Genomic DNA, 72,089 nt, shown 5'->3' with positions numbered 1-72,089 from the left:
GCTGACCCGTAGATTTTTTTGTTAGGTGCTCTGTTGTATTCGGACACCACACGTTTTCCGGAGAAATAATTTATTATTCTTTCGTTGGACAATTCTTCAGCGCTAATAACGTGAGCATAACGCTACGCTAGATAACTAGACAACTAAGCACCATAGATTTAGGCTTAATGATACGCTAAAAGAACTTGTGCAGTTTGGTCGTGTCATGAGAAGCAGAATGAGAAAATGTCCGAACTGTGCTGTACCATTTGTTAATTTGTTACAGTTATAGTATTTTTATTGTGTTAACTTTTATAGTATTGACAGTGTTGTCCGAAGATTTCTCCATAAAGTGAGCCTCAAATAACGAAGTAGTTTTAATTTTTTGTTTGTGAATTTCCAACATAAAAACGAACATTTTTGTGTAAGTTTTATTAAGTATCGCGCGAGCCAGAAAAAACAGAAAATTATTTGTGTTGGTGCCATCATAGCCAATTAAGATTCAGCTTTTCGTGATGACACAGATAATTAAAATAGCATCCTTGACTCTGATGATGGTGAACGTAATAGTTTTGGGAGAGTAAGGAACATTTTAGAGGATCGTTTTAGCTTCGAAGCGATTGTGGCTTCACATAGCTTTAGCAATGCACAAAGCGTGGATACATTGAATTTTTTTGCATAGTACTATTGGTTAACATGTTAGCAAAATAAAATATATAACAAAGTGTTCTAGATAAGTTTGAAGTGGAAGAAAAAATTGTATACATATCATGAAGAAAAATCGGCAATTTTCGGTAAAAGGCTGGCAGTAGGCCGATAGCTAAATTTGTACATGGGCAGCAGTTAAAGGGTAGCTCACAGCAAACACAATTTGGAGAGTTCAAGGCCGTGAAAACTATCTAGCAACCTCATTAGTCTTATACACAGCCAAGTTTTCAAACCCTGTTGATTAAAAAACATCCAAACACAATTCAGTTGTAATGCATTTCTGAAATTACACACCTTATAAAGACCCAGCATAGGTACCCATAAGTATAGCAAAATAAAGGGAATTGACTGGGTGCAGGCTTAATTAACCCTATCCATAAACTGATTTAGCGAGGTGGCTGTACCATTGAATAACGATTCAGGACATATGTGTTTAATATCTTTGCTGAAGGTCGTGTAGTTGAAAATTCATAATCACTACCTACTACGGCTGTTCTGGTAATCTAAAATTCTGATCTTAGCCATACCTTAACCTTACAACGAGAGTGATCCAGGTGACTCAAGTGTTGATTTCTTTGCTTAGACGGTACGTCAATTGGTACATATTTAACATTACAACTTTTCGACTTCATCTTGAGACTGGAGACCAGGCTCCTAGGCTGGGCATGTACCATATGAAGCGGCGCTCAGTTTATTAAAAAAAAGTTATTATCATGAATCACCAGTGAACCACGCACAAAAATCTAATACAGTGAAACTCGGCTAACTCGACATTCACGGAACCGAAGGAAAGTGTTAGAGTTATCAGCGCGTTCAAGTTATGAGAACACTCAAAAGTGCATGTATTATTGTATTTATCAGTACATATACAAACTATATATAAATCAAAAGCATTTACTTGTTTCAAGTTAAGGGACCTCTCATGTAATGTTTTAACAATTTTTATCAGAAAGTATAAATATTTTCCTGTTATTACTTGAGATTCGTTTGTTTGTTTTTGGTGATGTGACGCTTCTCCTTGCTTGCGGAGGGCTATCCCCAAGCGGATGTTTGGTAAAATTTAATTTTTTGCAAACCTTTAAAAAAGTCGTTAACGAAAATATTTTGCCGATAGTGGTAATAATGACGCCTACTAAAAGTTAGTAGCTACTAAAAGTAGCTACTAACTTAGTAGCTACTTACTTTAGTAAGCTACTTACTTTAGTAGTAAGTAACTACTAAAAGTTGTTGTTTATCTCTATGGCTTGGAATAAAGTGATATTCTAAAGCGATAACAATCGTCTCGGTAGCCGTTGGGCAAAAAAACTGTTCGAATTAACGAAGTTAAGGTCGAGTTATCTAAAGCATTTTATCATTGCGCGGGAACGGACCAAACAAATCCATTCGAGTTAACCATGTGTTCGAGCTATCCGAGGGCGAGTTATCCGAGTTTCACTGTATATGGCTTGAAGCAATAAAGTCTCTACAATGTCTTTTCATTTTATTGTTTGTTTTATGAACACATCTAACAGCTCATTTTATATGCTGGAAGCGGTCAGACTGTTGGGGCGTCTCCTTGTTATTACTTATATTACTGGTATCACGCTACCACCACCTCATATTTTATTGTCTGATGTTCTTTTGTCTGTGTTTTAGCTTGCAGAATTATGGAAAGAAGTTGTAGCATTTGCGGTAGCACAGGAAATGTATCTAAAAATAAATGTAATGCATGTGGTAAGTTTGTCTATTTGTTTTAAAACAGTGAGCTCGCTGCCCTTTTAATTCTGCAATATTTATAATAATTTGTTATGATTCACAGGCAAAGCACCCAGTCACATCAAAATAAAAGTAAGCTGTCCTTAAATTTTCCTTTTTGTATTTATTTTTAGTTGTCAAGATGAAGTGCCAGTGTGGGGCCATTAATGCCATCAATGCCACAAAGTGTAGTGCATGTCGTAAGTCTAAAACAATCATCATTTAAAAGCTTCTGCGTTAATACTAATAGTCGTGATTGCTTTGCATGGTCTTTTAGTATTGAACTCTTTTCTTGTTTTGCCTAAATCTCACTGTTCTCAATAACAGCTTTAGATCATCAGAACTCCACCCCATGTGGAAATGCGATGTTGGTTTAGCATGCTTTGCAGTGCCAGTTTATCCATCAATGTCAAAATTTCAAAGTTTTATTCTGTATGCGATAGTTTTATCTGTGCCCATTTATTGTTTTCACAGCTATCATCTTCCGTGATGTGAAGGCACAGACAAGGATGTCTACACTTAAGAAAAGGCGGGAGGAGGGCTGGGCTGGGAAAAAGACCACAAAATACTATGTGGATGCACTGGAGCGTGCTGTGAGTGAAGTAAAATATATTTTGCTTTACGTCAAGTTATAAGACTGACATGCCAAATTGTGTAAATAGAAAGCTTTAAATACGCTCAGGCTCAACTTTAAAACAACTTACTTTTGCGGCTGCAATTCAGGTTTTGTTTACATTGAAAATGTCCGAAAGTATGCAGATATCAAAGTATAGTAGATTCAGATACAAACGTGGTTAATGTGAAAAATCACTTGTAATATTGGTTTTGAAGCCTTGTGATGGCGGTGACTACAACGCTATTGATTGGTCCCCTGAAGCTTAACATGCCAGTAATAGTTGCACAAACCCAACTGAGTATAGGACAGCTTTCTATAGTAGATGAAATGAATAAGACAACAACCCATGCAAAAGAGTTATTTTAGGAATACCTAGCATCCAAATAACTGAGAAAATAGTGCAAATTCTCCAAGCTCAACAAATCTGAACCAGCTCACGTCTAGTGCAATGGTATATTATCAGCTAGCAGAAGATTTGCGTTTCATGTTGTTGTTGTAATTCATGGTATGAACGAATGTATCATACACTCTTATAATATTGTTTATGTTCATTTTTACAGGCTGCCCATGCCCACGGTGCAGTTTTATCTGTTTTATGCCTGGTATTCAAACCTTCAGGCAAAGGTACCTTGTCTACTATTATCGAGGAAGGATGCCACCAGACTGAAATTGTGTCAGTCATCAAAGAAGCGTTCAATGATATGACAAGATGTAGTAAGTTCCCTTGGTCTTTTCAATGTACAGCAGAACTTAATTGCCTGTTTTATATTACATCCTACTCCCCTATGTGATTGTTTTGTTGCAGAAGACTATGTGCAAAGGACCTATAAACCGTATAACCCCACATCTGCTTCCACATCAGCTACTACATCAGCTTCCACATTTGCTACTTCTACATCTGCTCCCATATTAACGTCTACATCTGCTTCCACATTACCTTCTACATTTGTTCCCACATTACCTTCTACATCTGTTCCCACATTACCTTCCACATCTACTCTCACATTATCTTCTACATCTGTTGCCACATTACCTTTTACATCTGCTCCCACCTTACCTTCTACATCTGTTCCCACATTACCTTCCACATCTGCTCCCACATTACCTTTTACATCTGCTCCCACATTATCTTCCACATCTGTTCCCACATTATCTTCTACATCTGCTCCCACATTACCTTCTACATCTGTTCCCACATTACCTTCCACATCTGCTCCCACATTACCTTCTACATCTGCTCCCACATTACCTTCTACATCTGTTCCCACATTACCTTCTACATCTGTTCCCACATTACCTTCTACCTCTGCTCCCAGATCAGCTACTACTACTACTACTTCCTCAACCACACCAACACCTACAAAGGCTGTAAGTATAGTATTCCTAATATTTCGTCCCAAAAGAAACCAAAATTTTAAATAATACGAGATCTTTAGAGAAACAATGCATATGAATTGCTTGCCATTGTTTGGTCATCTTTCTTCATACAAATTATGACATATAAGATAGACAAACAGTTCAGAAAAACTAATACAGACCCAGCAATGAAATGTTCAATATCGTTTGTTGTAGAAAAGGTGTGCTGACAAAGCATGGCACGCACAGACACACAAAGTAAGTAAAGCCATAGCTCATTTCTCACTGTCTAATTTTGTGGAACCTCAGTCAAGCAATTTCATTGCTGATATGTTTGTCTACGCCATGAGATATTTACTTTGCAATTGACCTTTACTCAAATTTAAAGTACCCATAATTTCTGAATGCCATTGACCTCAGTACTGTTATTTTCCAGTGTAAGCAGAGAAAAAGGCCGAATAAGCAGCGCTCTAGTAAGTAGAAAATGCTGTTTCATTTTTCATTGTCGTTGTGTTGAATCTCATATCAATTGTACAGTAATGCGCTATGACCATGATGAAATTGACTATTTTGCTATTTTATTTTCTCTTAGAGAGGATGGCTGCTATGCAGGTAAAATCTTTCTTCTGTGTGGTGCATAGACAGCAAAAACTCTTGTTATTCTCTTCTTTCCTTCCCCCACCACTCTTCTTGCAAGGAGAGGTGGGAGGGAAGGAAAGAAAAGAATAAAAAGAGTTTTTGCTGCCCATGGGTGGTGTCTTTTTTTGCCTATAGTGGAATTCACAAAACAACCCTGCAATACTATCAGTTATAACAACCTGGTGTCGGGATTTTGTTACCATTTTGTTTAACATGTCATAATTTGACATGTTTGTATGTTAATTGGCAGCCAAATAACCACAACACAGCTTGCGTTTGCCTCACTCACTAGCAGCTTTGTCATAATCACGACATGCCAACAGCCCACAGGGTGGCAGTAAATGATCAAATAATTTGCTTTCTTCAGCTAACCATGGTTGATTTCAGGTCTGATTCGGGATGGGCTTTTCGCTTGTACAAATTACTTGTTGCGCTAACATGCTGTGATATGCACTGGTTGCTAGCAGCTCAATCATTGCGTCTTTTTTCACCAAAGATATGGTTTTTCTTTGTTGTATAGGAAATACTACTCCAGCAGAATATATTAACCCAAACAATTCTGACTCAGATGCAGAAGAGATATTGAGTGAAAAGTTGGTAAGTTGATGAACAGTCAAAGGCACTTTTGCAGTGTTTTAGAGTACACATTGAAGTATACCAAGGTCCAAATCATGGTAATTTTTTGTCTTCTCATGCCAATAAACATCTATAATCCTGGGGATCTATCCTTTGGCAAAAAATTGCCTAAAAGGACTAAATTGGTTAATTAACTGGGTATGATCATTACAAATACCTGAAATGGTGTACTCGGTAATCTATGTGTATTATTTTTAAATGATGTTCAATATCTTATGGCACTGTTTTATTAGATAGGTGCAAATTTGATCAATTTTTTGTGTCAGCAATGGGTAATGTTACTGTCGAGAAAAGACAACTTGACACATATTTGGAATGCAAATTGATATTTTGTGTTCAAAAAGTTTCAACCTCTGGTCATGCGTGGACTACATTCACTACATTCACTACCACATGTTACAATATGTTTGACATAGATTTTCTGCCACTCCCCTCCTCTCTCTTTCACTTTTCGATTCTCATAATTTGTTTCTGAATCTTTTTCAGGACAAGAATGGTAAAACACTGTACCTGGTCAAGTGGAAACATTATTCATCACAGTAAGTCGCATCAGCCGAATGTCTATTAGGGGCGAATATTCATGGGCTGAGTCGTGACTAAAATCCATGCTTTTAGTCATGACTCAGCTTCAGCCAGTCAATATGATGAAAATAACAATTTAGCAGAGTATACACAAATCAGGATTATCAACAATAGAGCAATTGATGCTGTATTGAGTTGTCATTTATTTATTTAGTCATTGCTGCAACAAAGCACAATGACCTTATGTTAAGAGCGGAAACATGTAGCATCTTAAAACCCACCAGCTGATCAGACTAATAATCATCTCAATTTTATTTTGTTGCAGAAGTAACACCTGGGAACCCTCTAGAAATCTCAAACAAACTTTGGCACTGCTAAACTATAAGATGAGTTTAGCCAGTTACACAAGCAAAAAGTGCTTTTCTGAAAGTCTTATTGTTTACCTAATCATTGATAAAGATCGCCACAATCATGGAGTCAAATCTGCACCCCATTCATGGCTATAGGTCGCCCGATTTTTGTCACGCAATGCATTCATACATACATATATGCATTCATATCATACAAGTTAGTTGCAAGGACATCAGCCGAAAAGAGTATCGCCTCTCCAGCTGAATCATCATATAGCCATGTGTTTTTACTGGGTAACTAATGCACATCTTGTTTTGTCACTTCAGACAGCATTTCTTTACCGTTTTTCCTTCTTTTGCAGGAACATGTCCAGTCAACATGACCAGCAACTCCTATCTGCCACCAGCAAGCATCCACATACACAGACATTCTTTACTTTTTTCCCACAAAGTTGTATAATATAAAAATATGTAATATAATAGTAATATAATATATCAATTAATAAACAACAGAAAATAACACTTTGTTGCAATAATCAATTCATCAGATCAAACTACCCGGCTTGCATTATTCTATTTGAGGATGGGTAACAATAGGAAGAAGAAATAGGATAGAACGGAATCTTGCTTACTCTTGAGTGGAGTTCCCTACACAGCTTTGTTGTGATCCTTTGTGTAATCTTATAATTATGTTCAATAAAAGTGATCACAGGGACCCCCTACACATAACCACAACATTCTAACACAATTCTAACACAATTCTAACCTGTTGTCCAAACAGGTTGATTTATGGAACTTGCTCACCTGCTTAGTCCATACAAACCATCATAAAGTTTTCGAAGCCTTAGGATGTGCACTGATGTGGTCCAGAACAGTTTTGTAAATCACTGCTTTTTTGGTAAGGCAGTGATGGCTGAAAGTGTCATGGCTGTCTCACTGGTGCGGACACCTGCAGGAATGAATAGACAACTCCAAAGTAGATAGATAATATTTATCTATTAATAACGAATTTCTACAATTCTTGTCCCACATGTCTAAAAACTTGGTATTTATACTGCTGAGCCATGTTAATACTGAATATTATTTCAGTGTTGCTACATTTGCCTTAGTTCTCATGTAAACAGTAAAATATATTCAGGATTTATCTCCACCTTGTGTTACCTGTCATAATAGAATATTTTATATAATGGATACAGGAGGCTCATTGCAATGCATTTTAGTCATTTTTACTTGTATCCTGAGAAATTGAAATGGTTATAACTAGGTTCCCGACTTGCGTCTCCATACAAATCACAATACTTGTGGAAACCTATTACTTTATTTACTCATGTCGCCCTGAATAGTTTTATGATTATGAATTTTTACAATTTTTAGGCCACATGTATAAAAACTTGGTATTTATACTGCTGAGCCATGTTAATCCTGAATATTATTTCAGTGTTGCTACATTTGCCTTAGTTCTCATGTAAAAAGTAAAAGATATTCAGGATTTATCTCCCCCTTGTGTTGCCTGTCAGTTGAATATTTTAATAATTTAACTCAATAGATACAGTAGGCTTATTGAAATGCATTTTAGTCATTTTTACTTGTATCCTGAGAAATTGAAATGGTTAAAACTAGGTGCCCGACTTGCGTCTCCATACAAATCACAATACTTGTGGAAACCTATTACTTTATTTACTCATGTCGCCCTGAATAGTTTTGTGAGAATGAACTTTTACAATTTTTAGGCCACGTGTATAAAAACTTGGTATTTATACCGGTGAGCCTTGTTAATACTGAATATTACTTCAATATTGCTACATTTGCGTTAGTTCCCATGTAAACAGTGAAAGATTTTCAGGATTTATCTCCCCCTTGTGTTGCCTGTCATAGTTGAATATTTTAATAATTCAACTCAATTGATACAGTAGGCTTATTGAAATGCATTTTAGTCATTTTTACTTGTATCCTAAGAAATTGCAATGGTTAAAACTAGGTGCTCGACTTACTTCTCCATACAAATCACAATACTTGTGGAAACCTATTACTTTATTTACTCATGCCGCCCTGAATAGTTTTGTGAGAATGAACTTTCACAATTTTTAGGCCACGTGTATAAAGACTTGGTATTTATACTGGTGAGCCTTGTTAATACTGAATATTACTTCAATATTGCTACAGTTGCCTTAGTTCTTATGTAAACAGTGAAATATATTCAGGATTTATCTCCCCCTTGTGTTGCCTGTCATAGTTGAATATTTTAATAATTCAACTCAGTAGATACAGTAGGCTTATTGAAATGCATTTTAGTCATTTTTACTTGTATCCTGAGAAATTGCAATGGTTAAAACTAGGTGCTCGACTTACTTCTCCATACAAATCACAATACTTGTGGAAACCTATTACTTTATTTACTCATGTCGCCCTGAATAGTTTTGTGAGAATGAACTTTCACAATTTTTAGGCCACGTGTATAAAAACTTGGTATTTATACTGGTGAGCCTTGTTAATACTGAATATTACTTCAATATTGCTACAGTTGCCTTAGTTCTTATGTAAACAGTAAAAGATATTCAGGATTTATCTCCACCTTGTGTTGCCTGTCATAATTGAATATTTTATATAATGGATACAGGAGGCTCATTGCAATGCATTTTTTGTCATTCTCACCTGTATCCAAAGGTATCAAAATAGTTTAAACTAGGTGCCCGACAGGCTTGTTATGACATTCTCACCTATTGTCGCATAGCCTAGACTCACCTGAGAGGGGTTGTCCATTTTATTCTGGCTGATAACATATGTGACCCAGGCAGTCAGAATGTACAATCGTGCTAAAACCACATTTTTGAGTTATTTAAAGATTTAAAATCAGCAAACTCTGAAGATTTTAATGCATTTTAATTTTTTTTAAATTGGGTTATTTATACCCAGGTTAGGCAAGATTTAGTAGAGAAGGTCTCATGATAAACTAAAACTGTTGTTTTGAGTTTAATCAGAATAAAGTTGGTGATTCATCAACTGTAAATCATGGTATTGTCTTACAAATCAAAATGCCATAGCAACCAACCACTTAATCTCAACCTATATTGATAAAACCCGGCATTCTTCACAATAAAACCTTGAAACAGATGATCGTTGCATTTTTATTCCAATTCGATTGACGGTTGACCTCCTAAAGGTCATGGTAAGGTTAACAATATATGTGGCTAAAAGCTCAGCGTCCTGGATATATTCATTAAAAGGGTATGCTTCAAACTGGGCAATTCTCATCAAGCTATATTGCTATGACTGCATATAATGACAGTCCAACAACTTAACAAAGAGCTGGAAGTGTATTCAGAATTGTCCATCTATACGGAATGTCGTGGTAAGGTCAATGATGTGGAAAATATGTGATGCGAAAATATCCACCCAACTCATCAAGTGACTATTCAATCTAGAGCTCTTTTTATGTAGTTTAACACTCACACAGTGTAGCACTAGTACGCTGCAGAGATTCATTGTAGCGCATTGGAGAGGTTTGTTTGTTATGCTAGTGGCAATTTGTCCCAACTCAACCATATCCAATGTTTCCTTCGGCAATCCTTGATATACAGTTTTAATGAGGCTTAATTGTTTAGATGACATAAAACTAGCGCATAATTCCCTACATTTGCACCCACTTACTAGTCTGATGTCAACAGCTAGAATGGGAATGTTATCAGCAGTGATAGGCTGATCGTTATTCTCTGTAATTTGATTTAATTAATTCGCATTATCGTTAGCAGCCACACATTGCGTAAGCAGCTGTATTTCTAAGGTTGCCCTATTATCACAATTCTCATCATCGCTTTCACTATGATCTGAGACAGCTGACTCAGATTCTAAGTAGAAATACTCATCTAGCATCGACAAGCCATAATTTTGCGATTGTTTATTTTGTTCTAGCCTGAAGCATTAAAAGAGGAAATGGCCACATACATGCGCGCACCCGCAGTTAGAGCCTACATTTATGATCTTGGGTTATGAAAAATTCCATAGCAACCACCGATATGGGTATAGTCAGAGCCGTATAGTTTCACAGAGTCCCGCGACTAACAGAAGCGTATACGGGATCTCGCTCGATTCCAAACAAACAGGCCACGCCTACTATTTTTATATAAGTTATAATGGAGAGGTCGCAACATCAATCAACAAAAACTACTCCCATTAGCAGTCATTTTGAAATTGATTGTTGTATCATGAACCATTTGAAAGAAAACAAAATTTCCTACAAAAAGGTGCTAACAACGTTTTTGTAAAAACGTAAAGTAAATGCAAAAAAGAGCGGTATTGAGAGTGAGGTATGAATATTCCATTATAGATCAGTATGTCGATCGAGTTTGTTTGGAATCGGACGTTTTTGTTTCCGGTTTTGGTCGCGAGACTTTTTAAAGCTATATGACTCTGACAGTACAGAGCTGAATAACTTCACAGAGTTTGCTGCTAACGGATGCGCATATCGAAGCTCGCACGGCTCCAAGCAAACAAGCCGCGCCCACTATTGTTTTATATAAGTTATAATGGAGATGCCGCAACACTAACCAACAAAAATTACTACCATTGGCAGTCCCTTTGAAATTGATTATTGTATTATACACCATTTGAAAAAGGACAAAATTCTCTACAAGAAACGTCTAATGATTTTTTGTAATAAAGTAAAGTAAATGCAAAAGAGTGAGATGTTGAGAGCGAGGTAAGAATATTCCATTAGAGATCAGTATGTCGATCGGGTTTGTTTGGAATCGGACGTTTTTGTTTCCGGCTTTTGGTCACGGGACTCTGTGAAACTATACGACACTGGGTATAGTCAGAGCCGTATACGTAGTTTCACAGAGTCCCGTGACCAAAAGCCGGAAACAAAAACGATTGATTCCAAACAAACCCGATCGACATGCTGATCTCTAATGGAATATTCTTACCTCGCTCTCAACATCTCACTCTTTTGCATTTACTTTATTACAAAAAATAATTTGTAGTTTCTTGTGGGAAATTTTGTCCTTTTTCAAATGGTGTATAATACAACTATCAATTTCAAAGCGACTGCTAATGGGAGTAGTTTTTGTTGATTAATGTTGAGGCTTCTCCATTATAACTTACATAAAAATAGTAGGCGTGGCCTGTTTGTTTGGAATCGAGCTCCCTCCGGTATGCGCCGGACTCTGTGAAACCATACAACACTGGGTATAGTTAAATGGCAATTCTGGCTTTATGATTGGTCAAACACAAAAATAAACAAGACCATGTGAAAGAGCAGGGTTGAATGCACTGTAAACCACTGTTTACTAAAATAGTGACGGTGAGTCATATAATAGCGTGAAGCACGCTTAGCGCGCTATTGTGAACAATGGAATTACCGCACGATTGTACAGTCTGACGGCCGGGGTCACATATACTAAAGGTTATACAAAAGACATTTCGTTTATTATTGAGAAATAAATTAATATACTTTATTATAATATTGTTTTGTGAGGATCAGCATGGAAAGTAATACAGAAAGTAGATCAGCATGCATGTAAATCATGGCATTTCAATCCCCATAAAAACTTCCATCAGAGTCATCGTCGTCCTCGTCATCCTCAGATACATCTAAGTCCTGGCATAGTGATACAGCTAGCTGCATATCCTAACAATAGAATAATTCAATGAATGAAATAGACAGGATGAGTTTTCTCGATACAGCCAGGTAAATCATCGGTCATGGCATCAAATAATACTGGATGTTTTTTAAATCTGTCATTTTCTGCTATATGAAATGTTGTTGCTGACTGGCAAACAGTGATTGGCAAAAGCTTGATCACTATTGCAATACTGTTCTTCCCCAACTTAATAGTACGTACCTCAACTTCCTCAGAGAAGAAAACAGAGGATTTTTCGACCATGTTTTGAAGAAATATGGCCTCTTCTCCATTGCATGTATCAAGTTGCTGGACTGAAAATGAAGAGGACCAAATTAGCCAGAAATCTGAACTCAGAATTCAACTAAATACTTAAAAAAGTATCTTATGTTTCAACGTTATGTTGTAGACAATTTGTTATAGAATGGACCTGTTAAAAACAACTGAGACATCACTATTGATACTATATCATGTATATTAAGCATCTACAAACACGGATAAGAAACTCACCTATTGTTCTTATCATTGTATGACTTTCCTGTTCTAGAATAGGGATTTCTTCTAGAGTTCTCTGCCACAATTGATAGCTCTCCACTGCCTTAAGAACATCCTGTGAGAAGGTTATATCTGAAACATCAAAAAGTGACATCAGCATGGCTTGCTAATATAGGGTTTTCATGTGTAAAAGTTGAACAAGGAATGTCTAGATTTGTTGCGGGGAATTGATATTTCATGAAAAAACTTACCTCCACGGACAACTGCCCATGGGAATAACCCTGACTTCAAACAGCTTTGCAGCTCTTCTGTTGTCGTTTCTGGATGAAGGTTGCTGTACTCTAAAGCCTTTTTCTTGTAGCTGCAATGGTTTGCACGCAGACGCGATCTCAACTTCTGTGCAATTTTTCCACTCTCTGTTAATATAAACAGCAATTACATTCCCGATAACACAATACATAGAAAAATTTTAACTTTGATTTTTTTTCAGAGAGATCACCTGACAAACCTACCTGATTTCTTAAGAACATCTTCTTGCCGCAGGATATTGACTCTGAGGTCTTCTAAGACACCTTGTATGTTATCTGGTTCTGAAAAATAATACAATATATCAATCACAACATTCTAATCATACATCTATATGTATATTTCTCAAAGTATGTATGTGTGTATTCCGGCTATAGCTACTATTAAAATTGCTAGTGTATTATTAAAATAGCTACAGCTGGACAATGCTGACGCAACATTATGGCGTACGTCATTAGAAGCCTAATGCTTATTAGCAAGCTTAATGGAATTTTCTAGTGGCAGTGTGCCAGGCTAATAGCAAAGTGGCAGGTAGCCTGTCTTGACAAAGTGTTGTTTTTTGTAGGGTTGTCCCCCGTCGAGCGGGCGAGCAACAAAACAGCTTGTCAAAAGACGTACTGCACCTGATGCATCAGCTGCACTTATAGGGAGTTGTTCTCTTCCGTCTATGCGGCTTGGTGGCATTGTTATGTCGGTCGCTCCATTGGTAATCATCACCGATTTCGCGCAAAAAATTATGTAGAAAGAAATAAGATTACAACGTTTAACCAAAGACTGTTGGTTGTTTACAACTCTGTTGTAAACAACCAACAGTTGTTTACAACTGTTTACAACAGAGTTTACAACTCTGTTGTAAACTTTAGAAGAATTTAAGAATAAAATAAATTGAAAATAAAATCCATAAGAACAAATAAAACTGACTGATACAAAAATAGAAATTAAACTGACTGAGCGCACAAATAATGACATGTTTAGTCGCTGTTGTTGCCTAAGTTCTCAAGTTCTACTAAAGTTTATTGCAGAGACTGGTCGCTAGTTAAGCGTTATAATCTTATTTCTTTCTACATAAATTTTTGCGCGAAATCAGTTATGATTACCAATGGAGCGACCGACATAACATTGCCACCAAGCCGCATAGACGGAAGAGAACAACTCCCTATAAGTGCAGCTGATGCATCAGGTGCAGTACGTCTTGTGACAAGCTGTTGTGTTGCTCGCCCGCTCGACGGGGGGCAACTACGCAAAAACAACAATTTGTCAAGACAGGCTAAGTGGCAGGCAACTCTCATCACTCATTGTTTATAAGCTGATTTTTAATACCCGGGCAACGCCGGAGGCACAGCTAGTTGTTACTATAAACTACAATGAGCATCTTTCATCATGAAACGTGAAACGACATCTTTGCATAAGGGCCTCATTATACTCATATTATTATGAGCATTATCATGAAATACAAATCATCCACTGCTAATTGACACAGAAAAACAATCATTTATTCTCTAAGCATGCGGAAATAGTATAAGTAAAAAACTCACTTGGCGGCGGCTTGGCAACAAGGATTGCTCTGGCCTCAAGTTCAGCTAAAGTTAACCCAAATGAGTGGCAGTGTGCATCCACTTGTGCCTCTAGAATGGGTAGTTGTTTCTTGGCCTAAAACGAGACGTACTCGGCACTATAATTCTTCACTTGTTGTATAACTGCAATAAAGCCAATTATTTATTGAGAAAGCTTGGCTTTTTGTCAATAGTTTAAACAAATTGAACCTGGGTAACAGTACGATTTCATCCTATGATTGCTGTTTCTACATACTTTGGAAAGAGATGTAAATATCTGTTTGGGCAGATTGACAAACTTTCGGAGATTCCAAAAAGCTGCCCCTTGCTCCAAGCGCCTCCGTCTACCTTGAAACAAGAGAATAAATTGGGAAGTCATACCATTGACAAGTTGGCACTTAGGCACAATAGGCGTCAAAGTCACCAATGTGTATTGTCATTAACCAAGTTATAAAACATATCACAGTGGAACAATACATTTAACATTGTCAAATGCAAAGCTAATAACTTACCCGATAGTTAAGGCCTAAAAAATACCTCCCTTGACAATATATAAAATAGTGCTCACTGAATAAACTCACCATCTGATGTCATGTGTCTTGTTACTTTTCCCAATCGGGACATGTAGCTATTAACAAGTTCTGTAGTCTCCCCAGTACTTAATCCTGTTCCTACAGTGACTCTTCCACTCCATTTCATCTGAAAAAAGCAAAAAAAGAAAATTTTGGTAATACGAAACGTAAAACTAAAGTAGATGAACGATTACTATATTCATTAGAGAGATTGCTGACAACTCCAACGGTGAGCTTTATTCATTAGACAGATTACTGACAACTCCAACGGTGAGCTTTATTCATTAGACAGATTACTGACAACTCCAACGGTGAGCTTTATTCATTAGAGAGATACCTGACAACTACAACGGTGAGCTTTATTGATTAGACAGATACCTGACAACTCCAACGGTGAGCTTTGGCGTGCATAATACTAAGGAACGGGGGTTGCTGCTGTGGTAGCCTCTCCAGCCGCTCTAGCCAAGGCCAGTATCTGCACATTGTATCAAGGGCAATGAATTTTGCACCTTGAAATTCTCTCTAAAAACATAATACATTAGCTTTATGGAGGGAGCATCGTAGCAAAAACTATTTAAGATTTCTGCAATATAAAGACCATTGCAATAAGTAGACAGACATTCCTGTTGCCAGAAAAGAAGTTGTAGGTTTTAGGGAGGTTTGTGAATTTTTTCTGTGACAATAAAAAAGGTTGACTGGACCGATGATGAGGTATTATGGACAACCAACAATACCTGCATAGTGTATGGATATGCGTATATCTCCCCCCTAGTCATATCCAATCCCTTCAACAGGAAACAGTGGCGGCATGTGGCTAGCAAACAACCAGTCACATCCTTCTTGGAGAATGCTTTTCCTTTGGCAGACGCAGCCTTCCACACCGTTTCACCACATCTATTGGAGACCTGTAATAACGATCTAGGTAATTGAGGTATATAAAGACAACCACAATTGGCCAGGTTCATTGGCTATAGACCAGGACTTCCCAGCAGTTATCTTTTCAAGATATTCCATATAGTTTTTAAAATATTCTAAATTTGACCCATCAAACTTACTAAGATTTTTTTAACTTGGGTGGATGGCAGCACTATCAATTCAGTGCACTGATTGGTTATTCAATGGTACAGCCACCTTGCTGTATGGGGTTTATTAGGCCTGCAACCAAACAATTCACTTGATTCTGCTATACCTACGAGTACCTATTCTGGGTCTTCATAAGGTATGAGATTTCAGAAATGCATTACACTGAATTGTGATTGGATGGTTTTTAATCAACAGGGTTTAAAAACTTGGCTGTGATTAAGACTAATGAGGTTGCTAGATAGTTTTGACGACCTTAAACTCACCGAATTGTGTTTGCTGTTCTTTATTCGCGTGACCTGCTCTTCAACGTCACTAGTAGAAACAAAAAACTCACTTGGCTCCTCAATTTCTGATGAAACTCTAAGATCAATGACAAGAATCAAATTAAAAAATGAATAAACAAAGGCTTCCTCTTTGAATTACTACACAATAGCCCCACTTGAGAAATCTAGTAAGAAAATGCGAATAATATAGTTGCACACCAAAACTTTAAACACACAACATCATATTAAAAGCGTTGGGTGCGCCCAAACATTTTATATGCTGAATGGAGCTAGTGCTTAGTAATTTGAAGATTTGATGATAGGCAGAACCCACTGTCCCAAAATGAAATTAACCCATATTAAATTGTTACTATCTGTAAACACAGAAAATGCAAAAATCTGATATATGGTTTTTTCATTAGATATCATACCTGCCGGCAGCTCTATAGTGAAATAGTTTTGCATTCCCGTCAATGTGAATCGCATGGGGCTCGTCCAAACATGCAGGGCAACTGAACAAACTACCACCGGTAGCTTTAGATAAATAGTCTGTCTCTTGAATCCTCCATTCCGACATTGAATAGTTAAAAACATCTTGTTTGAGCATGAAACTCTAAATAACAACACAACACCTTTCAAATCTAATGGAAAAGTCAAAGAAATGTCACAAAAGACTCTGTGTCTAGTTTTTCTGCTAATTGGATCCTTGCTTGATGACAAATGTGGCATTGCGCAAGTTGGCTGACTATATAGCTCGACACTCTACACGTTATATAATGATGATATCACTAACATCCACTGTGAACATAACGATCAGATGTAATACCTCGCCATCCAAGGATGAGATAAAGCTGACGGAATCTAACAGACTTTTAAGGCTTAGAGATGGTGAAAAGTGCTGCAGGATTGAAGCACTCAAAAGAAAACTAAAGTTGAAGTAGGCTCTTCCCTCAACGTCAACAGGCCAAAGTCCATACTGGACCAGCTGTTGAGGCTCCCGCCAAGAAGACCACGAACAGGCTTCACAGACCATAACGTCTATTTTTTGGCTGACCATCCCTGAAAGATTAGTTCAGTTTTTACAAACACAAAAAACTATAGCCTATTCTAGTACAGCTAACTAGGGTAGCCCATGTTAGTACAAGTAACCCAGGGTAGCCTATACTAGTACATCTAACCTAGAGTAGCCTATTCTAGTACAGGTAACCTAGGGTAGCCTATACTAATATAGGTGACCTAGTGTAGCCCATGTTAGTACAGGTAACCTAGAGTAGCCTATGTTAGTACAAGTAACACAGGGTAGCCTATACTAGTACATCTAACCTAGAGTAGCCTATGTTAGTACAGGTAACCTAGGGTAGCCTATACTAATACAGCTAACCTAGTGCTCGTAAAGCTAACCTTTGCTAGTATAACTAATCAATTCAGTTGAAAACATACCTTCAAAAGAAATAATTCTAACCATCTCATATCTACCAGGTGGACAGAACACGGTTCCATTGCAGTCTGGGCAAACCTGATGAATGGCAGACTGACGATCATCTGTAAAATTATATGAAAAATGAAAAACATAATCGCCTTTTATTATCTTCTGAATTTGTGATATATATATATATATATTCGACATATTCTTGATCATCTCAGATAACGGAATAACACGGGGATGCTCACCAACTCTCATTTTTCGCACTCTCATTCCATCTGCAAACAATCTCCCAATCTCCTCTCGATGAATATCCCAATTCCCTTTCTGGGTCTGGATGTAAGTCTTCTTACGGTGTCTCAATGACTTCAGTCTGGTCAAAATAGTTTCATCTACAACAACACATTAGATAGTACAACCAGTGTGATAGTTAAACATGAATATTAATAAATTATAAGATGTATGAGGAAACAAATATTCATTTTACAACCTCCCAGACATGTAAAAGGACCAATCAGATTGCAGCAGACTCATTATAGCGGTAGATTCAAGCTTGTTCAGTCAAATGACCTTAGGTCTAAGATTTTTGGCAATACAAACAGCCAGCCATGCACAAATGCCACAAAACCTAGCCAGCTTCATTGGCTATAGACCAAAACTGTCCATACCAAGTCTTTTCTAGAGACCACATGTAGGTTTCAAGATATTCTATTTGAGCAGTAGGCAGCACTTGATTTGATTGACCTTGACCAGTCCTATCATCATGTGAGTGCAATGATTCATTGGCACAGCCACCTTGTATAAGTTTTGCTAAATGGGTCTAAGGGTATGGTTAATTAAGCCTGCAACCAATCGATTCACTTGATTCTGATAATCCCCGTGGTAGGTGTGCTGGGTCTTTATTACCTATGCAGCCTGTGTTTGTTATGACATCACCTCCACTGCCATCACCAATTTCCATATCACAAGCTGACGTATCTATAATATGAAAATCAATATTGGTAATTAAAAAATACAAACAAGAATAGAAAGCACACACAGCACATTGATTTAATAATAGTATTTCCTTTGCTCCGGCTCTCACCTGTAAAAGTGGTTGCTGCTATTCTACTGTTGTCAATTGCATTCTTCAATTTATGGAGACTCTCCTGGGCTTTTTTTTTGCTCTTACTCTGCCTCTTCTCTTGAAACATACAATGCATGTTAACAACTAGGCAAGAATCATGATACCCATAATTACGCTACACATAGCATATTAATAAAACTGCATCACTGTCAAACTTTTTGACAGTGTGGTAGTTCATGATAAATGCTCAAAAAATGTAAAGCCAGCACTGGGCCTTGCTGAACCGACGTGTAGTGTCTCATTACTTACTTTCCAATTGATCCTAAACGCCAGTTCAAGGCATGTAGGGTATATTAACCTGTATCACCGTGTATTAACTGAGCTCTGAGTAAAGTGAATCAAAGTATAGTTGTTGGCATAAAATGAGGGTTATAAAGTGGTAAAAACTATATATACGAGTATTTATGTATCATCAGTCCGATTGTCTAAGGCCAAAGGTGATATAAATGATATATATGAGTATTTGTGCATATCAGTGAGTATTATTAGTCTGATTGTCTGTGGGCGAAAAATATATTTTAACTTGGTTTTTAATGCGATTGTAAAAGCTAAATCGCCACACATTTGTTCGGTGTTGGTGGCTTAATATCTTACTTCTAGTGTCATGTGTCACAAGTGCAAATTTAATGAATTCATTTAATTGTATGTTATAGAGACCCGCTTCAATTTTTCTCAGAAATAGGGTATCCAGACTGTCTCGCCTGTCACTCAGAGAAAGAATTTCATTTTCGTCGCGGCATTTTGTTATACTAGCTCTTCTACGGAGCCAGAAAATCATTCACCAAAGGTTACCAAATACAACCCCATCCATTATCATAAGTCAAGATTGAATAAACCAACTTTAACTACATAAATAATTATATATGATATTGAATATATTAATTTTAGTAAATAATAACAAAAAAATAATGGTTTATAGTCAAATATAACAAATGGTAAAGTACAGACCTTTTCTCATTCTGTTTCTCCTGACACGACCAGACTCCACAAGTTCTTTGAGCGTTTCCATGAGCAAAAATCTATGGGACTTAGTAGTTTAGTAGTCTTGCGAAGCGTTGTGTTCAAGTTATTAGTGCTGAAGAATTGTCAAGCAAAATAATAAATATTTATCCCTTCGCAAGAGGTGCTGTCCGAATACAACAGCGCACCTAACAAAAAATCTATGGCTCAGCATAGATATAGAGATAAAACGCAACTTTTCATTGGGTGCAGAATCGTTAGGGACAATTCGACCGTATGCGTCGTAGAACGCCCATCGACGAGATCAGGCGACCATGAAGCACGACCGATTTCGTGGATAAGCTACACGCGTCTATCGACCGTTTTGAGCGTATGAACTGCGGTATGGGCTGAACCATAAGCAATATATTTATGTAAATGTTGATGCTTACAATTGATTGCATTTACGCATACTCTGAGGGTTGTTGATGCTTAAAAGGTCCAGAGCTTCGAGACACTGCCCCGAACCCCGTTGTGGGCTTACACCGCCCCCAAACCTTCAGGTGTTCATAACTAGTCGCTTAACATTGGCAGCCCTAACTTGCAACCACGGAATACAAGCCTGTCAAGTGTACAAAAAATTAGTAATGATTTTTATTTCGTGTAAGAAAAGGGTTGAATATTTTATATTTTTATTTAATATATTTATATCTAGTATATACGAAGGGTTTTTACAACTGTATATGTGACAGTTATTGCTTTTTTCTTTCGTATTATACAGGGTCAGGTTTGATGACGTGCATTAAGAGTAAGAGTGCAGCGAAAAGTAGTCGGTGTTTCCGGTGAATAGGTCCAGTTGAACTAGTTGTTCTGCACTCTTAATCTTTTTCGATACGAACTGTATGTTATCACGCATATTGATCTTGCTTTACTCTACAAGCTATTTCAGCAACATGACATTAGCAAAGGGTATTCATTTTTCTGATATGATAAATGTTGGTGGTGAGTTTTGCTTGGTTAAACAAATTTGAGTTAGTCGCGCAGATTCAGATGGACCTTGATTTACCAAATTTTTTGCATTATTCCTTCATTGGCCATGTTTTGCTGTCTATCAGCAGTTGAGTGCTAAAGTAGAAAAGTAAAAAGAGATTTTGATAGCTTAACAGCTGAGTTGATTTGAGTAGAAATAGCATTTACATTCTCTCTGCGCTCGGTCAGACAAAGAACAATGCTATATGTTGTGCGTCCAATAAAATTAAATATACTGCTTTAAAAAAACATTTTGTTACCCAGGCAAGACCAGGCATCTACTTAGTACAGTTTATTTATCATATCATGCTCAGCCCTCAATCAGATGCTTAAAATTGCTAGCTAAATACTCATTGTCTTACCGTATCAAAATCAAACTGGAAGTGCTATTAAATCAAAGCACCTCTAGCTACCTTGACAAATCTACCATTGATACATCGACATTAATTTTATATGATTAGGGTTGGCAATGCATTAGATAAATCTGAAATTTTTTTACATTGTCTGTTTACCTATGCCATGTAAACAAATCCATAAAAATTAAAGATCTGCAAGAGTACTTCAGGTCAATAGATTTTTACATTTTCTATTCTAGTGTTTGTGCTCTTCGGCGCAGCACTCATGTGCAGCATAGCTTTGCTCACTTTCAATTCTTTAACAAAAAGTGTCATGTGTATATTAACAATTTGAAGGATTACCATCACAAACATATAAATATTTGAATTTGACACCTAATTTTCCAAACTCGCTATTTTTCACCTCAATAAAACGTCTATGAGAAAGCTTCCATTTTTTGGTTCTCTCCAGCTTTGTGTTACAGGAAGGGCACAGTGCTATCCTTCATGCAACTGGTTTTTTACTTGAACTAATGTCACAATGATCTCTGCAAAATATTGTTTTCAAAATAAGCCATAAACCCAATAAATCACTTTTATGATCCAAAACTACATTATGTATGTTATATGCAACAGTTTTGGATCATAAAAGTGATTTATTGGGTTCTTGATATAAATTATTAATTCCTAAAGCTACAAAAAAAAGTTTAATTTGATAGGCACTTGCACAGGAAAAATAAAAAATCAGGCTAAGTATATATATGCCAGAGAAACAAACAAAGTGCAAAATAGGGAAATTTATGCATTTTATATTTTATACTACAAAAAGTTATTCTTTCAAAATGGTAAAACTTTTAGACAGAGAAAAGCCACTTATGATGTACATGTAAATGGCGCCCCTTAATAATTTTTTGCATAAAATTTTATCAAATATGTAAGTATTTTAATTAGGGTCATTCTTCATCTTTTTCACAAAATCACAGTTTTCAGTTTGAATCTTTCTACTTTTCTGAAATTAAAAAGTAAATGAATATTTGTTCTTAGCTTTAGTTTTCGCTCAAAAAATTGTTTGCCATTATTAATTAGTTAGTTACTGTTAGCAGTGCTTAGGAAGTTTTACTTAGTGCAGGAGACAGTGCATAAACAGCAGTCACATTAAAACCACTAAAATTGATCAAAATGTAATGAAAGTAGTTTTTAGACTTTAAAAGTATGAAACCCATAATACATAAATATGTGTTACATAAGAGAAGGTACCAGACTACAAGTGGCTATGCTATCAACGCTGATAAATTTGCTTGCCGTTCTGTCTTCAGTTTAAAATAACTTTCTACAGGGTATACAAAGCCACCAAAACAAGCTTTTGAAGAGAAATGAAAACTCAATAATTTACCAAAATTTAAATTAATTACACTACCTAGATTTGTAAAACTATAAATACTTGTTAGTTCATTAAAAAGCTGAGTGGCAGAGCCCAAAAAGTAAACTAGCAATACAAGCTGGAAGTTGTGACCAAAAGCTAGTGAGATAGTAAAGATAGTAGGTGGGAGAAAAGTAACCATAATGCATTTTGGGTGATACAAGAATCTTTGATAAACACAAAAGAGAAATTTTGGAAACAATATGCAACCTGAAACACTTTTATGACATGTTTTGTTTGCAGGCCAGTTATTCCACTAATCTTACATTTCAGATTGCCACAGACTATACAACATATTTTCAAACTGGTATTTATCTCATTCGTTTTTGTGGTAAATGTGGTTTTATTACCTAGCCCGGTTTGGAACATTAATAAAATTAGGGATGTGAGCTGGAAGTCCAATAAAATCCAACCCTTGCAAAGCATTTAGAAAATTGGCTAGCAGCTAGCATTCAGTAAAGAGCTTAATTAGGATCTAATGTATATAGCTGACTATGTAGGCTGCTTCTATCTGGATCACCCCTGAGGAGTCAATATAAAAACTGTATAGACTTGAATAGGGCAAACTAAAATCTTCAAACAAAGTACAACCAAAACTAGGTGCCTAGATTTGGGGCACTACTGACAGCTAAGAAAGTTTTGGTCTATGCATATAGTATTTGCTGAATAGTTATTGCATGATTTGAGAATTTTTATTATCTACATACAATGTAGATAATAAAATCTATTTTATTATTTTATATATTTATTATCTACATACGTGAATCTCAGAGTTTGTTTTCTCTTTTTTTTGCAATCCCGTACTTTAGTGTGTCTAGCTCTAGCTATTAAAATATTAGAGTGAATACTCCGTATTGCAGTAGATTTAATCTTCAGGCTAAAAGCAAGTGGCAGACTTGCCACTAGCTTGACACTGCGTCCCTACTTATCGTTTATAAAAGGATTTTTAATACCCCTGCAACATCAGATATTCTACTAGTAATATTGTATAATTATAAATATTATAATCATACTCTTTATTGAATTAGGTAATACTCATAACATAAATAATTAAATATATTATATGGAAACCATATTATGTGTTGTTTAAAATGTGTTTTATTATGTTATATGACACCCCTACAGCTCTCACTGAAAAGCTCGTGTAAAGTTGCAGACATTAATAACAACAATTACGAACAAGCATAGCCATCAGGTTGTAGTGGTAATGTGATTCATTATTCAATGACTAGGTCCTTCATGGTTGTAGCTATGCAATAGATGGTAATATATACAGTGCACCCTCGAGATACGATTAGCCTGATATACAATTTTTTCACAGTACGAAGTTGAACATCGTGAGACCTTCACCTCCCCTTACAAATTTTATTTCACCTTACGAAGTTGAGAAATATTTTGACCGAGATAAAATTTGGGCGGTCGGTGTGCTCATAACGCGCGTCGAAATAACAAATACGCCGAAATGCTGTTTGCCGAAAACAATTTCACAGCGTTTAGAAGAGACACGATGACCGACCTCTCTGGTGAGCGTTCCACGTAGGAAATTTTGTGAAAAGCACATAATCGAGAGCGAGTGTTTATTTTTAGAGTTATAATCCTTTTACAAAAAAAGCAAAAATGATTTCCAAGACAACTGAGATGGATATCATAAATAAATAGGAAGAAGACTCCTGTATTGTTAATATTGCCAAGGAATATGGTCACAATGAATCAACAACTGCAATTACAATATTAAAAATAAGAAATTCGTTAAAGCAAGCACAAGGAGGAGCTTACAAATGACAACTTCAAGGAGTTGAAAGCAATACACGGGACGTAGAAGAGACATAAAAATCTACATCAGCGAAAAAGTGTCAATTCTTAATTTACTGATGGGAACTCGTACATAAAAACCATAATGTACAATGCATATCATTTATTATTGCCTTTGTGTGGCATGTTTTTTGCGCTTTATTAAACACATTTTATGTTTTATTTAGTTTTTTTTTTTTTTTTTGATTTTACCTTTGATTTTCTTGTTTAACCATGTCTTGTATGTGTCTTGTCTTGTATTCACTACATAAATACAAATCATTGTATGTATGTAACTCCTATATACCTAGCTACTCAAGATAGTTGACACATCCATATATTATTCTAGAAACTGCTAAAACCACGCCTCTTAGGGTATAAATATGTGCAAACTTCTGTATGTATGGTCACATTAATTTTTGTGCACATTTCATTCAAGCAATTTGCCAGCACTGCATATGCTAGCTATTTTCTGCACTGCACCAGCATTTACAGCGCACGAGCAAGCGTCATCCTCCATAAGTGATAATCCAACTAAGTTAGCTTATTTTCTTTGAGCACTCTCTAGACCAGCAGCAAAGCTGTCTTCCAGGCAATTTCTGTTTTTCACGACCCAAAAATAATAAACTAAATCAACAGCTAAAGTCACATTACTCCAAAGGCATGTGCGTACACTGCGGTATAGTAAATACAATTTCATTTGTTGATGGCCATCATATGGTCAAGTGTATGAGAGGCCACTTCTGAGAATTGCAATGCATGGCTTTTCTAGTCAAGTTAGGTTTAAAAAGGTTTTAATCAGACTCGCAAATAGCTAAAGTAAAATCTGGGAAGCAAAAAGATTTTAGTGATGAAAAATCAAAGTTTATTGAAATAGTTAAAAAGACATACTAAAACTCAGCTTTATCTAGCTTTGAATGTGTGTTTAGCAAGCTAAACATATTTGAAGTGATTTAAACGCTTATGTTGTACGTACGTTTTGATAGTAAGAGTTCCTTACCATTCATACTGCATTTCGTACACACATGATGTTGCGTTTTACAGTTTTGCAGATCGTAATCACTAAGCGCACTTAATACTACTACTGTAGGTAACTATATTTACTAAAGTTAACATACTATTTTTTCACTAATTTTCAATCTGTACAGCATTTTTATAACATTTTGGACGATTTTTACCAGTTTTTTTGGCATTATATAATTACAATGGTTTCTATGTCCCTACATATGATTTTTTCACTATACGATGTCAACCTTGGAATGGATCAACATCGTATCTCTAGGGTGCACTGTATACTTCTCATAAGAGCCATACCAAACACTCTCCATAGTTGGAGTGTGAAAAAAACAGGAATATAAAATGAACGAAAGACTTATACAAAGCATTCTGAAAAGGGAGCGATTGTCAAACAGTAATCGGTAGAATAAATACGTATAATTTTAAACTATTCTTTGTAGTTGAAGAAAATTAAAATGAATAAACAATTTGACCATGTAATTACAATGATCAGTTCCATAGAAGCAACCAAAAAATTAAAGCTATTGCTAATTTTCATTTCACTCAGAGTTAAGTGATGCTGTTTTTACATGCTGCAAGCAAACCAGTCAGAGATGGAGAAAACAATTATAATCAGGCTTTTACTAATTTTAGGATTCAGGTCACATAGCTGCCTTGATCAAAACCAAAGGAAATTTTAGCCAGCCGACTCTCAAGGGCATAAAAGTAGTGTCATCTTAGTAGTTGTGCTGTATTGGAGTTAACGACGACCAAAGATCTTTGGTCTATGCTTTCATTATTCAATTAGGACACATACGTAGTTATTATGCATCGTTGGCCACACTTGCTAATGTCAATATTATTTGATCCATATTATTTGACAGCTCTGAGAATTGATAAAGTGCCAACTATTCAAAGTGCATCAAATTGATGCATCCATACTATTTCATAGTATCTAATAACTTCCACAATTAAAAAAGCGACAGCTGTTGCAAGCCCATTAGACTGATATTAACATTTACCTACGCTGACATATCAAATATGAAACCCTAAAGCTATTAATAGTTATTTTCAGATGTCCATGAGTACAGCATGACATCCTTTAGCAGGCCCCTTGCTAAAAACCAAACCTATTGCAATATCTTATTGAAAAAACATTGTCAAAAACAGTTAAACAAGAAGTTTTTGCTAGAAACTAATTTCCGTAAAAACATCTTAAATCTAAAAGAGTTCTGGGCACCGGTACAATATCATAAAGCTTGCGCATGTGATTATTGGCCCTATAAAACTTTGACTTAAATGAAGTGTATTGGGTTAAATCTCATCAACCACTCGTAGCTTGCAGTCTCTCAGCAATTACACATTTTATCATATGAAGCAAAATCTGTAAAAGTCGATGGTATTTAACCACAATAACAATACTCTATACATACAAATCTCAGTGTCTGTTTTTGCCTTCTCGTTCAACCCTGTGTCCGGTTATAGCAATTAAAATCCAAAAGTGAAAAATCTCCACAACACTGGATTTGATCTCAGGACCTCCAGAACTAGATGTAACAAATTTCACCACTAGGCCACATAGCATGCAATGAACTAAAATTAGGCAAATAGTCATAATATTCGTTAAGATTCTTACGCTGAAAGTGCTTGATTGGGGTTAATAACTAGCACTGTTGACCTTTATATGTACGACAAGTCAAATTTGGCAAAGATGATACAGATAACAACACACTTCAAACACCTTTACCATATTTTTATTCAGCATCATTGTATTTATTACATGCGCATTGATGGTGCCTTCTCTGAGCCAAAAACCAGTTTCAACACCCTCACCATCATTTTTACTATAATTCCAGAATTAAGGCCACTAGCATTTAAACACAGCTAAACAAAATGTACCTTGTAACGTTTTTGTTTGCATTTTGAACTATTCATATGCCATTATTTTTGTAATCTTTATTGTTCAGAATTGCTCCAGCCACCCTTAACAAGCATATAGAATGCATGCAAGTAGAGATCTTTTCTGTCTCATTTCCTTTTTGTTGATTTGTGAAGCTGCATGAAACTTTCAACCAACTATCACTTTAATCGAAACTAGTAAGATCACTATATAAGAATAAATACTTCCACGTCACCTCCTTTACTTACTCTAGTTGTACCTTGTTTTCACCAACAAAGATGTGATGTATACAAAGATGAGTGTTGCATTCACCTTTTCCATGACCTTATTTTTACATTCAACGTTATCATTCAGTAGCAGTAAATTTTGGACAGTAATTTTTTTACAATAGATCTTTGATACACCTAACTTAAAATTATATTTTGGGAAAATGTATTTATTTTAGTTAAAGGAAACACAAAAACAAACTAAAAAGTTGGATAAAATTAAAACAAAATACACACAAAAAGCAATTATTATAAACGAGCTCAAGGAAAGTTTTAATAAAAACTAACAGCATCACAATAATAAGTAGTCTGGAATAGTCTGCATAAACTAATATAGCTATGAAAAGTTCTACTTAAAAGTATTGTATCTTATGATGCCCAACTAGCATGCAAAAGCTTAGCATGCAAATACTTAAATGAACTTCAGTTAGGACGAAACTTAAATACGAAACTAAGTTCAGAAAATGATTGGACATTTATAGATGAACAGGTATTTGAGCAATATAGCGACTGTTAAAACACCTGATAAAACAGTGATCACTGGAGTTATTGCAGTGCACTGAAAATTGTTTACTTTCTCAAGATTTTAAAATCAAGATGCCATAATTGGACTGGCTTAAGTATTTTTCTGTTATGTTTTGAAACATTTGGTCATTTTTACTCGTATATGTTAACTGTCGCTCAACCAAATTACATGTTACTTTTAATTCATTTTTAATATGAAGTAATTGGTTAGATTTGACAATCGAGACTTGTGTTTGGAAAACAGTTTGGCTGTAATAAAACTGAACAAAAATTAAACTGAAATGGAGTTGTTATAGAAGAATAAACAAATACATTTTTATTTTGTTGTTGCATGTTATCAGGCGTCAACAGACAGTCACTTTTCAATCCAATCACTATTACATAGTCCCTCCATTGAAAGCTGATATTTTAGCAGTCGCTGTAAGAAACCACAAACAAATATATAATGTAGTGGTAAATTGCTGGTAGCGGGTACATTGTGTGATGTGCACTCAATAAGTTTGAAAGGTCTGGTGGTAGAGATGCATTATCTGCTTATGTCTAGTACTTCTGGATGCGGTTTCCATTGAATGGATTATTAGCGTAGGTTCTGTCTGACCTTCCTATAAATAAATTGATGACCGCATTGCCACAAAAGAAAAGATTTCTTTGATGTCATGAAACAAGTTTTGTACTCTGGAAAACTCTAAATGATTTTCAAAAAATGAGTTGGTTTTTACCCTGACTGGCATTTACTCAAATATCAAAGCTTACAAATTAAATTAGTTCTAGGTACAAATTGTAGAAAGCATTTTAGCGTTTTTTCATAGTCGTGATATACATGTAAGTTTTTTGTCTTCTTGCTGGCACATTTTTATTTGTATAAACCACATTAAATCTTTGCATTGCATGTATATGTTTAAAAATAGGACAACATAATTTAGCTACAAGTTTTATGAGCATTTGATTTTAGGTTTATTTGATATCTGACTAAGAAAAACGATACTCTTATATAGAATAACAAGTAAAAACCTTGCTGGTATAGAAATGAAAATTATCTTTACGCTGCACAAAAAATGAGGTTCTCAGTTAGGTGGCAAGTTTTGAAATCATAAACTACAAAACTGTGTAACTTTGTGATATTATTGGCTGATAGAGCCACATAAATTATTATATTTTTATCACTATTATAACATCAGCAAATTCTAGTATTAGTGTTATTATTACTGTTTTCTGTTTTTTTTCCAATGTTACAATAGCTATTATTATTGCCACTAGCAAAAAAGTTATTTATTTTTACTAATTCAACTTATTTTTTCAAGTCAACATATATAAGAAGCCTTAAATTTTATATTTAATTTATTTTACGTAATATTTGTTTGCATTGAATAAATGATTCTTTATGATTATTTTTATTTAAAATAGTATTAAGCAAGTATCAAATTGTTGTTGCTAATATCAAAAAGTTGCACCACCCAAAAATCCGAGTCACACACAATGAATAAACAAGGTAGAACTAGTTTGTAGTACGTTATCTCTCTAGTCATTGCTAAACAGAACATAAACTTACCATGAGCGTATTGTAACATCATTCTCATCATTTCTAAGAAAAAAAACAGAGTTATGATAATAGCAATTTGATACACCAACCGAAACAGACAAATATAGAATTAGGGAAACATAACAACAGTGTTTATATTAGTTTTGATACACTGCCACTTGCCATTGTTTATTTTGTGCAATTATTTAATTGCTAAAGTTTGTGAAGTTTGTGCTAAAATACGTGACTAGAAATCAGAAGCAAAGTAAAGGCCGGTTCACACTACGTCACACATCGAAAGGACATCGTCGAATGTCGGCGTTGTCCTTTCGGCATTTTTAATCGATGATGTGAACCGTGAATTAATGGCATCAATGAAGCATCACAGGCACGTCAGTAAAGTCTGCCGCTGTCCAACTTTTTTGGTACTTTGCCGAGCATCAACGACGGCTTTTCAAATGTGAATTATTTTGGCGATGGTAATTTGCAGTACAGTAATACTTCAACTTACGAGTGCTCCAACGTACGAGAAACTTGAAATACGAGCCAGCTTTTAAGCAAGTTTTAGCACTAAATAACGAGCCATGTTTGAGATACAAGCACGTGAATCAGTTGAAAAGTATGCCGGAGGTGTTTTATGAGAACAGCATCACTCTGTATTTTTAATTGCTCAGGTTATAATACGTTTGTATCGTGTTTTTTTGTGTGCGGTTTTCAGTGCAGAAGTATGTGAATTAAAAGTACTGTGCGTAGACCGAAAGTTTGCCAGTAAAATGAAAGATAATGCAAAAAAAAAGCAAATGATAACAATTGATATTAAACGGAAAATTATTGAAAAATATGCGAAATGTGTATGCGTGATTGAGCTAGCTCAGCAATGTGTTCGAAATATATCCACAATGATCAAACAGAAGGATTATATTCAGGGCATTTAGTTCGCAAAAGGACTAACCATAGTTTCTAAACGGCGCAGCGATCTTTACGACCGCTGATGGAGGGACTGCTCAAGCATTGGATAAACGATAAACAATTGGCCGGTAACAGCGTAACTGAAACGATGCTATGTGAAAAAGCCGGTGCTATCTATCAAAACTATAAAAATAGACATTCAGGCAAGTTGGCTCGTGGTCGTACATTAACCCTTTGTGATGACACCTGTGTTTGTCCTGATCATAACACGTTGAAAGGGCATCAAAAACCAAGATCCTTAGATAGGTTTATCCTAAAACGGCCGGCTAGTCGTGAAAACGAAACAAAGGAAAAATTAGCTAACCAGCGAGCAACTTAAAACTATGAATGCCGAAGAAATTTTAATTACGTTAAGTTAAAAATGAAAGTTTGCTTTTAGGTTTGCTTCAAAGTTTGTCTTTAAAGACTTTTTACTAAATCCAAATTTATCAAAGTCAACTGTTGTAATGAAGGATAACTTATATCTCCCTCTCTGGCAAATTCTAGCGTTAGCTGCTATTGTAGGTATTTAATTTTACATTTTAATTAATCACATTTTCTCGCATTATTTTTTATTTGTTGTTTTTTGAAAGCTTTGCTAAATTAAGACAATAACAAACACATTCTTTCTGTTACAATATCTTGTTTTGAGTGTTTCATTTGAATTTTTAGAGTATGGAAACCAATCAATATATATTTAATTGTTCTATATAAAAATAAATTGCACCAACATGCGAGTAAATTGACATACGAGCTCAGTCTCGGAACGCATTAACCTCGTAAGTCGAAGTATGACTGTAGTCAATAGCGTGATTTATTTACATGAGTTTATGATAGCTGCTGCAATACTAGTATTTGATTTCAGTCATACGGAAACAAAGAGGTTTTTCGCAAAAAATGAAAATGAAAAATTAGAACACTACATCACAGAATAATTGCTGATGCAAATGCGAGCGGGATTGTGATAGTGTGAACATGGTTATCATCGACGATCACCAAAATTTTGTGGCATCAGTGCCAGAACCCGGCAATGTAGTGTGAACCAGTCTTAAGTCATCCATTTCTTACCGGTATTGCTAAAGCTTTGAAATATTAGACAGGCTTAGTTGTATCGTGAAGTCATTGTTCTTGTTTTACATATAGATCTTTAGATTTTATGTAATTATTGCAGATAATATAGATCTCTAAAGTCTCACTGTTCTTTTAAAAAAAAACCCTTTCACTTACCCTTTTGAAAATCTTGCTGCCTCTGCACTAGTTCTTTGATGTCTGTACTCATTGTATCCATACCTGTAGATAAACGTAGTTAAAACTATTTAAATTTTTATTGTACATTCATTAAGTATTTATGGATATTGTATGGATGGTTGTCTTTAAAAACCGTAGCAACAAAAAGACAGAAATAGATCAATTATTCGAGTTTTGACACACTATACTAGCAAAGTAATCCTAACTTCCATGTTGTGAAATGTTAATCTGTTCCAAGAATGCTTATTATTTCAAAGATAATTAAGGTCAAAGCAGACATTTTTATGATTACAAATTATTATTTTTTAGTAAATTCAAAACTGAGAAAATATAAGTTCTTTAACGGTCCCTCTGCAACATTAAAAGCAATTTATTACTTTAACACATGATGCTAAAAATAATTTAAAATTGACCGAATTACGCGTAAAACTAAATTCATAAAGGAATAAACAAAGATCTATTACAATCCAATAGGTAACATTATAGTATCGTGTAAAATATTTACCTAATGTTTTTTCTAAGCAGGTAATGTAAAAACAAGCTTGAAAGTATTCACTTTAGATGTTAGTTTATCCATTCCAATATTTGCTTGTTACATTAAAACTGTTTTCGATCAAAGTAAAATTTTTCGGTGGCAAAATTTCAAACGATATGTATGCATATGTGATCAAAAATTAAGGTTTGTTTTTTATACTCATGTTGTTAGTTCAACAACTTTGTTCTCAATATTTCAGAGCCAGCTTTTATTTTGATTTTAGTAAATTAATACGAAATGGATTCTCTCACCTTTTGAATGTTGTTCTTTTAGCTCGCTTTTAATATCTTCCCTAAGGTCTTCAATCTCCAGCCTTAATTCTTTTTTCAACTGGTTTACTACATCATTTCGAAGCGATTTAACCTCTTCCTTTACCTCATTCAGTTCAGCTTTAGTAACCGAATTTCCCATCACTGTTGGAAGTATTAGCTCGTCTGCTTGAGCTAAGTGATCTAGCCAGAATATTTAAAATCTGGGTTGCAAAGACACCAATTTCAGTCTGTACTATTCATCATTAGACAGAACTTAAATAGATTGACTTTGCAGTCAAGTTTTATAATTCTGTAGATATCCCAAGTAAAATTGAGCAAGTACCAGAATGTCAATTAGAATAATTTAGCTAACTGACACAAACTATTTTATAGATTATTAAAATATTGTTGATGTGTTCACCAAAATGCATAACTAATCAGTTTATGTTTTCAAATAATTATCAATCAACAACAATTAAAAGAAGAATGACAAGTATTCTGGCTTTGTCGACTTCTTAGATTAGTTAGATATAGGTAAATACTAGAAGAATGCTCGCCATTGTTCGCATAATAAAAGTATTTAGACAAAGATATTTTTATTTAACATGTTAAACAATTAAAATTCTAGCTTTTACATCTCATATAATAAAAAGTGTTTTTGTGCAGCTTAAATAAATACAGAGAAAATATGAAACAACTATAAAAAAAATTCAAAATTCATCGAGAAACTGCAAAAATAAAATTATTTATTATGAAAAAAGTGTTTTGTTAAAATAATTTGGGGAAAAAATAGAACTGTAAAGGTGTGTAAAGATGCAGAGTTCTTTGAAACAGACGTGTAACAAAAAAGCTGAACCTAACTTAAAAAAATTTAGCTTACCAAACACATACTTCAAGAAAGTTTCTGTATGTATTTTAATAAACTTCAAACTTTTAATTACGTTTATCAGTTATCTGTCTGCAAATTTGTTTTACCATAACAGATAACGCCAAAGCTGCAACATAGCATTTTGATCTTTTTTTATTTCATCGTAATCAATACAACAACCTCTAAATTTTAATTTTGAGACAAAATATTGTTGATAAAGTATGATGGAAAACAATTTCGCCGGTATGGTAAAGACGCAAAATCATATTTTTCATAGTCAGGCAAAAAATTTTCTATAACAAAGGCATCGTAGAGCGTGAATGCAATGTATCAATTAATACATCATTTTGCATGCACCATTGAGAAAAGGGTATACAGTATATAAGAAGAGTGATAGAATTCTAAGGACGCTAGCTCAACGGTTAAGTGCGTGGTTAAAACTTGTGATTGAAAATATGGAAGTTTAAATCTTGCACGTCATAAGTTTTTCATTCAAAGATTTAATAGCTATAACTGGCCAGAGAGACATCTGAACAGATAACGAAAAACTTCAAGTTTATATATATTATAAAATATAAAGATTAACAGACTATAGACATGATAGACTATCTTTTACAACTTACCTATTCTTTCCACCTAGTCAACAACTTGACCGAAGAATAGTCAAATGGCAAATAACACTTTTTAAACCATTATGATATATGACACTAGTCATTGGAGTTGTGGAAAGTTTCCATAGCCTGACCACCACTGAGTTTGCCTTGCATAGGTATGATACTAGATAATAAATATTTGCTCAGCTATTATTAGCATCATCTTACATTACTCAAGCTAAATGCTTATTTTACTTCAATTACATGTATTTTAGGGTCAAAGATCTTTAATGGTTCTTTTTCTTTAGTTTTGCGGGACAGTTACCAGTTTTCAAATTGTTTCAACAATGTAATGAAAAGTAGTTGGCAACATTTGACTAAGACTGATGCAGCTAATTTTAGATCCTCACATAAATGGTAAAATAGGGATTTCTTATTTTCCCCTTTAACAAGCTGATGCTTCTTAAATACATTTACACAATGATTTAGCAATTATTTTTAGCTTTATCGGGCGTGTCTTAGTAGCTCTATTGTTTGACATCTGCGTCATTCGATCCTGATCTTTTTTTACCTTGTCACGGAGAAGGATTTGGAAAGTTTTCAAACTTTTCTCGTCAACTATGTGCTGTCGCTGGAACGAACTGATTAACTATTGTATTTGGGAAAACCCATTACTAAAGTCATTAAGAAATCATCTGCTTTTTATTTGTCAGAAATATGGAAACATTTTTTGAAAGCAAAGAACGTAGCCTTGGCTAATGCACAAAATGGTCCCAATTATAGTTTCACTCCGCTACCTTTTACATCGAAATTGGGCTCATCCTTTTGTCAAAAGAAACGCTGAGAGCGCTAGGAAAATAGATTGCCTCACATGAGAATTACTCTCTAATATTCTGACTTACAGTCAAGCGCTATACCAACTGCGCCACTCGAACACATTGGTATGTCATAAGTTAACTATGTGCATAGTTAATACACATGGCAATCTCTCTGGCAAATGGGACTACTAGCATTCTTTCTATTTGTATATATTTATATATATATGTATATATTTATATATATATATTATATATAGTATATATTATATGTGACCTCTCGCATGAAAATCGACCAAAAGTCGGCATTCGCTATTGTTAGTAATGGAGCTTCAAAGTTTGCATTACGTTTATTGAGGAGCACATGGCTATTTTGTTTATTTTTTTATCCTAAACCAATTAAAGTGTGAGGAATTTATTTCTGTAATCAAAAAGTAAGTTTATTGGCTCCTTATGCCAAACATTTCTGATTGTTGCCATTGCTATGTGATTGTGACATCATTAAAAAGGCGACTCGTGGAGAATTTTAAAATTCGAAAAACTTTTTAAATCTGGATGCATCTGAGGAACTTGGCACATTGCTCAATGAAATTGATGCCGAATATGGAGAAACAATGTCTAGAAATCTAGATTTTCATGTTACTGATGACCGGCAAGCTCGGGTGCCCAAATTTAATGATGATGAAAACGAAGATATTGAACCTACCGAAGGATTAAATGTTACACACCCGTATAATACTCCGGTTAATTACTCCGAATCACCACCTGCCAGCTTACCAACTCATCCTGTGGTGTCTGATGAACTTATTAACTTTAGTTGCAAGTGTGACTGCATCAACAAGTTTGACAGAACTCTGATTTTCAGTCAGCTGACTTTCAGCTTTTAGCTTCAGAATTTTAGCCTTTTTTTCTGAGTCAGAAGTGAGTAGGAATGTAATTGTGGTTTTGGGTCTGATACCTCTTGTGTTTTTTAGACTCACTGTTTTGGCAAAATAAAGGTCAGTATGGATTGCAGATGTGATGTTAAATCCTGAAGCCTATCAGTTAGTGGTGATATACCTAGGAGCTTCTCATGTTATTCCTAATGTGCGGTTAGTGTAAAGTTACGCATGCGTAAAAATGTCCAGTTTTTTTGTTCAATTTGAGAGCAGTGTTCACCAGTCTTCTGTTGTCCTGACCTTAAATTGGTGTACACCAGCTGTTGCAGTATGCTTACTCACACCATATACCAAGTTTCACCTCAGTCAGTGAAATAAAAATGGCCGTTTCCAAGGAGAACCTAAAACAAACAGCCTATTTCTGTGTGTCGCGTCTTTATTCACGATTTTCTCCGTTTCAGATTTTGACTTTTGACTGACGTGCCTTCCGAAAGTTTGCAATATCTCATGAACTACTCAAGCTAACTCAAAAAATCCAAATGCCTTAAAATTTCCACAAAACTTTGCATCCAAATCTGTTCCTAACTCAAAATATCAATCTCCCTTCATTTGGTTGATTTTCACACGAGATGTCACATTATATATTATATATATATTATATATCCAATAGTAGATAGGTGGTAAGACCTACTGCTAACAGCACTCTACGCTCTAAGAAGTGCGGAGTATTCTAACTTACTAGAGTGTTGAAACAGGCTAACGTTACTTATCTTTCTTCCAGGTTGGTGTTTTGTCCGTGGTCACAACGAGTCTGTTTTGTGCATCTTAACTCGTCAGGTGACTTGCGTTAAATTGCTGGTTGAATTGCCTCTCCTTGGGATGTTGGTGGTATTTGTAGCTCCGCCTCTGCCTGGATTGTATTGGCTAAAAAGGTATTTTTTGGAGTGTCGTCATCTGTTGCTTACTTCAATTCTTTTGTTTAAGGTGGTTGTTTCTAGCCATATATATATATATATATATATATATATATATATATATATATATATATATATATATATATATATATATATATATATATATAAATATAGATACATATACATATATACATATATATGTATACACATATATACATATATATATATATACATATATACACATATATACAAATATATATATTTATATATGTATATATATACATGTATACATATACATATTTATACATATATACATACATGCATACATATACATACATATACATATTTATACATATATACATATACATATTTATACATATATACATACATATACATATTTATACATATATACATACATATGTATATATATATATATATACATATATACCCACATATATTATATATATATATATTGCATAGAAAACAATTTTTGGATATTGTTATTTCAATTGAACACCATTTTTTGGCTTTCAGTCAATGAATCATTCTTGTTCTTCCGATGGGGCAAGTTTTATCATTCTGTAGATATCCCCAGTAAATTTGGGCAAGTACCGGAATGTCAGTCAAAATAATTTAGCTAACTGAAACAAACTATTTTATAGATTAATAAAATATTATTGATTTGTTCACCAACATGCATAACTAGTCAGTTCATGTTTTCAAAATAATCATCAATCAACAACAATTAAAAGAAGAATGACAAATAAATATATTCTGGGTTTGTCGGCTGCCTAGGTTAGATAGAAATACATAACTACTAGAAGAATGCTCGCCATTTTTCACATGATAAAATAAAGTAGTCGGACAAAGATATTTTTATTTAACACGTTAAACAATTAACATAGCATATTGATCTTTTTTTATTTCATCGTAATCAGTACAACAACCGCCAAATTTTAATTTGAGAGAAAATATTGTTGATAAAATATAATGGAAAACAATTTCGCCGGTATGGTAAAGACGCAAAATCATATTTTTCATAGTCAGGCAAAAAATTTTCTATAACAAAGGCATCGTAGAGCGTGAATGCAATGTATCAATTAATACATCATTTTGCATGCACAATTGAGAAAAGGGTATATAGTATATAAGAAGAGTGATAGAATTCTAAGGACGCTAGCTCAACGGTTAAATGCGTGGTTAAAACTTGAGATTGAAAATCCGTGAGTTTAAATCTTGCACATTGTGAGTCTTTCATTCTAAGATTTTAATAACTATAACTAGACAGGCAGATATCCGAACAAATAATGAAAAACTTTAAGCTTTATATATATTATAAAATATAAAGATTAACACACTATAGACTTTACAGACTATATTTCATAACTTACCTATTCTTTTCTACCTAGTCAACAACTTAACCGAAGAATAGTCAAATGTCAAATAACACTTTCTAAGCCATTATTATATATGACACTAGTCATTGCAATAGTGGAAAGTTTTCATAACTTGATCACCACATAGTTTGCCTTGCATAGGTATAAAGCTAGATAATAAATATTTGCTCAGTTATTATTAGCATCATCTTACATTACCAAACTAAATGCTTATTTTACTCCAGTTATTATAGGGTCAAACATCTTTAATGGTTTTCTCTTCAGTTTTACAGGACAGTTACAGTGTACCAGTTTTCAAATTGTTTCAACAATGTAGTAAAAATTAGTTGGCAGCATTATACTAAGATGATGCAGCTGATTTTAGATCCTCACATAACTGGTGAAAATCGGGAATTCTTATTTTCCCCTTTAACAAGCTGGTGCTTCTTAAATACATTTACACAATGACTTACCATTTATATTTAGCTTTATCGGGCGTGTCTTAGTAGCTCTATTGTCTAACACTTGCGTCATTCGATCATGATCTTGTCTTATGTTGTCATGGAAAAGGATTTGAAAAGTTTTCTATTTTTTCTCATCAAATATGCGCTGTCACTGGAAAAAAACTGATTAACTATAGTATTTGGAAAACCCATTACTAAAGGCAATAAGGAATCATCTGCCTTTTATTTGTCAGGAATCTGGAAAGCTTTTGAAAGCAGAGAATGTAGACTTGGCAAACTAACAAAATGGTCGCAATTATAGTTTCATTCCGCTACCTTTTACATCAAAGTTGGGCTCATCCTTTTGTCCGAAGATACGCTGAGAGCGCTAGGAAAATAGATTGCCTCACATGAGAATTACTCTCTAATATTCTGACTTGCAGTCAAGTGTTATACCAACTGCTCCACTCGAACACATTGGTATGTCATAAATTACCTATGTGCATAGTTAATACACATGGCAATCTCTCATGGCAAATGGGACTACCAGCATTATGTCTATATACATATATGTATATACATATATAACCTATAGGATGGATTTATTCGCAGAGTTATATTTCGCGAAAATTGCAATTTCATGCATATTCATGGATTAATTTATTCGCGGCGGAATACTGTCACTTTCTATGAAGAGTTAACTCTATTGTGTCTTACAATAGAGTTAATCGTACACACGCGCATTGCGTGTTTCCGTGTACTCGTACACCGAAACGCGGTAAACACCGCAGCTTCCATCTACGAGTCGATCATGCTAAGCTATAAACTTTTTGCTGCACTCAAAGGTTTTCACGAATATTCATCGATTTGGAGGCCTTTGATGAACAAACAATTTGTGGTAAGTAATGAGTTTTTTCAAAACCATTTACTAAATTAGTTGAATTTTACTTTGGTTTTTCGGTAAGACAAAATATTTATTTTTTCCATTCCTACCGCTTCGTTATTTGTTATAGTGTGAGAGAGATTTTTCATCATACACAGAGACACCATGACTACGAGGGTGGTAGATGTCATTCTCAGAAGATCAACAATCATTCAGGGAGGTCTTGAAATTAGGTAGAAGTGACTGCAGCAGCTAACGAGAAGAATATATGATTAAAAGAAGGAACAAAAACGCCTTTACGAGCACAAATTTTTGGCCAACCGGCAGAACTTTCTAATAGTAAGCCACGAGGAGAGTTCTGATGATAACTTCCTTACCAGTCATGGAGTAGCAATAGAATCGCCTTTAACATCTACCCAAGACAGTGACAGCGATATAGAGCTGCTATTACCAAAATAACTAGTCATGCAGAGAGCAACATTACATGCTAGTATTCACTTATCAAGAGTACCATTTTAATTTTATTGTTAGACAACCGCCATATGAACTAAACTGTTTATATTTACTCCATTCAACAATCGTAAAAATCTTTTTGTATTTGAAAAAATTATTTGTACACTCAAGTTTGTAATAAATTATAGTATATCTATACACAAAATAAAATATATTATATAATCGTGTTTGTTGCAGCGATATCAAGGAGTTGTTGTCGATGAAGGGGTCTATGTTGACTGGTTGTTTCTCAGCCAATATTCCTGCCTTGATGAATATTACTACTTGTCTCTAGTTTTCGTAATCGGAGTAGGTTGTTTCATTCTAAATTTGCAGTAAACACAAAAAGAAAACATTAATAAGTGCAAAAACGTGCTGTGGTACAGAAGTGCAAAAACAATAGCTGAAGTATTTAATGAAAGCGATCAGTTTTTAAACAAAGTAATTAACTAATACAGTTAATTATGAAAAAACGTATCTGCACTGCAAATCAAATACTTACCATAATGTTCAGATCAGAATCATGGTCGTCCTCAACTTCGGTATTAGAGATTGATGGAGTTGATTTCAATGTAAAAAGACTAGGAGAGATTTTTTGCAATGACGAAACCATGTCGAATAACTTGTGAAAACCTTGAATAATTTTGTAAAGTTTGTTGCAATGCCAATAAAACTCGAAGCAGCGGCGATGATTTTAAAGAGGTTTTGGAACTCGGCTACGTTTAGTACTTTTGCCTAGCGCATATTTTTGCGATGACGCCATTCTGCAAATCTTGTGACAATCTTGGATAATTTTGTAAGGAAATGTGACGCATTAGCAATGTTGTTAGCTCAAAGCACCGGCAATGATTTTAAAAATGTTTTAGAACTCCATTACGTTTAGTATTCATGCCTAATGTCTAGTTTTTAATTTGATGCAGTAGTTATTCTCCCTTGTGATTAAAAATAGAACTAATTATTCACGGAATTTAATAATTCGCGGAATTGACTGTTCACCAAATCGCGAATCTTTATAACCCTTGAATACTTTCATCCTGTGGGGTATATATACATATATATATATATCTATATATATATATATAAACACACATATATATATATATATATATACATATATACATATATATATATATATATAATTTATATATATATATATATATACGGTTGCTGTACAGTAGATTAAGGCCTTAGTCTCACTGATCGACCCAGTTGAGATCGACTGCAGTGCCAGGTTAATGACTTCTAACAGCTTCTTGGGTATGGTCTTGCTAACTTTTCGTTGTGGTACCCTGCTTCCATAATCATTAGCAGCTGGCTTCTTGTTGTCAATATTTTCCGCAAGCTCCTTCACCCTTTGGTCAAGGTCAAAGTGCATGTCTTCTTCAACTTGTGAGTCAGCACAAGATTGTGTATGTGTGAGAAAATATCAAAACATGCACTCCTCATTAGTTGAGGTTACTTGGGTGAACTGTTCCCTAATTTCATCTACCTCAAGTTCTGATACGAGGTGCTGCTTGATTATGTTACACTTCTGAGCAACAAGTTGCTTAGCGGTTAGTGGCAATTCAGGGCGCATGTTTATCCACAGTTTACGCATATTTCCCATATAGCCCCACTTTTGAGGTTCACTCATAAAGTAGCACTGCATGAGGTCCGTGTTATCAGTCCAAGTCCATTTCATCCGTTTTGAACCAGTAGCCCATTTTCCACTGCCTTGTCCTATTTCAGCTACAGGCAGTGAGGACCTTGTTTGACCGGGTGACGTCCGAGCCGGCATGGCTTTGGTTATTGTTTGTAGACGTTATACAAGCAAAGGTCTTGTCTAAGGACCACCAGAAGGGTGCAGTTGTTGGGGTTTGAACCTAGGACCTAATGATCACTGTCCCGACACCTTACCAACTGTGCTATCTGTCTGTATATATATACATGTATATATATATGTACAGACAGATAGCACAGTCATATGTACATATATATACATGTATATATATATATACATGTATATATATATACATGTATATATATATACATGTATATATATACATCACTATTACATATATATATATATATATATATATACATGTCTATATATATATATATATGTATATATATATATATATATATATATATGTGTATATACATATATATATATATATATATACATATATATATTTATGTATATATGTATATATATATATATATATATATATATATATATATATATATATATAAATGGATATGGATATAAAAAGTGTAAAAGTTTGATTAAACTGTATGACTTAGAACTTTGCGCTGGTGGTAAAATAACATGCACTCCGTTAGACACTGGTGATAATTAATGCCAGTGTCACCATAATATTATCACTAGTGTCTGACTAGTGTCACTAATGTATATATGTATATATGTATATGTGTATATATGTGTATATGTATATATGTATATATGTATGTATGTATATATGTACAGTCAAACATGGATAACTCGCCCACAGATAGCTCGAACACATGGTTAATTCGAACGGTTTCTTTAGTCTGTTCCGACATAATGATTAGTTGCTATTGATTGCTCGAACTCAACACTGTTAACTCGAACTGTTTTTTGCCCAACGGCTACCAAAACGGTTGTTATCGGTTGTTATCGCATGTTATTTTACCAGCAGCACAAAACTCTGAGTCATACAGTTTTATCAAATTATACACTTTTTGAATCTATTTTAAATCAGCTCAAGAAACTTAGAACCCTTTTATAGACAACCAAAAATACATAAAGTGACCATAAATACAATTCTTTTGTATATATATATATATATATATATATTTATCTATACATGTATATATATATATATAGCTGCTATTGTATGTATTTAATTTTAAATTTTAATTAATCACATTTTCTTGCATTATTTTTTGTTTGTTGCTTTTTGAAAGCATGCGGTAAGTTAGGACAATAACCAACATATTCTTTTTGTTACAATATCTTGTTTTGAGTGTTTTATTTGCATTTTTTGAGTATGGAAACCAATCAATATATATTTAGTTTTTCTATATATAAATAGATTGCACCAACATGCGAGTAAACTGACATACGAGCTCAGTCTCAAAACACATTAAGCTCGTAGATCGAAGTATGACTGTGTATATATGTATACGTGTATACATAGATACATATATATATACATGCATAGATACATACATGTATATATATATACATATGTATATATACGTATATATGTATATATATGTATATATTTATATATATTTATATATATGTATATATTTGTATATATTTATATATATGTATATATATGTATATATATATATATATATATATATATATATATATATATATATATATACATAGATGTATATATATACATCCGAACTGCTTCTACATCCGAACTGACAAGCAGGTCCTAGCCAACCAACCAGATATAGTGGTGGTAGACAAAGAGAACAAGAGGGCTACTATAATAGATATATCAGTACCCAATGACTACAATATAGCCAGCAAAGAGAAAGAAAAGGTAGAGAAATATCTCCCTCTTGGAGAAGAGATTGAAAAATGCTGGATTGTAAGAACAACTTTAATCTCAGTAGTCATTAGGGCACTGGGCGCAATAACACCGGCGCATAAAATGTGGCTTGCCCAAATACAAACAGCAATCAACTCAGGTGAGTTGCAAAGAAGTGCGCTATTAGGAACAGCTAAGATCTTAAGGCGAGTGCTCAAACTCCCAGGTCTCTAGTAAGAGACCAGAGGTAGAGCAGAATTTACTACCCATACAGGGTATCTGGGGTGAGGAAACAATTTTATATGTATATACGTAAATACGTATATACCTATATATAGGTATGTATATATGTATATATGTATATATGTATATATGTATATATGTATATATGTATATGTGTATATATGTGTATATGTATATATGTATGTATGTATGTATGTATATATGTACAGTCAAACATGGATAACTCGCCCACAGATAGCTCGAACACATGGTTAATTCGAACGGTTTCTTTAGTCTGTTCCGACATAATGATTAGTTGCTATTGATTGCTCGAACTCAACACTGTTAACTCGAACTGTTTTTTGCCCAACGGCTACCAAAACGGTTGTTATCGCTTTAGAAAATCACTTTATTCCAAGCCATAGAGGTAAACCTCAACTTTTCGTAATTCATAAGCGTCGTTATTACCAACATCGGCAAAATTTGTTTGTACAATGTATGTCATCATTTTGTCTTTGCAGTTCCTTCTGTACAGGCATGAGATCTTGGCTTCCCGCCTCACGTTTTCAAGAAACGGAATTTCATTGCAGGTAAAAGTTCTAGCTGCTTTACTTGGACATGCGTGTATGAGATTCAACGAATAAATATGATAGACTAAGCAATTTTCCAACTATTACACACTTGATTGAATAGACTTCAATATCCGAAAAATTGAATTTATGGTTTAAGCTTTTAAAAACCTTGTTTTATCACTGAATGTAACTAAGTATATTGTTTCCTTTAACATATTACATATTATACAACACAATTTATAACTTTCAACAAGTTCAGAGTAAGTTTGTGCAGCTATCAACTTTTTTGCACCGACTATCGGAATGCTAGTCAAAATATTTTAAAGGGTTGTTGTACGATAGTTTTCTATCATAAATGAAAATTTGTTCAACATATTCACCAATATTAACTAACACGTCAGACCATATTACATAAATATTATCAATCGACACCATGCAAGACTGATCAACAAAAGTTGTATTAAAAACTGTATATGTAATTGCTTGTGATAGGATTAAAAAACAAGGAGACATAAAAGTATTTTTGCATGCATTACCAAATATTACATCTAATAGTAATAAAATTACTAATTGGTTAATGTAGCAATAAATAAATGTAATAATATATTATATAGTGCTACAAAATATTACCATTTAATATTTAATACTTCTTGTAATGGTTTCATATAAACACATTCAGAGTATCCAGAACAGGATGTAATGGTTAATTAAGGTATCAAATTAATAAAATAAAGCAAGGTTAAGCTTTGCTGACTTCATGATTATGGTAGTTATTACATGTCACCTTAAATTATTAGTAATTTAATATTACTATATGTAATTATTAGCAATTTTATTATTATTGCATGAGATGGTTAGTAATATAATTATTACTAGTAATAATTATGATTATGATTAATTAATTACTACCATAATTTCTCAACCATCAGTACCCTTTATTTTCTGCCAATATCTCTGGCCATCTCTATGGTTGTGGGCTGTATGACAGTGGAATTTCTAGTAATAATACTAGTAATATAAACTAACCATCACATGCAATAATAATAAAATTGCTAATAATTACATGTAGTAATATTAAATTACTAATAATTTAAGGTAACATGTAATAACTATCATAATCATGAAGTCAGCAAAGCTTAACCTTGCTTTATTTTATTAATTTGATACCTTAATTAGCCATTACATCCTGTTCTGGATACTCTGAATGTGTTTATATGAAATCATTACAAGAAGTATTAAATATTAAATGGTAATATGTTGTAGCACGAAATAATATATAATTTTCATAGACCAAAATATTTCACCTAAATTTTGTTAGCGTAATAAATTGTATTTCTATTAAATTGAGCTCCATTGCTATTATTCACATGTTTTTCAAGAAGCTAGGCTCTATTCGGAGAGTGCTGATATATTTAGTCAAGTAACTTTATTTTCAAATATAGCGTCACTGCTGGAATAAAATATATTTTTATAAAAGTATCTATTTACTGACATTCTCAATGTCATGCATTTATAATAGATCAATAGTCATATATCATACAGCGAGTTTAAATAAACACTAAAATAATAATGTAAAGCTGTGCACAAAGATGCAATAAATAATTGGATGCCTGTATCAGATAGGGTCTCAGTTCATGGCATGTCAAGTTTTACCACATCTTAAGGTAGCCCTGAACCCTGTAATTTTTGCAACTGCTTTCAACCCTGTTGATAAGTACATTTAGCGAATAGAAACATAACACTCAGTTACCAGATTCTTTTTACCCATCAGAAGGGTTGTAAGTCAAAACCAGCTATGGTTTATATTTTTTAAAGTTGAGCTCTAAGCTTTTCTACCTAATTAATACTTCTCATACAAATGTGGCTATGAAACTGAATTTATTCAGAAAAGAAAGGCATTCACGAAAGGGAACACAATGTTGATTATGAATATTTGCCTCTTACCCTCGTTTCTTATCTTCTCTCATCCCCCTTCACACCCCTTCACTTAATCCCAGCTTATCTTTACATGCTCTTTATTTATCAAGTGGCATGTCAAGACAGTCCAAATTGAGGCAGATATGCTGAACGTTTAACTCATTCAGGGAAGATAGCTATAAACTGGTATGACTCATTTCCTCACGCATCCATTACTAGAAAAGAATTAAATTGGATAAAATAAAGGAAATGCAGTTTTCAGTTTTATTTCTAAACTGATGAACATTTTTGTAACTTATGTTAGCCTTTTGCTAATTTCAAAATCTTGGCTGAAAAACCACTTGGCTTACTTGCTATTGGAAATCTCTAAAATATTTTTTCCAGATTGCATCTTGAAAAGCCAAAGTTTTTTGAGAAGCTTCCATTATGCCGAAAGCTTCTACCCTCAGTGAATATCATAAGCTATGATAAACTCCCATTCAAACTCACAAATAAATATTCAAACAATGTTGCACTCAATTAAATAGACCTGAACGTTATGGAAATTGAACTTCATGACTTTAATTTTAAAGGAAATTGGGTTAAAATTTAAAACAACTAAAAAAATTGATCACTTTGTCAGCCATATTTTATAATTTCTAAAAAACTGGAACCTGATTAATGCAGCTGTTTAGTTTTATACACCCGCTATCACAATTCAAGTAAAGCTAATTTTAAAAGCCCTCACAAAATAGTTTTATAAACAATGAAAATATTGTTAATATATTTACCAATCTCTACAAATTATTCTGCCCGTGTTTACAATATAACACCAATCAACAACAAACAACAACAATCAAAATTTTTTTTAAGGCAAAATGTATGATTATTTACAGGATTAATGAAAATTTTAACTAACCTATCATTGGGATGTTTTTCTAGCCTCTGGGTGAAAGGCTTCATTAGCCTTTTAGTGTGATGTTTTGATAGCCTGAGTATACCGACTGTACAGAATCTGAGTAAAGGTAACTACTAGCATTTCAGGAGAAAGCTAAGATAGATTCCAAGTAGAAGCTTCAACTAAAAGGTTTCTACCAGCAAAGATTCCTTAGACAACTTCCACTACTTTTTTTTAAAAGGCATTGCCAGCCTGACTACTAATACATTCATTTGGTTTTTCCAAATCAGACCATGTCCTAGACAAAATTTAATCAAATGGTCGGAAATATGCACAAAAATATTAGTTGTCATGTTATGTTAATAGCTATCCATAACTGAATAGTAAGGCAAAAGGGATATTTTATGACAGCTTTCGAGCTTATTGAGAATAAGTGAAGTGATTCAAATATCTGCTTAGGCTTAGCTCATCTAAATATTGCAAAATGTGATAAAAAATATAAAATATTACTTTGATTTTACCTGCAAGCTAATTACATGTACTTACAAGGAGAATTTATGACTGCAAAATTACATGTAACTATGGTTGTATATATTTTGCTTTTAATAAACTTTACTCTCTAAAAGCAAAGCACTATATTTACCTATCAACCCATCTGTCAACTTGAAAGCATGCATATATCTGCTGACTTACCAGTATTTATTTAAAATTACCGCTATATATATGTTTTAGCTTACCTACCTCTAATTCATAATTATGCTACTCGATCTGGCAAGATTAAATTAAAAACTGATTCTGCTGATTGTATGATGCACCAAATTATGATATAAAGTTAAGTTCGAGATTAGTGCAAAGTTCTTTTAGGCTGAGTAGGTGCCTTCAGCTCAAGCGCAAAAAAAGTAAAACTTTTTTCAACAAAAAATATTAATAATGTTTACACATGGAATGAGAAAATATATGACCTATTTCAGTTACATGTTTGTCTCTGGCAAGTTAGACTTAGTTGCGGTGTGAATTTTTTATTATTGTACTTAGCCTTCTACTGATGTAGCTTTAAAGTATATGAGCTTATATATATATATATATATATATATATATATATATATATATATATATCTATCATTAGCTTTAAAGCTAATGATTTACTTTAGTTGCAAAAAAGAGCATTTCGACTTACTGCATGTCTACACCATATTCTAGCATATTTTACACCAGAAAGATATTTTCCTAAACCTTTGCATCACCTTACTTTGCCTATGCTAAATGTTTATTTTACATCAGTTGAAGGCTCAGAAATCTTTTATTATTTGTGGCTTAGTTTTTACTTGACATTTAGATGTTTTCAACTTATATGATATTAACAAATTGCGCCTGATATTTCTTAATAATTTTGAATACATCATTGTTAGCCTAGGTAACAATTTTCCACCTAATATTTGTTCTTTCAGCAGAAAGAGATACTTTGAATCCTATTTGTCAAACCATTTGTTTGATTTAATTGGCTAACTCTTGACCTTTGTTGCTTTATTCTTGTATGAAATGGCTAAAAAAATATTATGCTTGAAATAAAATTAATGACATTGAACTAGCATACATTTAAAAACACAATGTATACTATTCATATGCTTATATGTTGGATAAAGAAAAATTTAGGAGCCGTGATAGGTTTGGTTTATATTTATAGAGAGTAAGTGAAAGTAGATTAGAGTGTATAATCTACTTTCACTTACTCTGTGTGTAAATTACTACTGAGTGTAAATTTCTATTACTTCATTACTGAGTGGGCAAAACTTGTAGACCTATAATTTAAGAACAGAAATAACAGTGACACTGAAGCTTCTGATTTGTTATTTTTATTTTATTAACTTAGTTATCATGTTTAGCTTATTTTTGCATTTCATTTTCATGTACTTCTATTTAATGCATTTTATGTAATTTACTGTTATTTCAATATTAATAACTAAATTTTTAAACCTCTAAAAAATGAAACAAAATGTAATTGATTCTTAGTAAAACTTTTAGTAGGCATATGATAGTTTTAGTATACAGAACTGATCTCTGAAAAAAATGAACATCATATATCAAAATTTGACTGAATAGAAAAATTTAACATAAAAACATGATGTCAACAAAACATGGTCAAGCAGAATTTTAAAACATTGTTGTTCTCATGCATTAATTATAAAACCACTTTGTTATAAAATATTTAAAATATTACTGGCTAGTTTATTTATCTAGGAAGATACCAAAATATCAGCACACAAAGCATCAAATTAAAATCAGCAATGGCAGTTTCAACAGCAAATTAAACAGGCAAGAAAAATGGGAATATTTCAAGTTGTAGACTAGGAAAATAAAATTAATGTTTGAAGCAAAGGCTATCCCAAAAACATTAAGTAAAGAACTATAAAGCAAAAAATGTTAAATCAATTTGCTACCAAAAGTGAAGGGTTGCTATTGTTGGGTAAATAATTGTACTCACATGAAGTTGAAGCAAAGAAAAGGGCTCTGTCTTCCTTTCCGCTTACTTACATAATGCCTAATACTACCCAATATTGCCTAATACTACCTAATCCACTAGCTTTATTTACTCACCATAATTTGAGCGACCAGCCGAAAAGCTTTAAGGTCTAATGCCAATATACATTGTAGCTTAAATTCTACTAATCCCCTAATACAACATGACCTTCATTTTTTGGCCGCACCAAAACAACCGACACGCCAACGTAGTAACTCACCATATATGTGATGTTCGATACATGTAATTGTTAAAGTTGTCTCCATAGGTTTTGCTTCATGCTTGTCTGAGTCTGCGCCACTGACAAATACACCCTTTCCTTTACTGCCAGCATCACTGTCAGTAGGAACTCACTTCACCATCACCCTGACCACTCCCACTGCCAATACTTCCATAGTGATCACTTTCACTACCAACACTTACACTGTAATCACTGTCACTACCACCACGGCCACTACTATTGACTAGCCTGTTGGTCAGGTCAATAAAGAATCCTCAAACTTTTTTCCTGTTTCATCCTTCTTAACAACACTCTCATCAAGTGTGACGGGCTTAACAGGCTTTCCCATATATTGTGGAAATGTTCTTTTTGAGTTGTACCCGACTGCACAGAAGGTGGTTGTATGTGTTGTTATAAGCCTGCTCTCTGCAATCCTCTTCTAAATCTCGGCTAACTGCCGTATAGCAACCTTGAATGCCTTGACATTCTTCAACTCCATGACCGCTGCGTAACATTAGGTTTTCTCGGTGCCTCGTTTATTTCCTTTCAATCTTCTTTGCCCTTTTTTCATAACCATCTCTGCTCAGCATTCCATTGCTGGACACCTCTGCAAAAATTAGCTGACATTCACCATTATAGATATGAGTCAAGCTACTTTCTGAGCACCTTCACTCACTTCTGCTTTCTCTATTGTACCCAATAGCAACTTTGATCTTTTTAGTGCCTGGCGTGGTCCTCTCTTGACTACCAGTATCTCCACCAATGTCCTTGTGCTGGTTTTCGACATAGATTTATATTACTTTACTCACTCTTCTCATCACTCTTTTAATTCCACTGATCTTCCAACATCTATGTGTACAGAATTTTTCAACATCGTCCTTCATTTAGGACCTATTGTTCAGGCTTTACAGCTAGCCAAAATCTGAAGCACGACAACATAATCCAGCACTAATAACTCTTGACAAAAAAAACACAATCTAAGTGGCCTAATACGACTAAACTCCTTGATAGGCTCAAACTTGCTCTCACATCACGTTTTTACAACCGCCAATAACTTTTGCTGCTTCAAGTCAGTTATGCCCAAAAGTTTGTTATCTATCTTGTTACTGCATAAACTTTCGGATCTCTAGTTCTGTGTTTACTTTCCAAACGAACTACCACCATTCAAACTACAATCAACTCACCATCATCCACATTTTATAAAGCAGTTGACTTCATGAACCATAGGTTTAACCTATTGGCTGTTAGACCAATTACTATTAACATATCAGCCCCAGTATCAAACCAAAACTCAACGACTCTCCATTAGTATTTAGAAATACCAATTCTTTGGCACAATTATTTGGCTTAGTCATTGGTCTTTTCCATATTAATTACTAGAGCCAACAAACCTTGCCTTTCTACTTCTACTACTGTCACAGAATCTCTCATCACGCCTATTCATCTTTTGTTTTACATACTGACTGTCTCTCCCATAACTAGAATTCTTCCTCCTACACCTGTCCCTGTCTATACTGTTATCCCTGTATCTACTTCATTTATCTCTCAGTTTAGGAAGGCTTTCTATGTCTCAATACTTTTTCCTCCTACTACATGTATTTTGACTACTATACCTTTTATAGCTGCTGTACTGGCTACCTTGTAGCCTACTGTTGCAACCTCACCTATTGTACCTCACTTCTTTCCTCTCATCCCTGCAGCCATATAATGCATGACCTCACTGCCCACAGCACAAACTCAATTGTATGATAACTCTGTATCTCATTACCACTCCCGTTATAATTGTAGCAAAGTTTCTCTTCAATAACTTCTGTACTACCTGCTCTTTGTCTAGAGACATATCTCTTCTTGCTATTGTTTTTATACCTCTTACTGCTCCAGTCTTTACAATGCTGTCGACCTATTGGCTCATACCTGCTATCTACTGTCTCTAGGACTACATCTAGGAAAATATATACCTTCCTAATAATACCGTCTATCAATATCTTTAGGGTACTGTGCCCCACTTCTTTCCTTTAACAACCGTGCCTTCCCTTAACCTAACTTCTAAAATCACCACTTCCACTCTCTGCTCTCAACAACCTCTCCAAATTATGCGCCATCTCACAAGCTTTCAATGCCTCATTTAACTAATCCCTTGGCAAATCAGCATTTTTCTTTAAGTCTATGCTTACTTCTGTGTTTTTCATTATGTTAACTGCTGCTATTAGAGCAAATCTGGTTTTATCAAAATGTATTACCTACCTCAATATACATGCTGAAACTTTAAACTCATAGCAAATACTTTCCGCCACTTTCACCAACTGACTGTCTAGCTGTGAAGAACCTATCATTTTCACAAACATACTTTTTGTCTCCCGTAAAATCCCGCAAAATCTCCATGGCCCCTTCATAGGTAGAATTCACACCACTTACATAAAATTCTGAACTTTTCATCATCTTTCTACAACTAGAAATTTCACCGTCATACAGCCCACAACTAAAGTGATATTGGAAAAAAAGAAAGGGTACTGATGGTTGAGAAATGCAATATTAGCAGTCAAATGGCACAGCAGCGCAACAGGATAACTGCAATGGTAGCTGTAATGTACTGGGTGTGGGTGTTATTATATACAACAAACAGCAATAATTTAAAGGAAAAGATGTTTATATTTTCCTCCTGCAATTGGAGAAATGCAATATTAGCCAATATTAGAAGTAAAATGCACTGATATTATTAGAATAATCCATATTATTAATATAGTAATAATAGAAAACCAATGCACAATTTTGTTTACATTTCAAAACGTTATAGCTAACAATACTGAGAAGTTGTGGTATTTATATAGATTTTTAGAAAATTTATTTAAAAAGTGTATGGTTATGACAAACAGCAATAATGAAAGGGAAATATTATATGTCTATTATAATCTCTCCCCTGCAATAGGAGAAATGCAATATTGGCCATTATTAGAAGTAAAATGCACTGATATTATTAGAATAACCAATATTGTTAATATCGTAATACAGCAATAATAGAAAACCTACGAGCGTTCACGCGTCTGGAAGATTTATGCAAACTACAGCAAAATAAAAGCTTTTATAAAAGTGTTATAAAGCTGTAGGCCTAATCTACTGTAATGTATGTAATTCAACAACCATAAAGAAATATGTTTATTATAACTCTAAAATGCAAAAATAGAAGTAAAATGGCAAGCTACTGTGTACTATACACAGTTTGAAAATTGGTTGTGTTGAATGTAGAATGGTTTTGATAGCGATTTTTACCAGAAAGCGAGTATGAGCATTCACACGTCTGAAAGTTTCATGCAAACTGCAGCAACATAAAAAATGTTCTCGTCATAAAGGGGCGTTGTAGTTTGGCTCTAGCTTGTACAAAAGTTGTAAAGAATTTTGGCTAACGTTTTAAAAAATGAAACCTTTGGTGATTGGACAAAAAACATAGGCTGATAAACTGTGTACCACAATTTTGTACCTATAAATTGGTCAAAGCCTCAAACGGTCTTCGCTTATTACAGAAACCTTCGAATAAATTCGATTACAAGTAAACAATGACATAGACTGGTGAAATGTGCAAATTATTTTTTCACAAAATGCGCACGACTTAATCGTTCTATTCTCTGTCGCCCGCTGTTTCAACTTCCGGTCTTAACTTTTATTAAACCAAGCTTTTCAAGCATTGTGTGACGATTTTCCTCCTAATAAATCTGTCTATCTGTGTATAATCCAATCAGATAGGTGAGTTTTAAGAGAATTTCGAGAATATACAAATATTTGGTAACATATTTAAATAGGCCTATATGTGTTTTGTATCGTTATTATACTTTAACTAATCTACAAAACGATGGTTAAATTTGTTGATGAAATTTTATTACAAGGGTTCGTCTCATTGTTGATGAATAATTTTTGTAGGTTGTGTGCACATGCATTTATCATAAAAATTCCCAAACTTCGCATCCGCTCGTTTGGTCGTGGGATTATGTCCAATAGCTCTCAACAACAGTACCAACTTTGCTCTATGTTTCATATTAGCTTATCTATTGCCACCTTCAACTTTATTATGTCTAAGCTCAAATACACTCTCGAAACACAAAATCATCTTTTCTACAGACATTTTCTACGAGCCTTCATTAAACCCACCCAACACCGTCTTTGGATAGCCGGGCTTCATTGACCAATGATAAGCTGACTGAGCAAGTAATAGGTTAGGGATGAAAAACACTTCATCACGCAAAAGGTTGTTTACTCTTTGTTTAATATTTTTCAAATGAAGAAGATAATTACTGGTTTAGTGTGTCAGAGACAATACAGAACAATTGGTTGTAAAGGCTTATACTTAAGCAGCAACTTAGTTCTCTTAATTTAATTTTTCTGAGTTCACCTTTTGCTCTCTGCTTTTAAATGAACCAAATTATAATGGGTGCAAAAAGGTTAATCGTTTGGGCACATTGTACAAGTAGATGTACAAACATCAACCTTTAACTCAGAAACAAATATTGTATCAGCGTAGAGTGTTGACAGAAAATGTACATTTACCGGTATAAATTTGTAAAAACCATGAAGCTACATGTATTTAGATAACCATTTACAATTTATCAAATCAATAGAATAAGTTCTATACATAAATCAATGAAAATTCACATAGGCTACCTGCTAGTAATTAACTGATGCAAAAATAATGTTAAATCAAATACCTATGAATGCTTGTCAGAAAAGCAAAAAAAATTAGCAGGTGTAATATGTCTACTACTAGTGGCAATAGAGTTTGACCATGATGTACTTAAAAAGTAATAGGAAACTTGCTTACGAAGCTTAATCATTTAACAAAGTTGAGCTCAAGCTGCATTTACTAGTTCAACAGATGGTGCAGCTCTCATCTTCTAGTTAAAAAGTTCTTCCATTACAGCATTTATGAATCCTGGTCTCAGTCTGTGTGTCAACAGAAAAAGGAAAACCTTCGGTAGCAAAGCCAACACGGTATAAACCAAAAACGTCTAATATCTCACCTAATCAAACCTGATGATCACTAAAGTCATCAATCAATCATTTCATTTCTGACCTACATCATACAATAAAGGGGTTGTACTTTTGCCTTTGGTGGAAAACAACACTGAACTGACATTTACCAGAACTGTAAGAGTGTTACAACTTGTGTATTTATCACCTTTTATATACCTTTTAGTATTACAAAATATGCTGTATATTGATTGGTTTATATGGGTTACCACACAACTGGTTAGGAGAGGACAACTCTGCAACAACCAATAAGAAAAGTTCCAACCCTTAAAGATGTAGTTGCGTCAAAATTTAAGTTGATCTTAAAAGAAAGAATTTTTTTTTCTCTATCAGTTGATATGTTGTTTGTTGTGTTACGCGATCGCATTGCCAAGATATTTGAAGATTAAAACCGAAAAAATCTGATCGCTGTAAAAACGCTCAGGCCACAAAAACGTGCCCATCCTCGCCAAAAATGATGTCACGCGTTTGGCAACCTGTCTCTATCTCTCGTATTCACATCGGCTATTTGCGATAAAAGTCTAGTCTAACGCGGCTCTATTGGCATATATCTTATTTTGTATTTGCTCATGTTGGCTAGAATAAAATTTTAAATCCTGCTACAGATGCATTATTATGAATGTTTCAAAGGCCTCAAATAACGAAAATTGAAAATTTGTTCTACTCACTTTGCCCAAATTTTGTGTAAACATTTGGGTACCGACTACCAATTCTACCGGTCTACGGTAATTCTGTCAAGTCACTTTATGTAGAACGCGGTCTTTGTATCAGCAGTTCTGCAGCTACCCATACAAACGATATACAGCCTCCCATAAGCCCCGCCCACATTATGTCGCCTATTACATATTGCCTACATACTAGTTTCTTACTAGTAGCAATGATATACAGCTGTATACATTGCTGTATATCATTGCTAGTAGTTTTCTTTCCGAATACTAAATTAGTGAAATAAGCAAGCCACCTCTTTGAAAAGAATATAGACAGGGATAGAGTTTTAAGGATGAGAAGTCTGCTGCAAACTGGATTTGAACTCACATTCTCCAGTTCTGCGGACACCCATATACCATATCCGATTCACTACAATATTCTGCAAATCATGTTTTGCATTATCTTCAACAATATTATTTTATTATATAATTTTTACAAGCAAAAATATTTTCATCTCGGCATAAAGCTTTTATTAAAAATATTCATCAAGTCGTGGCCACTCACATAGTATTAGCTGATACAATAAGACAAATTCATCTACTGCAACAAACTCAAACAAAACATCATCCAGCACGCATTCAAGTCTCGCTTTCTCCTTTATGGCAGTTTCCACACTGACAAAGCTTCTTCGGCTGGTGGGACGACATAAACATTCTGTAATCAGTAAAACAAGTAAATATAAACAAAGTAGATGCAATAAATATGTCATTCATAGATATGTCATTCTAAAGCGTATCTATTGACAGCTTCCAAATTGGGAGTTGAATAGATTGCGAGTGTAATTTTAAAATTGAATAAACATTTAATAAAGGCACAAGTACGCCAAGCCAACGATTCGAAGCTTTGGTTCTGGAAATTAAAGATTTGCAATGATCAATCGATTTTACCCACTTCCTACGAGTGAAAATAATTTGTAATCATGACTCTAATTTACCAAAGAAAATTCGAAAAAAATATTATAGCTAGGTAAAACGGCAGATAAGCTATGAAACGATGATTGGAGATAGCAAAGAATTATCATTTTACTAATTAGTATATGTATTTATGACTATAAAAAATATTACATTTACTAAAGTATAGAAGACGCTAAGTTAATTTACCTCTATTCTGTCTTCTTCTGCAGCAAAACGCTGCTGACGCCTGTCAGCTTTGGCCATAGGCTGTCTACTCTAATATTTTACTTAAAGTTGCTCAGAAAACTCTGAGTAGCGGTTGCTCGAACTTGAAGCCATTTTAAAACTATGTATAACTTAGTAATTGTAGAAACGCGTTGAATCAGTAACGACGAGAATGAATTCTCTATGATGAGAATCTTCGAGATCACAGACAACGCGTTTTACGAGTGATAACATTTATTACGGCCTATATAAAAATTTTGCACGCATGATTGGCTAACGAATCGACCTCATATTTATCGCTCGTGGTTTCGTTTCAGATAACAAGCTTGTGACGTCACGAAATTGGCACCCGCTGGAACGTGAGCTTTTTAAAAGAGGGCCTCATTCAAACGCATATATCTCTGGACAGGGTTGGTCTACAAAGACAAAAATGGCATCAAATTGTAGCTGATGTTTTAGCCTTTTATGGGTCCTAATTTCATTTTTGACGCAACTACATCTATATGCAGTTGAATAACTCTGGAAAGAACCTCCTCATAGAGAGCATGTACCTTGACAGACTTTTCGGTCAAGGCATCGCTAGACTGTATCGAGTTTAAAATGTTAGACTACCAACAGTTAAACTACTCCCTAATGTAGTACATTTATCATTGAGAGAATGTCTTTAAAGCAAGTTTCTATCCAGTTGAGTGACCAGTAATATCCAGAACAAAAAAAGTTTATCAATTAGTAGAGGACAACTTCAAACTGATATTCATTAATATGTAGGATCGCAAGATAAATTTTACTGCAAAATTTATTCAAATCTTAATCAAGTTAATTATGACATATGGGTGTGTTCATAAATAATAATTTGACATTTTGAGTTATTTGATGCCAACTACACATGCACATTTACTCTCATTATAAAATTATTGAAAATAATTGGTGCAGCATTTTCTGGGTTTTCAGATAATATAAAATTTACTGCTTTCAAAGTACTAGTTCTAGAGCTATAAAGTGCAAGATGCGTAAATGATGAAACATCACAAAATGTCCGATCATTTATTCGTATTGCACTTCATTGCTTTAGAACTACTATTTTGAAAGCAGTAAATTTTGTATTGTCTGAAAGCCAAGAAAGTACAGCAAGAATTAATTTAAAGAATTTTAAAATGGGAGAAAATGTCTAGTGGCATCAAATATCCCCAAATGTCCAATCTTTATTTAGGAACAGACCCATGTCATGAAACATAAACTATGTAAGCATAAACTAAACATGCCTAATATCTGATAGAGTTATATTAACCTGGCACAACTCTGATCATAAAGAGTTGGCGTGGAAAAAAGTAGAGTTTTCCAAGATATCAGTTTCCAAAGTCGCATTTTTCTTTAAACATAATCACGACACTCAACAGTATGCAAATTATATAGATTGAACTCACCAAACTATCATTTTTTCTAGAGGACGTTTTTCACAAGTTATAGTGATAATTGTTGCTGCATCTTATCGCTTTTTTAGGACAAAATACTACAATTTCAAGCTCTAATCTCGAATTTTATCAATAAAATTTTAATAGTATCATTATTCTAAAATATTGGACAAGCTAAAAAAATAAACCAGCCTCAAATTATCTTTGGAGACTTTTTTGCAGCGATTACAGCCCCTGAATAGAGCATGCTGACCTGATGTAATATCTTAATAGCAGCCTGTAACTGAAGATGAACCATGTTTAACCAGAGGGTATTTACACGGTAAAATAATTTACTTAATCTAATATTTCAGCCCTTTCGTCATAGTTGCTTTCAAGCAAACTTGAAGGCAAATGCTGCAAACGCTAATCAATCTGTAAAAACAAGACTAAAAAACCAATTGATTTTATCAGTGTGTATATAAATTAGTACTATATGGTTTTATGCTATATATAACTATATATAGTATATATAATTAAACATCTTATTATATGACAGAAATTCATCCTTCAATATCATCGGGAGTTATTTTCCTTGCCGGCTCCGAGCTACAATGATGAGATTTCAATATCCAACGTAGTATTGTCTGTAGCATAAGTAATATATGTAATATAAATATGTAATACATATATACATATATATATCTGATTCCTCTACCCGGTTAACCCATATGGGTGGTAATTTCTGCTCTAACTGGGGTCTCCTACCAGAAACCTAGGAGTTTGAGCATTCTTTTCAAGATCTTGGCTGTTCCCAATAGCGCACTTTTCTGAAACTCAACTGAGTTAATTGCTGTCGGTATTTGGGCAAATCACATTTTATGCACCAGTGTTATTGCGCCCAGTGCCCCAATGACTACTGGGATTACTGCTGTTCTTACATCCCAGCATTTTTCAATCTCTTCTCCAAGGAGGAGATATTTCTCTACCTTTTCTTTGCTGGCTATATTGTAGTCATTGGGTACTGCTATATATATTATAGTAACCACCTACTTGTCCATCACCACTATATCTGGTTGGTTTGCTAAGACATGCTTGTCAGTCCGGATGTATAAGTCCAAGAGAATTTTAGCACGGTCATTTTCATTGACCTTACCAGAAGCTTCCCACTAGTGTTGTGGTTTATTACGGCCATACTCATCACATAGACTTCTATACACAACACCTGCAACATGATTATGCCACTCAGTGTATGCGCTTCTTGCTAGCTGCCTGCATCCACTGATGATGTGTTGGATAGTCTCAGGTGCATCTTTGCACAGTCTGCATTAAGGATCGTCTCTAGTGTGACATATATTTGTTTGGAGTTGCCTTGTTGGAAGCACTTGCTCCTGGGCTGCCACGATTAGCGACTCTGTATTGGCCGTTAGGTTTCCTTTGTTCAGCCACATATAGGTCTGGTAAAGATCACCAACCTTAGATATTTGTCAGTGGTAGGCACCATGAAGAGGTTTCATGTGCCAGTCAGTTTCCTCATCATCACTGCAAAACTCCGTTGTCAGAGCAGCCGATTGAAATTCAGCTAGCAACTTATCTGAAGTGGCCATGGAGGCTGCATATGCTTTGATGTTTTGCTCTTCCTCCTTCACTGTCTGCTGTACACTTTCGAGTCGCTACTTCCATCTTGCCTATTGATACACAATCTAGTAGGATCAGACTTTGGGTAAAGTGCTCCGCGCATGGTCAGCAGTTTACGAGTTGCTATATTTGTTTCCTTGATGGCTTCCTCAGTCCACTTTATTATGCCTGCTGGATATTTTAATACTGGCAGTGTGTAGGTATTTACTGCCATGTTTTTGTTCTTGGCATTGAGCTGGCTCTGTAGGACCTGCCAAAGGTGTTTCTTGTATTCAGTAATGGCTTTGTGATGTACCTCAGCTTTGTGGTTGAGGCTGCTTTGCATAATTCCCAAGTACGTGTACCCTTCTTCTATGTTTTTTGATGGTACCATTTGGCATTCTTAGGCCATCTGTGAGCATAGAATGGTTTTTCTGAAGGACTAGCCTTCCACATTGTTCAATACCGAAGGCCATTCCAATGTCCTTGCTGTATACCTGAGTGAGGTGTATTAGCAAATCAATGTCCTTTTCTTTGTTAGCGTAATGCTTGATGTCATCCTTGTAGAAGATGTGGTCGATCTTGGTGCCAATCTTAAAATGGTACCCATATTGAGTCTTCTCCAGCATATTGCTTAGAGGGCTTAGGCATATGCAGAAAAGCAGCGGTGATAAAGAGTCACCTTGATAGATGCCTCACTTAATTTTTACACTTGCCAGCTTTTGGCCATTAGCCTCCAGTTCTGTCTTTCATTTGGTCATTGACATCTTGATGAATGCCACAAAAGCAGGGTGAACATTGTACATATTGAGGCACTCAAGTATCCAATAGAGAATTAGATCCAAGTACTATGGGAAATTGAGTCATAGGCCTTTTTGTAGTCAATCCAAGCCATGGCAAGATTGGTATGCCTTCTCCTGCTGTCTTGACAGACCGTCCGATCAACCAGTAACTGATGTTTGGCTCTTCGGATGTTGCGCCCAATTCTTTTCTGAGCACTGGTCATATAGCAATTCTGCCCTGATCTGGCAAAACCCAATAATTGACATTTTTTTCAAAATTGACTTTTCTCTTGATTTGACCTGTTTTCTGGTTGAAAATTCATGTCACAAAATTTTATATGTCAAGTCCTACCAGAAGTGTGATTTTCTGGCATGGCATAACCCAATAACTCAATATCACCAATGGTATTCATCTGGCAAAACCCAACAATTGGGCTTGTTTGGTTATGATTGGATGACAGCATGCTGCCCATTGTAATTGTTGTGTTCTGCCACAGTATAAAGCAAAATGCTAGCTTCAAACTGAGCAGACAATACAAACAACTTACACTTGTGCACTTCTAATCTTGTTTATTCACATCAATTCAAGTTTATTCAGTAGATCAGATTATCATACATCTCATTGATTACCCAAGGATTAAAGTGGTTTATCAGATCAGTTACTATGGCTTTACGTACATCAAGCAGAGATGGTGAGTATCCTGTTTTATTTCTTAATGTTGTTTTCATTCATGCTTACCATTGGTATAAATATTTTAATATTACATCTTAATTGGTGCCAACGCAATGTCACACATACTCGTACGCAACGCAATGTAGGATAACTAGCTAGTAGACCAACATTGTTTATCTAATACTGGTTGTTGGTATGGGATTAACTGTATTTATTGGTCTCGGTGGCAATTCTATTTTCACTCATGTCACCAAGAATGAACGCTCACATATTACTTTTTTATATCAGTTGTGATGTATTTAAATTTGCAAAAAGTAATTATGTTACCGACACCTTATCTTTTATATGCATCATTATTTGCAGACATTCTGGATGAATTCGTGACACCGCCTAAAAAACGCTGCCGCACCGATGAAGAAAAGCGGAAAAGAGATGTCGAAAAACACAAACTCAGACCTCCGTGCACACGCACAAAGCTAAACTGCCGTGATAAGATATCTCAAGAAACCTGAATCAACACATACTCAGCTTTTTGGCAACTAACTAAGCAGCAGAGAGACATTCAGATGTTTAGCCTCCTAGATGTGACTGAACCAAAAACATTGAAGCGGGATGCTTCCTCTAACCGTGACCGAACCGTCACATACCACATTAAAGATCCTTCTGGTGCAAGGCAGAGAGTGTGTAAAACATTCTTTCTGAGCACACATGGATACCTGATTAACACATCGAGCATCATCAACGATATGCATCAAATTTGGACTAATAAGTCACATTTGATGGGATTAGCAAGTTTAATCCCTTCAATTAGCAAAATAGGGGAATCGATTCATTGAATTGTTTGGTTATGCCTGCCTTTCAGGATGCTAACCACAAACAAGATAGTCATGCAAAACATAACAACTTCAATTGTTGGGTTTTGCCAGATCACTCTCACATGAAGCCAGTAGCATCAATGTTCTGTCAAAACAAAATAACTGACCCAAAATTCATTTTACTGAGCAAAAACAACTGTGATTTTTCAGTGGAGGTGAACAATGATATGTTCAAATATTTGTACCAAATATGAAGTGTTAAGTGCAATATTTCCAGGTTGGCACCAATTTAAACTTTGAAAAGCTGTACTGAAAACTTTTTGTTTAGGCAATTATTGGGTTTTGCCAGATCAGGGCAGAATTCATGTGCTCTTCCAGTTTGTCTGCTACTATTCCTGAGAGCAGTTTCCAATTGGTGGGCAAGCACGTTATTGGTCGATAGTTTTTGGAAATCAGCCCCTGCTATGGATCTTTCATCAGAAGTACAGTTCGGCCTTTGGTCAGCCATTTCGGATGGTCGCCTTCTTCTATTGCCATTCCATCTGCTTAGCCATTCTAGTGTGAAGTGATGTAAATTTCTTCAACCGGAAGGCTTGAATCATGTCATGGCTGGGTGCTGCCCAGTTCTTCATATGCTGCACTCTGCACTTGATGTCCACTTTGCTGATGGCGTGTCCTTGCTGAGCCATAGTGTGTTGGTGGCTCTCTTCAGGCCTCTTCAGTCAAATTGCAGTGGTGTTATGAGTAGTTTCTTTCTCCCAGATGTCCTTCCAAAACTTTGAGGTACTGGATTGAGGAGGATCTGACATTGGCCTCCGCAGTTCACCTTTGAACTGAGAATAGACTTTAGATGGATTATTGATGAACCGTTTGTTTATTCTTTTGTTATCCCGCTCTTTGGTGTCTTGCTTCAGTTGTGCCGAGAGTGCTACTATCTGCTGTTTGGCAGATTCTAGAGCTTCTATTGTGGCTTCCCTTTTTGGACGGTCCAAACAGTGGTTAGATCTCTCACTAAGCTTACTAACTTTTTTGTGCAATTCCTTGATCTTATTTTGTAGCTTCAGCTGCCAAGATGGAATGGCTTGAAGCCTTGTTGACAGTGACCTAATACCCATCTCATCCAAGATTGTGGTTGCTGTACTGCAGTAGATTAGGGCATTAGTCTCACTGATCGGTCGACGTGAGATCGACTCCAGTGCCAAGTTAATGTCTTCTAACAGCTTCTTGGGTATGATCTTGCTAACTCTCCGGAGTGGTACCCTGCTTCCATAATCATTAGCAGCTGGCATCTTGTTGATGATATTTCCCGCAAGCTCTTTAACCTTTGGGTCAAGGTCAAAGTGCATGTCTTCTTCAACTTGTGAGTCAACACAAGATCGTGTATGTGTGACTGTGTTTGTTAATATGCACTCCTCGTTGGTTGAGGTTACTTGGGTGAACTGTTCCCTAATTTCATCTACCTAAAGTTCTGTTATGAGGTGCCGCTTGATTATGTTGCTCCTTTGAGCTACAAGTTGCTTAGCGGTTAGTGGCAATTCAGGGCGCATGTTTATTTGCAGCTGACGCATGTTTCCCATATAGCCCCACTTTCGGGGCTATATATATATATATATATATATACATATATATATATTGTATGATACCATATTCTCCTAAAATTTCCATAAAAATATATAATAATTAGGAGGTGAATAAATATATATATATCTACAATGTAGATAAATTAGACCATATAGGAGGCTTACCCATATATACTTGCGTTAACTCTTAATCCCTTATATTCCGAAACCTCCTAACTGGTATATATTTATTCAACTCCTAACTCTGGAAATATGGGTATATATATATATATATATATATATATATATATATATATATATATATATATGTATATATATATATATATATATATATATATATATATATATATATATATATATATATATATATATATATATATATATATATATATATATATATATATATATATATATATATATATATATATATATATATATATATATATATATATATATATATATATATGATCATATCAAAATGATCAGCTTTGTGCAAAGCTCAGCATTTTGATTTGAGCACTCTGGTTCCAGCACATTGACTTTCATAGAGTCTGTGAGGCAACCTAGTTGTTTCATGGCATGAAGTCCACTCTCATTGGTAATGGGATTTGTGTTCCTTGCCTAAGCTCTGAGCTGCACTGGTGAGGCTTCAATTGCCAAAACAGTACTGTCTGTAGCATGAGTTTATGGTCCCTCACTTCGGTTTGGTTGACCACTCTGTGAGAGGTGCGGCACTATTAGCTTTTGTGCAAAGCTCATCATTATGATTTGAGCACTCTAGTGCCAGCACATTGTCTTTCTTAAAGTCTGTGAGGCAACCTAGTTGTTTCATGGCAGGAAGTCAAATTTCATTGGTAATGTGATTTGTGTCCCTTGCCTAAGCTCTGAGCTGCACTTATGAGGCTTCAATAGCCGAAACAGTACTGTCTGTAGCATACCAAGACTATACTATACTAAAACACACTAAATCCTGCAGCGACTTAAGGAAAAGGTGCAATTTATGTATTAATGAAAAATATTACATTATTAAAAAATCTGGCATGTCAACACTTAATAAAATAACAGAAATTGCCTCATCCTGCCCTCATTCTAAGAGTTATCTTCTCTGGAATTTTAGTAATAAGTTAATCAAAGCGCGACAAAATCCACCAAACATGTGAAAGAGTGGGATGTTTGAAAAGTCCCTATCTTGTCCCAGTTGAAGTCTAAAGCCTGAAGAATGCACTAGCAGGAAACTGTCAGTAGCTGAAAGATAAGTAAGCTATTTAATTTTCTATTTTTCATATATAAATATATACATATATATATGTATTGACTAAAATAAAAAGCTGTGCCAAAAAGTTTTTTGGCACAGCTTTCCATTTGATTCAAACCGTGCCTGAAAATGCATTGCACGAAACAAACTTGTAGCCCCTTTAGTAAAAATTTAATTTTTGTCCTAATATTTTTTTCTATTATATATATATATATATATATATATATATATATATATATATATAGATAAATACACATATACATATATATATAAATTATATATCTTATATGAATTGCTGCATTACACAGTAGAGGCAGCGCGGACTTTGTTTGACCGAGCAAATGGACATCACCCGGTCAAACAAGGTCCGCGCTGCCTGTAGCTGAACCAGGAAAAGGCAGTGAAATATGGGGTACTGGTTCAAAATGGATAAAATGAACTCGGACTGATCACACGGACCTTATACAGTGCTACATTATGAGTGAACCTCAAAAGTGGGGTTGCATGAAAGGGATGTTTCAATTATGGGCAAGCAAGTGCCCTAAATTTCCACTAACCGCTAAACAAATTGTACCTCAGGGGAGTAGCATAATCAAGCGGCTCTTCATATCGGAACTTGAGGTACATAAAATTAGGCAACATTTCACCCAACTAACCTTGACTCACGAGAAGCGCATATCAACACACATATTCACACATACACAATATTGTGTTGACTCACGGGTTGAAGAAGACATGCATTTTGGCCAAAAGGTGAAAGAGCTTGCAGATAATATCATCAACAAGATGCCAGCTGCTAATGATTATGAAATTAGGGTACCACTACGAAGAGTTAGCAAGGCCATACCTAAGAAGCTGTTAGAAGAAAATAACTTGGCACTGAAGTCGATCTCAACGAGATCGATCAGTGAGACTAATGCCCTAGTCTACGGTACGGCAATCGCCATATTAGAGGAGACGGGTATTAAGCCACTGTCAACAAAGCTCCAAGCCACTCTCTCTTAGTAGAAAATGCTACAAAATAAGATCAACGACTTGTGCCAAAAAAATTGTAGGCTCAGTGAGATATCAATCACAGTTTAGAGCGTCCAAAAAGGGAAACCAGAATGGAAGCTCTAAAATCTGCCAAACAACAGCTAGTAGCACTCTCAGCACAACTAAAGCGGAACATCTAAGAACGGAACAACAAGAGACTGAACAAACTATTCACTAATAACTCATTGAGCGTGTATTCCAAGTTCAAAGGTGAACTACTGAGGCCAATACCAGATCCTCCCAGATCCAGCACATCAAAGTTCTGGAAGGCCATGAGAAAGGATAAAGAGGCTACTGTAAAACCACTGCAAATCAGCTGAAGTTGCTCAATGAGAGCCACCAACACACTGTGGCTTAGCAAGGACTCACCATCAGCGAAGTAGACATCAAGTGCAAAATGCAGCATATAAAGAACTAGGCAGCACCTGACCATGACATGATACAAGCTTTCTGGTTGAAGAAATTAACATCACTTCACAATCAAATGGAAAAACAGATATAATGCTTAATAAAAGAAAGCGATCATCCGGAATGGCTGACCAAATGATGAACTATTTCTGATGAAAGACCCGAAGCATGGGTCAATTCCCAAAAAACTAACGACCGATAATACACTTGCCTACCACCTGGAAACTGCTTTCATGAATAGTTGCAAATGAACTGGAAGAGTACATGAGTCACTATAAGACCAGTGCTCAGAAATGAATTGGACGCAACACTCGCAGAGCCATACATCAGTTGCTAGTGGGCCGAATGGTCTGTCAAGTCAACAGGAGAAAGCAAACCAATTTTGTCATGGCTTGGCTTGACTACAACTAGGCCTATGAATCAATTCTCCATAGTTGTATACTTGAGTGCCCAACGTTGTACAATCTTCACCCTGCTCTTGTGGTGTTCATAAGTATGTCAATGACTAAATGGAACATGGAACTGGAGGCTAATGCCAAAAAGGTGACGAGTGTCAAAATTATGCGAGGCATCTGTCAAGATGGCTCCTTATCACCGCTGCTCCTCTGCATATGCCTAAATCCTGTAAGCAGTATGATAGAGGAGACTCCATATGGGTACCAGTTTAAGAGTGGCACCAAGATAAACCACCTATTTTACATGGATGACATCAAGCTGTACGCTAACAAAAAAAGGAACATTGATTCGTTAATACACCTTAATCAGGTATACAGCAAGGATATTGGAATGACATTTGGTATTGAGATATGTGGAAGGCTAATTCTCAAGAAAGACCATTTTGCGGTCACAGATGGCCTTAAAATGCCAAATGGTACCATCAAAGATAAAGAAGAAGGGTACAAGTAGTTGGGGATTTTGCAAAGCAACATCAACCATGAAGCCAAAGTGCGCCATAAAGCCATTACCGAATTCAAGAAACACGTTCGGCAGGTCCTACAAAGCCAGATCAATGGCAGAAATTAGGATCATGGCAATAAAAACCTACACACTGCCAGGAATTAGATACCTATCAGGTATAATAAAGTGGACTGAGAAAACCATCCGGGAAACATATATAACAACTCGTAAACTGCTGACCATGCATAGAGCACATCACCTAAATTATGATACTACCAGATTGTATCTGGAAAAGAAATATGGAGATTGGAGTACACAAAAATGTACAGCAGACAGCAAAAGAGGAAGAACAAAGCTTTAAAATTTCCGCAGCCTCTATGGCCACCTCAAATAAGTTGCTAGATGAATTTCAATTGGCTGCTCTGACAATGTAGCTTTGAAGTGATGATGAGGAACTTGACTGGCACATGAAACTTTTTCATGGTGCGTACTACCGACAAAGATCTAATGTTGGCGATCTCTACCATATATATATATATATATATATAAATATATATTTGTATATATATGTGGCTGAACAAAGGAAACCTAATGGCCAATACGGAGTTGCTACTCATGGCAGCCCAGGATCAAGTGCTCCCACCAAGGCAACTCAAAACAAAAATCTATCACACTAGAAATTACCTTAGATGTAGAATGTGCAAAAATGCACCTGAAAACATCCAACATATCATCAGTGAATGCAACAAACTAGCAGGAAATGCATACGCTGAGCGGCAGAATTATGTTGCAGGTCTATGTGATGAGTATGGCCTTAATAAACCACAACACTGGTGGGAAACTCCTGGTAAGGTCAATGAAAATGACCGCGCTAAGATCCTCTGGGACTTCTACATCCAAACTGACAAGCATGTCCTAGCAAACCAACCAGACACAGTGGTGGTGGACAAGGAGAACAACAGGGCTACTATATTAAATATGGCAGTACTCAATGACTACAACCTAGACAGCAAAAAAGTAGAGAAATAGCTCTCTTTTGGTTATTAGATTGAAAAATGTTGACATGCAATAACAACTGTAATTTCAGTAGTCTTGGGGGCACTGGGCGCAATAACACCTGTGCATAAAATGTGGCTTGCCCAGAAACCGACAGCAATCAACTCAAGTGAGTTGCAGAAAAGTGCGTTATTGGGAACAGCTAAGATCTTGAGGCAAGTGCTCAAACTCCCAGGTTTCTAGTAGGAGACCCGAGTTGGAGCAGAAAATACCACCCATATGGGTTAATGCGGGTGAGGAAACAATTTATATATATGTAAGTTTTTAGATATCAGCACAATAATGGTTCAGTGTATTTTTTTGGTAGACTAACACTAGCGATGCTCGATCTATAAACAAACAACTTTAATGTGATAAAAGTATTCATTTACTGCATACTTACAGTTATCTAAAGCATTGGAAATTAAATTATTTAGATTTGAAAAACTCGAAGTAGAGAATTTAAGTTTGTTTAATGCACTAGCCAGTCATAGGTACAACACTGTTTATCTACTCTTTCCATTAAATTAAAATGTAATAGTATATAATATACGCCACTACAAAATTATATTTCATGAATTAGCAAACTAAAATAATAAACAATTATAATAAATAATAAAATATAGTTAAACATAATTTCATACTGTATGATATAGACTATTACAAGATAAAATGGAATTATATGACACTATACAACATAATACCATACCATATGATACAATATAACACATTACAATTCAATACAATACAATAAATACGATGCAGAGTGATATGATTACATATACTGTGCATTATAATACAATAAGCTTTAATGGAGTGTAATTTCACATAGTGTAGAATCAAGTAATTCAGCATGGTACACTGTCATACAAAGTTATATCATACAATATAGTAAACTACCCTATAATGTGACATTATGTTATATGATAATGTAATATGACCTAATTTGATAAAATATAATGTATTAGAATATGATATGTTAAAAAATATTATAGCACAATGGGCCATAGTAAAATGATGTAAAATATACTATTATATATTAAAGTACAATGCAATTTGATAAAAAGCAGTATAGTTTTATAAAAGGTATCAAAAATATATTGACGATATTTATTATTTGCAATACTAAATGAAAATTTACTTAAATTTATATTTTTAGCAAGTGATATTTATTATTGTATCTTGGTTAAAAGAAATAGAGTATTAAACCAGAAAAATTATCAAATAAATAGTCAAATTGAGCAGAAAAATCACAAAAACAGCAATAATAATAAACTAGCTCAATTAAAGTGTTAATAAAAGACCTATAAAGATTAACAACTTCAGCAAAAAAGATTTGGTCAGAATTTGTTTGTATAAACGTTACGGTCTCACTATGAACAGTCTTACTCAATTTAAAAATGATTGATTAATGTCATCAATTGTAGTCTGATTCTATGTTTGATAAAGTTGAATATTCAATATAAAATGTATGAAAACTAGCTAGCTACGGTTAAAATATAAACTGTCAATGGAGTTTCTACACATCAGTTATCTGATCACTTTGGTTTTTTGCATAACAATTGCATTCTATTATCAACTGTAAAATGGCAACTTTTATGTCATCTTTTAAGTGAAGCTCATAAAATCACGAATAGGAAGTGACATGAAAACCCATTCAAAGTTCGCTTTGTATTATTTCAAGGGAAATGTTACTTTTAACACATTTTGTTAGCAATGGTTAATCAAATTTGGTAAAACATTTTGTGTTTGGTAGAAACTTTGGTTGAAATACAACTCTCACACAAGAACAAAAGAAAGGATAACATTTCTCGTCTTGTTGGTGTGTGCTTGTAAAGATTTTGACAAAAAATCAATTTTTACAATGACCATTAGATGGTAGTTATTGTGACAACCGCTGTATTTAAACAGTCCCTATTGTCTACTTGTTCCATAATAACAGTATGAAAAACACACTGCTATTACCAACAATTGCTATTGTCTAATCACTGCAATGAAAGTTGATATTCTAACAGCTGCTGTAAAGTCCCAAAAAAAGAAGATTGTTATACAGTCATTCCTCGACGTACAAAGCCCAACATACAAAAAATCGAGACATGAACAGCATTTTGAGCAAATTTATTTGATGGTACACAAGTAATCTTTGAAATACAAGCATACAAGCCAGTTTTCAATAGCCAGTCTTATTGATGAGGTAAAGTGTGTGAGATACAGCATCACAGTTTCTATTCTCAATTAAAATTGGAAAAAAAGTTAAAAAGTAAAAAAAAGTTGGTTAAAGTAAAAGTTGAGCAAAACGAGCAAAACTAAAAACATATAATACAGAACTAAGAAAACAAATTAAAGTGAGTTTAGAAAAAGATTGAAAGCTAGCTTTAAGCGTGTGTGTTTAGTACGTCAAATTCCTACAAGTTAATTTCAAAGATTTTGCTACTTAGTCTCACAAAAGTTTAGTGTAACAAATGCAATGCTGTCAAGTTTTTCTCAGACAGTTGTTAACCACTACGTCTGATTCAATGGTAAAAGTTTACAGTGGTGTACATACATGTAGTAACCTTACATTCTATTGCAGATTTCACCAACTAAATAAGTATTTGTTACTTTTTTAGCTTAGGTTCTAAATTGCAACTATTAAAACTAATTTTTACCGTAATATCCTGTTTTGTGTTTGTTTCCATAAAATAGGAACAGATTAATTTGTGATTCGTCATTTTATATAGTAAATAGCGCCTTGAGCTGAGAGTAAAGTGATAAACAAGCTCAGTCCCAAAACACAATAAGCTTGTATGTTGAAGTTTGACTGTAGTCTATCATCTGTACTCACACAAGTTTGAACACTTTCAGAGGGGTATGAAATATTATCAAAATCTAATGATGAATCGCTTGAGTCAATTTTAGAGCTTGAATACGACGTATCTGAGAACATACCTACTGGCTCAGTAATGTTTCCTGTATGTTGGTCTTCTGTAAATAAATTGATGACTACATTGACACAAAAATATGTATTTTCTCTAATGCCTAGGTAGCCTAATCACACTAACTCTAAATTCACCTAACTTGCTATAAGCAATAAAACCTTTCCATAACAAAATAAAAAAAATTCAGTAGCCAGAAAGTGAGATGCTCAGCTGTTGGGTAACAAACTGTGAAATTGTAAGCTGGCAAGTTCACAAACAATACTACAAGCCATGTTATTATAATATTTTGGTCTTATCTCACAATAGGATATTGCAACCTAAATATTTTTAAACACGCTGCTACATAACCCTTAACACGTACACATCTAGAAACAGGTATTTCATCCTTTAAAAGCTGCCAAACTTTGTATTTTCACCACATGGGCAATATAATTGCTTCTGGGACAAAGATATTTGATGACCATGCATCACTGTTATTTTCATCATCATTATTGTCTTTTATTACTGTCATTGTACTATTATTGTTGGTAGCGTTACTTTTGTTGCTATTACCAAAATGGTTCATTTTATTATTCTTTAAAAATTATGACTTTTTACCAACCCCATCTATTGATTTACACTAAAATTTGATTTTATCTAATTGTTCTTATTTGCATAGCGCCACTGAATTTTTCAAATTGCTCTTGCTAGTATTCCAAAACCGCCTTGGTAAAAACTGCTAGTCACCCATAATGAATGAGCAAGGTAGAAATGGTGTGTTGTACATTATATCTCCGGTCATTGCTAAACAGAATGTAGGCTTACTTGAAAGTAAAGGCTCTCTGTAGATTGTCATGACTGAAATTAAACAAGGACAACATGTTAATCACAACTATTTAACATACTCACAGAAACAAACAAAAGGTGCACCAGTAAAACAGGCTTTTTATTGGTTTGGTACACCATCACTTTTGATTGTTATTTGCGTAATTTTATTAACTGTAATTGTAAAACTCTAAACAGACTATACTAGCAGAAAAATGTATTTGACTATTTAAAGACATTTAAAACAAGTATTCTT

Source organism: Watersipora subatra, chromosome 6 (assembly GCF_963576615.1).
Source record: "Watersipora subatra chromosome 6, tzWatSuba1.1, whole genome shotgun sequence".
Lineage (NCBI taxonomy): Eukaryota > Metazoa > Bryozoa > Gymnolaemata > Cheilostomatida > Watersiporidae > Watersipora > Watersipora subatra.
Note: the sequence above shows the minus strand (reverse complement) of the source record.